The sequence below is a fragment of the Mesoplodon mirus genome (genome assembly GCF_964341445.2).
Source record: "Mesoplodon mirus genome assembly, chromosome: 19".
NCBI lineage: Eukaryota > Metazoa > Chordata > Mammalia > Artiodactyla > Ziphiidae > Mesoplodon > Mesoplodon mirus.
The window spans coordinates 61,327,294-61,399,382 of record NC_138995.1 but is presented as its reverse complement, the minus strand read 5'-3'; the positions used below and the strand labels follow the sequence as shown (position 1 = coordinate 61,399,382).

General features: G+C 43.8%; 2 protein-coding genes across 2 annotated transcripts; one reads left to right on the top strand and one right to left on the bottom strand.

Moving 5' to 3' along the window:
• Positions 1 to 28,131: 28,131 nt before the first annotated feature.
• On the top strand, positions 28,132 to 33,594 carry LOC309794999 (cationic amino acid transporter 3-like; the record flags this gene model as incomplete). Its single annotated transcript, XM_082606952.1, is given in 12 exon segments — positions 28,132 to 28,162; positions 28,165 to 28,572; positions 29,169 to 29,327; positions 30,480 to 30,657; positions 30,864 to 30,976; positions 31,436 to 31,658; positions 31,829 to 31,968; positions 32,071 to 32,173; positions 32,364 to 32,563; positions 32,763 to 32,929; positions 33,204 to 33,312; positions 33,476 to 33,594. Coding segments are annotated over 12 exon segments (1,950 nt in total).
• Positions 33,595 to 37,786: 4,192 nt separating this feature from the next.
• Positions 37,787 to 67,376, bottom strand: ZNF331 (zinc finger protein 331; the record flags this gene model as incomplete). Its single annotated transcript, XM_082606704.1, has 6 exons — positions 37,787 to 42,552; positions 45,423 to 45,549; positions 47,175 to 47,259; positions 53,985 to 54,050; positions 55,087 to 55,254; positions 67,147 to 67,376. 6 exons carry the CDS (start codon positions 67,374 to 67,376, stop codon positions 41,222 to 41,224), a joined length of 2,007 nt encoding a protein of 668 aa, XP_082462830.1. The 3' UTR covers positions 37,787 to 41,221.
• Between the last annotated feature and the right edge of the window lie 4,713 nt (positions 67,377 to 72,089).

The following is a 72,089-nucleotide window of genomic DNA, read 5'->3' as shown; positions in this document are numbered from 1 at the left end:
GGCCACGCTTGCAGTTTCCTTGGCCCTAGGCAGTGAAAGCGCAGGAGTCCTAACCACTGGAGCACCAGGGAATTCCCTCCTGAATGCTTTTCGAGGAACTCTTATGAGGCTGGAGGGTGGAATGGTGGTGCCCATGAATAAAGCTGAAGCTTCACAAATAGTAAGGAACCTGATCTCTGAAACAGAAGCTTCATGAGAGCAGAGAACAGGTCCGAATGAATCAACTGGTGTCTTTCCAGGGCAGTTGCATCTGTGCTCGATATTTGAGTCAGTTATAAATAGTCTTAAGTTTGATTTTTTTAACGTAGGCGATTGGAAGTCAATAAAATGTTTTTCTATACAGGCTGCCACTGTACCCATTTTACAGATGGGCACACTGAGACCCCGGCAGAGTGTGGTCCCAGCTGCCAACTCAGGTAACTGGACTGGAGAGCACATTTTGGGTGAACGTGGAGAAAGAAGAGGGGTTGAGTAGACGAGAAATAAACTTTGAGGAAGTGGTGTAAACCCCCAAGAAGACAAATGTCTGCAGTTACCCAGGACTTTCTTTTGGAGTGAGGACTCCTGTTTAGTGGGTGAGATCTGTGACTCCACACATGAAGTCCCTTGCTTGGGCCACCTGGGCTGTGACCACCTTCTGCATCTGAGTAGGAGCACCTCAAGGGCAAAGCGTTAGGCAGACACGTCTCTCGTATCATTCAGCTTGGGTGCTGGCCTACAGAAAGCTTGTTGAGTAGCTCAATTAATTATGGCTCCATCTAGCAAATCAGCATGCCAAGTGCTTAACAAGCATGCTTTCATTTATTTACCCCGGCCACGAGTAAGTCAATGGCTAACGCGGTTCTCACTGTGACTTGAGAACCTAGAGATGTCAAGTCACTTGCTCAAAATCACGGAGATTTGTTGGTACAAGCTAGGATTCACACTCAGGCAGTCGGAGTGAGACTCGAGATCTTATTTGTGTTCTTAGCTCCACCTACTGGAGGCTTCCGGTAATTTTATTTTATTTTTGGCCTCGGCTTGGGGATCTTAGTCCCCTGAGCAAGAATTGAACCTGTGCCTCCTGCAGTGGAAGCGTGGAGTCCTAACCACTGGACTGCCAGGGAAATCCCCTGGTAATTCTTAGTCTAATTCTTAGATACAAGGGCAGGCCTTGTATCTCGGTGTGATCAAAAAAAGTCCAGAAAAGCTCCCTTCCTGCCAAGATCAGAGCTAAGGGCCATGGAGTGTTTGGGGATTCGCCTTCAGTTAGAGAAGGCAGTCAGGGTAGAGAGTGGTTATAGCAGAGTCCTCGAAGGCCTGGAATTCAAATAATAAGAGTATTTATTATTCTAAATAATAAAAGAGCAATAGTGATAACAGTCACACTTATTATAAGAAAAATAGCAATACTTATTGTAAGTAATAAAGAGTTTTGTTTTGTTTTGTTGTTTTTTTGCGGTACGCGGGCCTCTCACTGCTGTGGCCTCTCCCGTTGCGGAGCACAGGCTCCGGACGCGCAGGCTCAGCGGCCATGGCTCACGGGCCCAGCCGCTTCGCGGCGTGTGGGATCTTCCCGGACCGGGGCACGAACCCGTGTCCCCTGCATCGGCAGGCGGACTCTCAACCACTGCGCCACCAGGGAAGCCCAATAAATAGTCATTTTAAGCAGTACTGATAGTGATAATAGTAATACCTATAATAATACTAATTACTATACTAGTCATGCTTATGACGATAAGAGCGATATTTATAAGTAACAGTGGTAATTCCTATAGGTACTAACAAAAAATAATAATAATGGTAACACATTACTATGAAAACAATAATAAACAATAGTATTACTTATCACCACAATGATATAATGGCAGTTTCCCAATTAATGAGATCTTATCACAAGTAAGACATGATGTCAGTCACTTTACATAGATGATTTCCCCCTATGCCAAACCTCATTTTGCTCATCTCTTAAATGGGGATATTAAAAATCCCAATTTTGGGGTTGGGGGAGGGATAAACGAGAAGGTTGGGATTAACATATACACACTGATATATATAAAATAATCAACAAGGACCTACTGTACAGCACAGGGAACTCTATTCAGTACTCTGCAATAACCTATATGGGAAAAGAATCTGAAAAATAAATATATGTATAACTGAATCACTTTGCTGTATACCTGAAACTAACACAATATTGTAAATTAACTATACTCCAGTATAAAATAACTTAAAAAAAAATAAATTTATTGGGCTTCCCTGGTGGCGCAGTGGTTGAGAGTCCGCCTGCCGATGCAGGGGACGCGGGTTCGTGCCCCGGTCCGGGAAGATCCCACATGCCGCAGAGCGGCTGGGCCCGTGAGCCATGGCCGCTGAGCCTGTGCGTCCGGAGCGTGTGCTCCGCAACGGAAGAGACCACAACAGTGAGAGGCCCGCGTACCGCAAAAAAAAAAAAAAAAAAGGAGAAGATGAAGACTGACATTAAAGGCATGCTGTAGCAGGACAAGTGGTGGCGCTAGGTTTTGAACCCAGGACCCTGGAACTTAAGCGGTCCCATTTGTCACGTGATACAGCCTTTAGAATTCTGGTTTCCTTTATCTTGTCCACATACCAGGCCAGAAAAGGAAATGTTTGCAGGGACGGCGTCTCAGCTGTGGCTGAAATGGCTTTGCTCGGAGCGCCCCCTGGTGGCCGGGGCGGGAAAGCGCGTCTCTATGACTGCCATTTACTGTGTTTGCGAGGTGCCCGCAGCATGTCGGAGAAAAGTCAATTTGGATTTAGGTCAAATTTGGCTTGTTGATCTGCATCCATAATCTATTGTATACACTCCCACTCCTAGTAGACCACTCCATCTCCCCTGCCACCCCAAGTCTATTTAAACTCACAGTCCTTGATTCCACCTGCTAAAACATCCACTCTGCAAACAAGTCCCTTCCCCCCACTGGCTCCCCCTGGGTGGTTACGTCTCACCCGAATGAGGAATCGGCGTCCTATGCGCTTGCCCTGCATCCACTCTGGCCTCTCTGGCATATGTTCTGAAGCTAGACCAGAATGTTCTTTTCAAAACGCAAATAATTATCCTGACATAAACCCAGGTCAAAAGAACTTGATGGACCCCAGTGCCCTTGTAAAGCCAAATTCTTACCAGCGCTTACAGGGACCTAAATAACCTTGTCTCTTTTAGCTCTGCATCGTAATTACTCTCTCTCTGCCTCATTAGATTTCAGCCACGCTGATTATCCCTTATTTCTTTTCTGACGAGGGCTGTCTGCATGATTCTCTCTGCCTGGAATGCTTTTTGCTAGCTAATCACCAGCCTGATTATCCTTTTAAACGTAAATGCCATTTCCTCAGAAAATATGTTCCTGACAAGACCAAATTTCCCTCTGTTTTTGCAAAACAGACCACATTTTTTGGAGTCATACTCAGAAGCTTCTATTATAGCTATGCTTTTTTTTTCTTTTAAAGAGAGGAAATTTTAAAAAATAGGAAATCAAATGTTACAAAATGAACAAGAAGCATACTGGGTATGCCTGTCTGAACCAGTACCTTATCCTGCTGTCAACTGGCAGGAAATAAAGACATAGGATCATTGCACCAGGAAGGTGCAACGGAAAAAATCCAGACTCTGGGACATCCTTACAGGTCAAATGGCTTAGGTTCTACAGCATAGATTATAACAAAGGGAGTATAATATTCCGGAGAAGGGTCTGGATGATTGGGAAACATCGGAAGAGAAGGGAAAATTATTTCTGTGACTTTATTATGGTGTTTCATCAGTCTCTTATTTAACGATGTATTTCTGTATCTTACTGGGAACATAAGATCCTTGAGGACAGAAGTTATTCTCGAATTCACCCATCCAAACAGCAGTACAGTGTTTGGCATGGACTAATGCCCCCCAATATTTTTCTCAATTAGTTCACTAAAAAAATGAATGATGGGACTTCCCTGGTTGCGCAGTGGTTAAGAATCTGCCTGCCAATGCAGGGGACACAGGTTCGAGCCCTGGTCCTGGAAGATTCCACATGCTGCAGAGCAACTAAGCCTGCGAGCTACAACTACTGAAGCCCTCACACCTAGAGCCCGTGCTCCGCAACAGGAGAAGCCACCGCAATGAGAAGCCCGCACACCGCAACGAAGAGTAGCCCCCGCTCGCCACAACTAGAGAAAGCCTGTGTGTGGCAACGAAGACCCAACGCAGCCAAAAATAAAAATAAAAAAATATATATAAAAAAAAGAAGTGAATGTTAGAAACGTATTTTATCTAACCCCAAATATCCAAAACATTATCACTTCAATATGCAATCAATATGAAAAATTTATTCATGAATTGATTTATATTCTTTTTTGGGGGGCGGGGGGGACTACGTCTTCAAAATCTGGTGGATGTTCCACACTCAGCACATCTCATTGCAGACCATCCACATTTCAATTGCTCAATATCCACATGTGGCTCATGGCTACCATATCAGACTGCTGTTTGGGGTGGGGTTTAGACCCCACCCTTTCTCCTTCAGTGTACAGTCTAATTCTGTTTCCTTTTAAATCAGAAAGAGCTCCCCCAACTCAATTCCTTCTTCTACATCTTCAGTATTTCCTCCTGCTCTGTCCCCAGCCTCTTAGAGGATGGTGTGAATGGCATCCAGACAACAGGTGATGACAATTTTACCTGGCATGTTTACAGTCTTCTCTATACAAAAGGGTCCAAGTTCTGACTCTGGAATTTTTTTCAGAGAGGCATATGGCATGAAACAGAGACACAGGAGAAGGTAATTAACAAAACCAACAAAAGTGACAGAGACAGGGAGAGGCCCTGGAGAGGAAAAGAGAGAAACATATTAAACGTGGACAGATACAGAAAGAAGGAGAAATGCAGGGAGAAAGAGGGTACGGATTGGGGAAGAGAGGCAGATGAAGACAGAGAAAGTAAGACAGAGTCAGTGAACTAGAGACAAAGGAAAGAAACAGGAGAAGAAAGATAGATAAAGAAAAATAAGAGAGACAAAAGAAAAAAACAAACAGTGTAAATTAGGGATCAGAGAGAAATCATGAGCAACAAGATTTTTAAAAATTAAGAGGTTCTTTGAGATTGTAAGAATGCAACTCTCCTGGTCCCCAGAGGTCACTATTATTTCAGATACTAGGTCACACCGCAAATGGAAAGGTGAGAGATCCTTTCCCCTCCTCAATTCTTCTTACGCAGGAGGTTGATGGTTCAGGCTTCAGGGACCCAGAAAACTTTGAAAACTTCTAATCATTCTTAAGGGACTGATTAACTCAATTTCTTTCAAGCTTTGCTCAAGGGAATTGTATATGGGTAAAGTTTTGGTAGAAGTTTCTTTTTCTGTTCTTGTTTACTTTTCCCCAAGAGTGGAATATGAGCAGCCTGGATTCAGTTCATCTATTCTTCCTCTTCCTTTTCAGCACAGCAGCAAGAATCACTGCCACTGGATTAATGCAGTTGATGACTTTCTTCCTTGGAATCCCCAAGATTTGCCCTGAAATAATCACCATAATCATGATCATTTACTAAATATCAGCTAGAGTGGGTATATGTAAATTTTTCTACTCACATAATCCATCTCCTTTTCCTGACAAGATCTCACCTAATCATCATTTTGGTGAATTTTTCTCTGGCCAACACGTGTGAGAGACACGATTGTCTGTACCATTCCCTTCTTTTTCCAGGACTCTCCATTTTAGCAAAGGCTGGAGGGTGGAGCAGCACCAAAGAAAGAGAAGGTGAAGGAAAAAGCAAAAGGTGCAGGGAGATCTAAATCATGGAGCAAGAATCTCACAATTTTCTTTTCAGTCCTATGAACAAGCTGGAAGAGCTGTCTACACCAAAGGATTTTAATGACAAAGGCAGCTATACTCGGAAAAGACACTTGTATGCCAATCTTCAGAGCAGCATTATTCACAGCAGCCGAAAGTGGAAGCAACCCAAAAGTGCATCAAGGGATGAACAGATAAACAGAATGTGCTGTGTAATATTGTATATATATACACCATAGAATATTATTCAGCCTTAAAAAGGAGGGAAATTCTGACACATGCTACAACCTGGATGAGCCTGGAGGACATTATGCTCAGTGAAATAAGCCAATCACAAAAGGGCAAATACTGTAGGATTCCACTTATATGAAGTCCCCGAAGTAATCAAATTCATAGAGACAGGAAGTAGATCGATGGTTGCTAAGAACAGGGGGAATGAGAGTTTGAGTTTTGCAAGATTGAAGAGTTCTAAAGTGACTTCCCTGGCGGTCCAGTGGTTAAGACTCTGCGCTTCCAATGCAGGGGACATGGGTTTGAGCCCTGGTCCAGGAGGATCCCACATGCCATGGAGCAACTAAAGCCCGTGCGCCACAACTACTGAAGCCCGCGTGCCTAGAGACCGTGCTCCACAAGAGAAGCCACTACAATGAGAAGCCCGCGCACCGCAACAAAGACCCAACGCAGCCAAAAATAAATAAATAAATTTATATTTTTTTTAAAAAGGAAGAGAATTTTAACACATGCTACAGCATGGATGAATCTTGTGGACATTCTACTAAGGGAAATGTTGCCAAAGTCTGATTTCCTGTGCACCGATGCCAAATAAAAATATGGGGACAGAATTGGAAGATAGGAAATAGAGAGGCTTTTTACTTTCTTTGCTAGGCAAAGGGAAGACACTGTAGGCTAGCGCCTCAAGAACTGTGCTCCCCGCCTGCCTGGGGAATTGCAGGGATTCTTATAGGGAAGTTCACAGTCCGAAGTGAGTGATAAGGGTCAAAATGGTGAAGGTCTTGCATTCTTCTTCTTGCATTATTTCAAAACAGTCATCGCTGGAGTCAGGCAACCCGGTAATTGGGTCCCTTAGTGTCTGGGTTATCAGTCTGCAGACCTCCTTTCTGAAATGCAAACAGCTACAAGGGGTGATTTGCTACAAGAGTTTAGTAAAGAATAAATACCAGGTGCAGGATGTTAATTACCTAAATTACACAGGATTAAAGGGGACAGGTTAGCTTTGTGAAGGAGAAATCTAACTACAGACACTACAGATTAGTAACAGTTAAAACGAAACTAGGATTGATTAACTCAGGCCAGTTTGTTTCTTCTCTAGCCTGTTCGCTGCTCCCTTTATTTTCCTGGTTCTCAGGAGAGGAAAAAAACCTCATTTCTATTTTTGTTGCAACAGAAATAAGCCTGACAGGAAAGGACAACTATTATATGATTCCACTGAAATGAAGTACCTAGAGTCGTCAGATGCATAGAGACAGAAAGTAGAATGGTGATGGCCAGAGAACTGAGGGGAGAAAGGGGGAATTGTTGAATGGCTACAGGGTTTCAGTTTTGCAAGATGAAAAAAGTTCTGGAGGGAGTTTCATTGCACAAAATGCGAATGTACTTAACGTGACTGAACTGCACACTTGAAGATGGTTAAAATGGTACATTTTATGATATGTGTACTTTACCACAGTAAAGAGCATCTCAGAACCATCCCCTGAGGGTAACCACGGAAGAGTCAAGGCCTGATAGCAACAGTGCAGGTCCTCCCTGCCCACCGGAACCTGTCCTGTTTTACCAAAAACCTGCTTTCGGTTTTAAGGTTTGTTGGATTTGCTGGCAAAATAACCACTCGTCTCACACACATAAACAGCTTTAATCAATTCTTTAATGAAAGGTGATTTCACTTAATTTTAATATACAATCATTGGAAGGAAAGGAATAAGACTATTAGAAAAAACGTAACAGGGTACACATCACCGAATTGGGCTGACACCTACTTCCAGATACAAACAGCAGCTGGGAAGTTCTGAGTAACGGCAATCTGGAGCCCCCGTTGGGAAGGGTCCCAGGTGGTGCGTCCATCCTACTGGTTAGATTTCCGATTGGCGTTCTCAGGGCTTCTGTTGTTTGTAATTCCAGGCCTCAAACTGATATTATCAGTTTGCCCGCAAAAATGCAGCTCTGGTTCAATTATAACAATGCTGCTAATTTCACCATGCAAGTCACAAGATTTTCCAGACCCCAGGGGACTGGCCAGGTCTCCAGGGCTCAAGAAATTCTAAGACCCATTCCCTTTCTTATCATCCGTGCTGCCTGACTTGTAACAGTTGTTCGGTGTGCAGGCAAGCAGGCAGTCCAGGCAGGGTCACAGGTCGGTCAGAGGCCTGCTTCTGCCTCTGAAGCCTGGACAAGACTATTTTACTAGTTTTCCCAACACATCTCCACCCCCAGCAACCCAGGGTTTAAGGGTTGTCTCTTGTGCACAGGGACTCCCTGCTTTGGTTTTTAGGGATGGATCAGCTCCAGCCCTACTCAGCTTAAACTCAACCTCACTGGCTTTGATCCGGGGTTCCAGGCCCTACTCCAACGATCCAGTAAGTCTTGGGTAACCCTCTCTTCTGTAGGAACTGGGCACTGAGTTCAGATCTTCCTAAAGAGACCTCTGCAATCCAAGTGCAGTTGGTCAGCCTGGCTCCTGACCCATTTTCTACATGAAGACAGGAGCTGGGCGCTGTGGGTGTGTGTGAAAAGAGGTGTGTGTGTGTGTGTGGAGGGGGGTGATTGGATCAGTGTCCTGACGATCTAAGACTATTTTTTGACTCGTGTCCAGCAATATTAATAATTACCCTTATACAGTGAATGTGACACGTGGACCACTGATTTCAGTCTTCTGTCTGCCCTCTGTGTCTGTGGGTTCCTCATCTGCAGACACAGGGGTGACTGTAAGGGACTTGAGCATCCGTGGAGTTTGGTATTCATGAGGGGTGACTGTACAGTGATTTATATTAAATCACTTTTGGGTTTTCTCCACCCAGCAACTCTGAGAAGCTGGCTCTATTATTTATCATTGGTAACAATTTAAAAAATGGTGGTAGGGCTTCCCTGGTGGCGCAGTGGTTGAGAGTCCGCCTGCTGATGCAGGGGACGCGGGTTCGTGTCCCGGTCCGGGAAGATCCCACATGCCGTGGAGTGGCTAGGCCTGTGAGCCATGGCCGCTGAGCCTGTGCGTCCGGAGCCTGTGCTCCGCAAGGGGAGAGGCCCGCATACCACTAAAAAGAAAAAAAAATGGTCGGAAAATACATATAACATAAAATTTACCATTTTAACCATTTTTAAGTGTACAATCCAGTAATGTTAGGTGTATCTACATAGCTGTGCAACCAATCTCCAGAGCTCTTTTCATCTTATAAAACTGAAACTGTGTCCTCACTTACCAATAACTCCCCATTTCTCCCTCACCCCCGCCCCTGGCAAGCCACCATTCTCCTTTACGTTTCTATGAATTTGACTACTCTCAGTACTTCCTAGAAGTGGAATCATAACGATATTTGTCTTTCTGTGACTGGGTTATGTCACTTAGCATATCGTCCTCAAGTTGTGTCCATGTTTATAGCATGCGTCAGAATTTCCTGTCTTTTCGTGGCTGAATAATATTCTGCTGTATGTATAGACCATGTTGTGTTTATCCATTTCTTCGTGGATGGCCATTTGGGTTGCTTTCATCTTTCAGCTATTGTGAACAATGCTGCTATGAACATGGGTGTACAAATATCTCCTTGAGACCTTATTTTCAGTTCTTTTGGATGTACACCCAGAAGTGGAATTGCTGGTGAAACTGTGCACCTCAGATTGGGACTTGAACCCGGCCAAAACCCTGACAGGGGCTTGAACACATGGTCTTTTAATTAGAATCACTGGTCTAATTAGAATCACTAATTAGAATCACTGGTCTCTGGACTCACTGAGGCTCAGATTCTTTGTGTCTCAGCGCAGAAGGGATTCAGCGAGAAGCAAAGTGACAGGCAAGAAGTAGATTTATTAATATAGGACGCTTGTGAGAGATGCAGGCAGGCAGGCAAGGAGGCTGTGCCCCGATGATTAAGTGGGCTACAATTTTATAATCAAAGGAAGGTGGGGGAGGGGAGGAGACCACCTTCTTCCAGTAGTCGCCAGGCTTACATCACCAGCTCCTTCGTTGTATTGGACAGGGGAGTGTCTGACCCTACGAGGTCTAACTAGGACTGTCATAGCACTTCTTCAAATCAGTTAGAAGGGTGGTAACATTTTTCTTCCACCTAATGACCTGGGGCATATCTTGTGCTTTTATTTATGGCTTTATAGTTAGTTAAACAAGCCTGCTTCACTCCACAGCGTTCTGATAGCTTTCTTGAGCTGATGATCTCAATTTAAAAATCAGCATTCTTATCCACTCAACTCATACCAATTAAGCAGCTACTGTGTGCCAGGCACTTTGCTGGAAGCTTTTGCTTCCGTAGGGGTGGAAAACTTGGCTTTCCATGTTCTTTGCCTGGTCTAATAATTAAATTGACATAAGGCAGATTAACAAGTTTAATTTGGTATGTATGGGAGTCCCGTATAAACTCTGAAGCTCAAAGACATTCAGGCAACTGAGGCTTAAATGCTCCCCTGACCTAAGGAGAACTGGGTAGGGATCTGGGGCTTCAAAGGGAAGGAAGACATCCCACAGGAAGATGGGAAGGGCAAAGGCTTAGTAAACAAATGTTTGCCACTCCTTGCAGGTGAGTCTTTCTTTCTTTCTTTTTTTCTTTTTCTTTTTTTTTTTTTTTTTTGCGGTACACGGGCCTCTCACTGTTGTGGCCTCTCCTGTTGCAGAGCACAGGCTCCGGACGTGCAGGCTCAGCGGCCATGGCTCATGGGCCCAGCCGCTCCGCGGCATGTGGGATCTTCCCAGACCAGGGCACGAACCCGTGTCCCCTGCATCGGCAGGCGGACTCTCAACCACTGCACCACCAGGGAAGCCCCCAGGTGAGTCTTTTTCTTTTTTTTTTTTTTTTAAACATCTTTATTGGAGTATACAGGTGAGTCTTTCTGAGATAAAAATTTATCTCTGGTAATAGGTCTCTTCCTGCCATAGGCCTCCTAATCTAAATTATTTTGAGCAATTAAGGGAGAGGCAAAGAGCTTTCCCTGAGTCTGCAGGGTCTTGATTGCTTTCAGCTCAACACAATCCACATGACAGAGTGGCACATTTGGGGGAGACAGATTCCACTCCCCCTCATTTCTCTTCAAGCAATCCTTCCAGAGACTTAGAAACATATTAAAAGTCTTGTTTATGTTTAAGAAACCAAAGCTCAGAGAGGGAGAACTTGCCCAATGTGTCCTTTTACCGACTGCTCCCCATAACTCTTTTGCTCCATGGAATTGGACTCCCAGGGCCAAGGATGGATGGACATTTAAAAAAATAATAATTAATTAATTAACTAGGCTGTGCCAGGTCTTAGTTGCGGCATGTAGGATCTTCGTTGCAGCATTATGGGGTCTAGTTCCCTGACCAGGGATCGAACACAGGCCTCCTGCACCTGCATTGGGAGCACGGAGTCTTAACCACTGGACTACCAGAGAAGTCCCCTCTCAGCAGCTCTTTTTTCTTTTTAAGAAATTTATGTATTTATTTATTTATTTTTGGTTGGGTCTTTGTTGCTGCGTGAGGGCTTTCTAGTTGTGACGAGCAGGGGCTACTCTTCGTTGCGGTGCACGGGCTTCTCATTGCGGTGGCTTCTCTTGTTGCGGAGCATGGGCTCTAGGCGCGAGGGCTTCAGCAGTTGTGGTATGTGGGCTCAGTAGTTGTGGCTCCCAGGATCTAGAGCGCAGGCTCAGTAGTTGTGGCACATGGGCTTAGTTGCTCCGTGGCATATGGGATCTTCCTGGACCAGGGCTCGAACCCGTGCCCCTTGCACTGGCAGGCGGATTCTTGACCACTGTGCCACCGGGGAAGTCCTCAGCAGCTCTTTTTAGCCTTCCCAACTGCATCTAAGATGCTGTGTCAGAACGTCTGCCAATTTGTTCCAAAGCTGCTCCGCAGATGACTGCTGGAGCACAGGGAGTGTTCTGAGAGTTCCACGGCTCCCTGTCTGAACACCCTTGACCTGGTGGCCTTGGGTGTGAGCAACACCGTGGGAGCTGGCATGCACATCATGGTTGGTGAAGTGGCCAAGTACATAGCTGGACCTGCAATGGTCATCTGCTTCTTGGTGGCCACCCTGTCTTCTGTGTCATCTGGGCTCTGCTATGCTGAGTTTTGGACCTGGGTACCAGGTCTGTGTATTGCTACAGCTATGTCACAATGGAACAACGGTATGCCTTCATCATTGGCTGTAACCTCATCCTCTCTAATGTCATTGGTGAGATGGTAGGGGTGGGAGAAACAAAGGACTTATTATGGGAAGCTAGGAGGGGGGTCTTCAGTCATTCCTGAGAATTTGTTATCCACCTTGTGTGATGTAATATGTAACAGTGGCAGGAAAACCACACAACTTCATTCTACTGAGCTCTACCCTGCTTTCCTTAAATGGTGGACCAAGAACCTAGAAGGAAAGGGAGCTGTAGGGAAGGGGTAAGAGGGAGGCATGTCCCACAGGCTCATCCCCTCACCATTTTGAAGTTTTGGCTCAGCTGTTGCCTTCTTGGAATTTTCCCTTACACCTCAGTTTAAAATTTCAACACTCGGGCTTCCCTGGTGGCGCAGTGGGTGAGAGTCCGCCTGCCGATGCTAGGGGTCATGGGTTCGTGCCCCGGTCCGGGAAGGTCCCACATGCCGTGGAGTGGCTGGGCCCGTGAGCCATGGCCGCTGAGCCTGCGCGTCCAGAGCCTGTGCTCCGCAACGGGAGAGGCCACAACAGTGAGAGGCCCGCGTACCGCAAAAAAAAAAAAAAAAATTTCAACCATCATCTCCCAGACCACCCACTCCCACTTAACCTGTTTTCTTTTCTTGAATAACATTGATCTCCTAACATATTAAATAAAAATGACCCATTTTTTTTGGACCGTCTGGGTTTACTCTCACCAGTCAGTGAAAAGGAACTCTTTGAGATTAGGTATTTTGTCTGTTTTGTTTTTTTTTTGCGGTACGCGGTACGCGGGCCTCTCACTGCTGTGACCTCTCCCGTTGTGGAGCACAGGCTCCAGACACGCAGGCTCAGCGGCCATGGCTCACCGGCCCAGCCCCTCCGCGGCATGTGGGATCTTCCCAGACCGGGGCACGAACCCGTGTCCCCTGCATCGGCAGGTGGACTCTTAACCACTGCGCCACCAGGGAAGCCCCTGTTTTTGTTTTTTTGGTTTTTGGTTTCTTTGGCCGTGCCGTGCGGCTTGGCTTGTAAGATATAGGATTTTAGTTCCTCGACCAGAGGTCAGGCCCGTGCCCCCTGCAGTGGAAGGGTGGAATCCTAACAATTGGACTGCCAGGGAAGTCCCATGCAGCGACTTACTTTTAATATTAAAATTTATTCACTCAATTAAATTCATTCTCAGCTTTGCCAGACCTGGTCATGAACAGAACTCTTTTCCCAGAGTTCCTTTTTCACAAACTTTCTATAACTTCCTTCTCTACATTCAGATTTTATCCTGTGCTTCTCCCACCCTCCTCACTTTAACCTAGTTTTGGGACAAAATTAATTTCCTTTAACAAAATGCATGTCCATTCCTTATAACTTTTTAGAAACTTCCTTGCACACAAAGTTGTTTTCCTTCTTTTTTTTTTTTTTCTGTACGCGGGCCTCTCACTGTTGTGGTCTCTCCCGTTGCGGAGCACAGGCTCCGGATGCGCAGGCTCAGTGGCCACGGCTCACGGGCCCAGCCGCTCCGCGGCATGTGGGATCCTCCCGGACCGGGGCACGAACCCATGACCCCTAGCATCGGCAGGCGGACTCTCAACCACTGCGCCACCAGGGAAGCCCTTCCTTCTTAATTACATATATTAACCAGAATCTTAACCCTTAGAAAAGTTAATTTCTAGTAGAAACTAAGAAATGAGCAATTGTGAACTATTTGTTATGCTAGCATTTTTTAAATTGAAGTATAGTTTATTTACAATATTATATCAGTTTCAGATGTACAGCCTAATGATGCAGTATTTTTACAGATTATATTCGATTAAAAGTTATTACAAGATAATGGTTATAATTCCTTGTGCTCTAAGATATCTCCTTGTTGCTTATCTATTTTATATATAGTGCTTAGTGTCTGTTAATCCCAAACCCTTAAGTTGCCCCTCTCCCTTCTCCACTGGTAACCACCTGTTTGTTTTCTGAATCTGTTTCTGTTTTGCTATATACATTCATTTGTAATTTTTTTTTTTAGATTCCACATATAAGTGATATCACATAGTATATGTAAAAATACTGAGTCACTATGCTGTACACCTGAAACTAATGTAATATTGTAAACCAACCAACTATATTTATAAATAAATAAACAAACAAACAAATCCATTCAGGAAGAAAAGCACCTTTGTGGGTGTTGTGGGATCTAGCACCATATGCCCAAAGAACCCTGGAGAAGTCCCGTCAATCTGTGGATCTGGGAAACGCCAGAAAGATGTTTATGTGGGCTACGGAAACTGCAGAGCCAGGGAACCTGCGCAGACCCCTCCTCTGGCGGTGAGAAGGTGGGGGGAACCTGGAGAGTACTGACTTGGGCAGATTCCCAAGCAGGAGAGAGAATGTGCAAAAGTCCAGTCTTCTCCAGTGGAGATTCCAACCGCCAAAAAAACCAGTCTGGTCAAAGCAAATGTGGCAGTAAGATAAACTTTCCCCTCCCCCCTCCAAGGAAACATCTCGTGGGGCTGATCTATCCAGAGGCCACCTCTCCCACCACAGAGAAGGAAAGTGGTGAGTGAGCGCTCAGCTACCCTAGTTACGCAGGACACCGCTGGAGACCCAGAGTACTGAGGCTGGACATCCCTGACAAGGGAGAAGTTGCATATTGGGAAAGAGGCAGATAAGCATTTCAAAGGGTACTAAAGCAATTGCTTTCAACAGGGGGTCCTCTTACAAGCCTCTGGGAGTACTACACCTGGGAATCTCCCTACTGGAACCACCAGCACCCTCAGAAGCCCTGATTGCTAAACCCACACCTCCCGCCACTCTTCGGGGGCTCCTTGTTGGAGCTTCCTTCTGCAGCACCAAAGGGAACTCTGGTAGACAGGGCGCATGCTCAGAAAACTGGCCACCTGCTATGGGCAAGAGCGCCCGCAAATTTGAGCTATAGCGCCACCTTCTGGAAAACCAAAAAGAGGCTTCCAGGAGGCTGTCTGCCGAGTTGTAAGACCAGAGAAGACGTAAAAGCTTAAGAATTCTCCACAAGAGGGAGCAAGAAGAATGGAACAGGTGTACTGATACAAAGAGAAAGCCGCAGATAACGAAGGACACCACCATGGAACACAATACCCCAGCTGTGAAAGCACTGATGCAAAACTCCAAGGAAAGTAGAAAATAAAAATGTCATTACAAAAATAAAATAATACTTTTCCAACAGTTGAGCTCAAAGCCATGACATTTTGTGATTTAGCAGTTAAAGAATTCAAAACTGCTGTTTTGAAGAAACTCAGTGAGCTACAAGAAAACTCAGAAAGAAAATTAAATGAAATCTAAAAAACCCCAAAAAACAAAACACACACCATCAAAGTGGGATTTTTACCTATGAGATAGAAACCATAAGAAAGAACCAAACAATTTCTGGAGGTGAAGAACTCAGTGGATGAAATGAAAAATGCAGCAGGAAACATCTGTAGGAGAGTAGAGAAAACGGAAAACAGAATAAGTGAATCAGAGGATAGGCATTTTGAATAGAGGTTAACAAAGAAGAAAGAATGAAAAAGAGCAAAGAAAGCCTGTGTGATCTATGGAGTTCCATCCAAAGTACTAATAGTAGAATAATTGGGAACCAGATGGAGAAGGGAGGGAGAAGGGAGCAAATATTTATTTAAAGAAATATTAGCTTGGTGGGATGAATTGGGAGATTGGGATTGACATATACACACTAATATGTATAAAATGGATAACTAATAAGAAGCTGCTGTATAAAAAAATAAAAAAAATAAAAAGAAATATTAGCTGAGAACTTCTCAAACCTGAAGAGAGAATTGGATGTGTAAATACATGAATCTCATAGGTCACCCTATTATCTCAATGCAAAAGACCTTCTCAGAGAAACAGTACAATGAAACTGTCAAAAATCAAGGAAAAAGAAAGAATTCTCAAGGCAGCTAGGGAAAGGAAAATTGTAACCTACAAAGGAACCCCCATTAGGGTATCAGTGGATTTCTCAGAAGAAGCCCAGGAGACGGGAATGACATATTCAAAGTGTTGAAAGGAAAAGATTCCTGGCCAAGAATATTCCATCTGGCAATGTAACCCTTCAGATATAAAGGAGAGAGGCTGGGAAATTAGGGTGTCATGAGGGGTGATGGTCATGACACTCTCACCTTGAAACACAGGGTAATGGTTGAATGAAAAAGGAAAAAAGAAAAACAATGTAAGCATATCTCTTACATTTACCAAAGTCACTGTGAGATGAACTAAATATAATGGTAAATTATATTGGACATATGAGAGGGTGAGGAGAAAGAAGCAGAGGTGGAATTGAGTTACATTCTCATGAATCATAACAGCAAGATAATGCCTGACTATTGGGGTCTTTTAAATTCTATACAATGTGATATTGGAGATAAACATCCTCAAGGCTTAAATCTCTGTCCTAATATTATTTTAAACTCTTTGCATGGTTTCTCCTATTATGTTATGGTTGTTTTGAAAAGTTAGACTCCTTTAAGTATATGAAGTTTATTTCAGTATAAGGTGTGTGGAATGGATTCCATATAAAGTGTCTCCAAATGTCCTGCTGTTGTTAAAGAGGGGAGTGCCCTTTACTTCTAAGTCCCTGATGCATATTTTAGTGCCTGGCACACAGTGGGCCCTTTGGCAGTGTTAGATGAATGAACTCTATACTCTACTTCTTTTACTTGGCCACACATTTTTTAAAAAAATTAATTTTATTTATTTATTTATTTATTTATTTACAGCTGTGTTGGGTCTTCATTGCTGCATGTGGGCTTTCTCTAGTTGTGGCGAGTGGGGGCTACTCTTTGTTGTGGAGCACAGGCTCTAGGCACGTGGGCTTCAGTAGTTGTGGCACGTGGGCTCCGTAGTTGTGGCTCACAGGCTCTAGAGCGCAGGCTCAGTAGCTGTGGCGCACGGGCTTAGTTGCTCTGCAGCAGGTGAGATATTCCCAGACCAGGGATCGAACCCATGTCCCCTGCATTGGCAGGCGGATTCTTAACCACTGTGCCACCAGGGAAGCCCTTGACCACACATCTTACTCAGTAGCAGCATCACACTGTTGAAGCATTTAAACTTTGCCGCTGTTGGAGCAGAAAAACTTTCCCCCTCTATCCTCTTAGAGTCTTTGACTGGAGCTTACAAAAAAGACAGACCAAAGGCAAATTACCAGGAGAAAGGATTATATACAGGACCTAACAAAAGTATAACTTGCTAAATGATTAAAGTCACAGGCTTATATACTCAACTTAGTAGGGGGAGGGGGTAGGGAGAAAAGGCTTCTATGGGAAGAACAAATGGGTTTCTTTGGGAAAGACAAATAAATTAAGAGAAGAAACTGGAGATGAGAAAGTTTGCAATAATGTTTGTGCAGATGTGAGTGGTCTTTCCACCTTCTTCAGGCTATAAAGCTGCGGGACAAAAAATTACAGTAATAGGTTTACTCACCTTTGCCTCTTTGGGAATAGCCTCTCCCCAAGTGGGAGTTTCTGGCAGCCTTACTTACCAGAATTTTCTGCTTTGAGTCAGACAAGGGAAGCTCTGAGAAGTCGTTCTGCATCTGTTGCATCGCAGTGTCTTCCCTTTGAAATCATCTTTCTACCAACTCTTGGGTTTTGAGCGGGTCCCCAACACAACCAACTAAAACGCTCCACAACAGCTTAAGCCAGTTCATTCCATCTTGTGTGGTTGGCCCTTCAAAAGTTAATGTAGGGCTTCCCTGGTGGCGGAGTGGTTAAGAATCCGCCTGCCAATGCAGGGGACATGGGTTCGAGCCCTGGTCCGGGAAGTTCCCACATGCCACGAAGCAATGAAGTCCGTGCACCACAACTATTGAGCCTGCGCTCTAGAGCCCGCGAGCCACAGCTACTGAGCCCACGTGCCTACAGCCCATGCTCTGCAACAAGAGAAGCCACCGCAATGAGAAGCCCGCGCACCTCAACGAAGAGTAGCCCCCGCTCGCCTCAACTAGAGAAAGCCCGCGCGGAGCAACGAAGACCCAACGCAGCCAAAAATTAAAAAAACTAAAAGTTAATGTAACAGTCAACCATGACAGTTAAATCCCAGGTTGGTGGTGTGTGCCCAGTGTTTTAGCATGTGTGTTATTTGATGCATGTTATAATCCTGTCAAGCCTCCACCAGCAGCCACCCAGCTGCAACACTCCCCTCTCGCTCCCAGGTTTTTCCTTCCTTACCTCTTACATCCTATTTCCCTTCCCTGCCTGGGTTCTCAGCTCTCCCAGCAGAAGGGGCCCTTGAAGAAGAGGACTAAGTCGCACTCCCCTTTATCTTCTTCCATCCCTTTGTGCAAGGCTGGATGCAGGCACCATGCTTATTAAATGTTTTTGTTGCTTGAGTTAACATCAGAGATTTTAAGCTCCCCTCCTCCTGGTTGGGGCCCAGGTGGGCTTGGGGGTTCCCCACATTTGAGTGTCTCAGGCCATGGGCGGACTGTGCAAAGTCGAGTAGTGCAAGAGGAATGGAGAGAGCAGGGCTGGGAGTGGGGTCCCCAGTCTTATAGCCCCTACTTCTCAGGGTCCTTAAGGATCAAATGAGTTCAAGAGTCCATGGAAGTAATCAATAAACAATCTATAATAAGAATAGAAAAGAGTTTTATTTGAGCCAAACTGGGCACTATAGCCCAGTAGGCAACCTCTTACATACGTCTGAGGAAATGCTCTGGTTTTTGTTTGTTTGTTTATTTTTGGTTTTTTGGCTGCGCTGCTCGGCATGCGGGGGTCTTAGGTCTTAGTTCCCTGATCAGGGATCCAGGTATCAAACCCATGCCCCCTGTAGTGGAAGCTCGGGGTACCTCCAGGGAATTCCTGGAACTGCTCTGTTGAAGCATGGTTTTCAGCACAGTTTTTTTTTTTTTTTTTTTTTTTTTTTTTTTTTTTTTGCGGTATGCGGGCCTCTCACTGTTGTGGCCTCTCCCCCGTTGCGGAGCACAGGCTCCGGACGCGCAGGCCCAGCGGCCATGGCTCACGGGCCCAGCCGCTCCGCGGCATATGGGATCCTCCCAGACCGGGGCACGAACCCGTATCCCCTGCATCGGCAGGCGGACTCTCAACCACTGCGCCACCAGGGAGGCCCTCAGCACAGTTTTATACCTTATCCGAACAGAGAACATACATCAAAATGACAGGGTATATTCCATCAAGGTTTCAAAAGAGACAGACTTAGTACACAGACAGTGAGACAACAAGACCGTGGAGTCTGGGAAGGGAACCTTATCTTCCAGGGAGTGTAACATGGACGCCATGAGAAGGGAGTTGTTCCTCCTTATCTTCAAAACAGACGTTCTTTGCCTCAATGGTTAAAGCAGATGTGCTGCGAGGGGTGGACAGGCTGTTTTAGTTCAGAGTTCAGGCTGAACCACGTATAAGCCAAAATGACTTCCTCCTACCTCAATATGTGATCATTTTCTCCATCACAAGCAGACAAAAATTTTAGAACCATAGGATCCAGCAATTCTACTTCTGAGGATATACCCAGAAGAATTGAAAGCACACTCTGGAAGAGATATTTATAAACTCTTATTGATAGCAGCACTATTCACAATAGCTAAAACATGAAAGCAGCCCAAGTGCCCATTGACCAAAGAGTGGATAAGCCAGATGTGGTATGTACAAATAGTAGAGTATTATACAGCATTAAAAATGAAGGGAATTCTTTTTTTATATAAACAATATTTTATTCAAATACAATTCTAAACATTTCTTTCATTTAGAATATTTACAAACAGTCTCTGAAACGCAGGACTGTGTCATCTAGATTCTAAATTAAAGATGAATGTTCATAATCAGAAAACATTTTTATGTGATCTTCAGAGTTGTATCATTCTTTGGTTTTTCGGTCTTCCCTCTTTCATGAAATAAGTGATTACTCAAATATCAGGGTTGTGTTTTAAAAGTCATTTATAACGTTGGCTTTGGTGGCCTTCGAATTTCAGTCAAGTGTGGTTTAGTTGAATGCACATCATCATACAGCATTGGTGACTATGATGATGGCATTAGTGTACAGAGCATCTGTCAAAGATTAAACAATAACAAAATTCAAGGACCTACTGTATAGCACAGGTAACTCTACTCAATACTCTGTAATGGCCTATATGGGAAAAGAATGTAAAAAAGAGTGTATATATGTATATGTATAACAGATTCACTTTGCTGTACACCTGAAACCTACACAACATTGCAAATCAACCACACCCCAATAAAATTTTTTTTAAAAAAACAGTAGAATATTTTTAATAGAGGGTTATTTGTTTCAACCCAGTACATTCTCAGTAAATGTCTAATGTGTGAGGCCACTCTTTCTTGTTTGGAATCTATTCTGTAGTAGGCTGATAATGCCACTTCATTGGTTTTCCTTTTTTCCAGTTTACTGAAGTATGATTCACAAAACTGCATATATTTAGACTGTACAAAGTGAAGATCTCTTTAAGATGTCCAAAATGATGACTTAATACACATAGACACTGTGAATGATTATCCCAATCAAGTTAATTAACTGTCACCTCCCATAGCTTCTACTTGTGTGTGTCTGTGTGTTGAGAACACAAGCAGTTGTCTCATACTAGATAGCAAAAATACAATACAGCAGTATTAACTATAGTCAACATGACATATATTAGATACCTAGAACTTTTTTGTCTTTTAACTGAAAGTTTGTACCCTTTACCGATATCTCCCCACTTTCTCCACCACCTACTCCTTACAACTACAGTTCTAATTTATGGTGTTATGAGTTTGATTTACTTAGATTCCACATATAAGTGAAATCATACATTGTTTTTCATTGTCTGATGTATTTCAATAAGCATAATGTCCTCAGGTCCATTCACGTTTTCACAAACAGCAAGGTTTCCTTCTTTTAATGGCTGACTAATATTCCATTGTCTATATATACACACTACATTTCCTTTTCCTTTTTTGTTTTTTTGATTATAATGTAAGATTTTACTTAACAGTTATTGGAAAATAGAAAATGTTATTTAAAATTCCATTCAAGGGCTTCCCTTGAATGGTTGAGAGTCCGCCTGCCGATGCAGGGGACATGGGTTCGTGCCCCGGTCCGGGAAGATCCCACATGCCGCGGAGCGGCTGGGTCCGTGAGCCATGGCCGCTGAGCCTGCGCGTCCGGAGCCTGTGCTCCGCAATGGGAGAGGCCACAACAGTGAGAGGCCCGCGTACTGCAAAAAAAAAAAAAAAAAAAAAAAAATTCCATTCACAATTACATTCAAATTTACATGGTACCCAAGGAAAAAAATTTAGAAAATAGTATTTAATACTTTTATGGAAGAAAATGATAAAATCAAACAAGATAAAAACATTTTGTTAATGCATGTACAAGCTCAATATCAAGGACATGTACTATAAATTATAACTAAAATTGACCTACAAAGTTAATATAATTCCAATAAAATCTCAATAGGTTTTTTCATGACATTTGGTGAACTTATTTTAAAATTCCTGTGTATGAGAAGATGTTCAGGAATAGGCAGGGCAGCTATGAGAAGAACTAAGAGAATTTGCTCTTCTAGATATCAAGAATTATTTTAAAGCTATAGTAATTAAAACAGTATGGAATTTTGTAGGGTTAAAAATAGATTAATTAGACAAACTCGAGAACTTAGAAATAGACTCTGGCTTATATGTATATTTGGTTTATGAGAAAAGTAGCCTCAAAAATGGAAACTTATTGGAATAATTGGCTATCTGTATGGCAAGAAAGAGAAATAGATCATTGCCTCTGTATAAAAAAAATAAATTCCAGGTAGATTAAAGGCTTAAATTTGTTAAAAAATAGTTTTAAAATACAAGAGGGGGCTTCCCGGGTGGCGCAGTGGTTGGGAGTCCGCCTGTCGATGCAGGGGACACGGGTTCGTGCCCTGGTCTGGGAAGATCCCACATGCCGCGGAGCGGCTGGACCCGTGAGCCATGGCCGCTGGGCCTGCGCGTCCGGAGCCTGTGCTCCTCAACGGGAGAGGCCACAACAGTGAGAGGCCCGCGTACCGCAAAAAAACAAAAAAAACCCAAAAAAACCCAAGAGGACAATTTTATGATCCTGTGAAGAAAAATATGTTTAGATACATGGAAAAAAAGCACAAATTGTAAAGAAAATTGATTCATTTACATTAAAATTTAAAATGCCTGCATGACAAAAGGTAACAAAGCCAAACGACAAAGATTTTTTGGAACATACATAACAGACAAAGAATCTCTCCAAAATATATAAAGAACACTTTACCACCAGTAGGATAATGAGAGTAGCTAACATTTACTAAGTAGTTACTATATGCCAGGATCTGTTCTAAGTGGTTAGTATGTATTAACTCCCTTAACCATCAGAGTAATCCTATGAGATACTATTTTTATCTTTATCTTACAGATGAAGAAACTGAGCCACAGAGAGGTAACATCCAAGTACAAACAACAGTTAATGACACATTTGGAATTGAAACTAATGCAGTTCAGCATGTCTGCTGCTAACTACTATGTAGAATTGTGCCCCTCCCCGTGCAAAAGAAAAATAATTCAGCTGACCACCAATCAAAAATGTGAACAGGTTATTCATAGAATAGTTGCTGGAATTGCCAGTAAAGATGAAAATATGCCCAACTTCATTAATCAGAGAAATGCAGTTTATTTATTTTATTCTTATAAATTTATTTCTTTATGTATTTATTTATGGCTGTGTTGGGTCTTCCTTGCTGCACGTGGGCTTTCTCTAGTTGTGGTGAGCGGGGACTACTCTTCGTTGTGGTGCGTGGGCTTCTCGTTGCAGTGGCTTCTCTTGTTGTGGAGCACGGGCTCTAGGCACACGGGCTTCAGTAGTTATGGTACATGGGCTCAGTAGTTGTGGCTTGCAGGCTCTAGAGCACAGGCTCAGTAGTTGTGGCACACAGGCTTAGTTGCTCCGCGGCATGTGGGATCTTCCTGGACCAGGGCTCAAACCCGTGTCCTCTGCATTGGCAGGCGGATTCTTAACCACTGCGCCACCAGGGAAGCCCAGAGATGCAATTTAAAATTTTAATGATGTTTCTCACCCATCAGATTGGCAAAATTTGTAAAAGTCTGAGAATACTAAATGGTGACCAGATTTGACAAGATAGGAATTCATATATCCTGCAGAATAGAGTGTAAACTGGCACACAAACGTTGGAGAGCAAGGTGGCAATATTAGTAAAACAGACCTATAGGTACCTGATGACCCAGCAATTTCACTTCCAGGTAAACGCACACATAAAGAAAAATGTGTGTTATGATGTTTAATGCGTTTTTTTAAAAACATTTTTATTGGAGTATAATTGCTTCACACTGCTGTGTTAGTTTCTGCTGTATAACAAAGTGAATCAGCTATACATATACATACATCCCCATAACCCCTCCCTCTTGCTTCTCCCTCCCACCCTCCCTATCCCAGCCCTCTAGGTGGTCACGAAGCACGGAGCTGATCTCCCTGGGCTATGTGGCTGCTTCCCACTAGCTATCTATTTTATTTTATTATTATTAATTAATTTATTTATTTTTTATTTTATAAATTTATTTATTTATTTTTGGCTGTGTTGGGTCTTCGTTTCTGTGAGAGGGCTTCCTCTAGTTGCGGCGAGCGGGGGCCACTCTTCATCGCAGTGCGCGGGCCTCTCACTGTCGTGGCCTTCTCCTGTTGTGCAGCATAGGCTCCAGACGCGCAGGCTCAGTAGCTGTGGCGCACGGGCTTAGTTGCTCTGCGACATGTGGGATCTTCCCAGACCAGGGCTCGAACCCGTTCCCCTGCATTAGCAGGCAGATTCTCAACCACTGTGCCACCAGGGAAGCCCTAGCTATCTTCAAAATGAAGGGAATTCTAACACATGCTACAACATGGATGAACCATACGGACATTCTGCTAAGGGAAATAAGCACGACAGGAAAGGACAAATATTGTTTGATTCCACTTAAATGAAGTACTAGAGTCATCACATTCATAGAGACCGAAAGTAGGATGGTGATGGCCAGGAACCGGTGGAGGAGAAAGAGGAAATTGTAGTTTAATGGGTACAGAGTTTCAGTTTTGCAAGATGAAAAACTTGTTTGGTTGCACAAAATGTGAATGTACTTAACACTACTGAACTGCACGCTTAAAAATGGTTAAAACGGTAAATTTTCTGTTGTGTGTATTTTGCCACACACAGACTCCAAATCTCAGAACGGTCCCCTGAGGATAACCACTCACGCTCAATTGGCTGCAGGCTTGCCCCGCCCATCCCCGAGCGTCCCCACCCATCCCCACCCAGGGATTGGGTTGTCTTTTATTGTGGAAGCGTTCCCAGATTTGGTTTTTAGAGATGTATCAGCTCCAGCCCTACACAGCCTAAACTCAACCTCACTGACTCTGATCCAGGGCTCCAGTTTCTGCTCCAAGAATTTGGTAAGTCTTGGGCAACCGCTCTTCTGTAGGAGGCTGGGCGCTGAGTTCACATCCTCCTAAAGAGGCCTCTGCATTCCAAGTGTGCAGCTGGGTCAGCCTGGCTCCAGCCTGAGGGTGGCAAGACCCATTTTCCAGATGAAAGCAGAAGGAGCTGGGAGCTGTGTGTGTGGTTGTGTAAGAAGAGGTGGGGTAGGGGGAGGTTGCATCAGTGTCTGGAGGCTCTAAGACTCTTTTTTTTTTTTGCGGTACGCGGGCCTCTCACCGCTGCGGAGCACAGGCTCCGGACGCGCAGGCTCGGCGGCCATGGCTCACGGGTCGAGCCGCTCCGGGGCATGCGGGATCCTCCTGGACCGGGGCACGAACCCGCGTCCCCTGCATCGGCAGGCGGAGTCTCAACCACTGCGCCACCAGGGAAGCCCCTAAGACTCATTTTTTTGATTGGTGTTCAAACAATATTAAAGCTTACCCTTATATAGGGTTTGTGACGTGTGGACCACTGATTTCAGTCTCCTGTATACTGTTGGCCCTCTGTATCTGTGGATTTCTCCTCTGGGGGTACAAGGGGAGACTGTAAGAAACTTGAGCTTTGCGGATTTTGCGCCGAGGAGGAGGACTGTATGGTGATTTACATTAAATCGCTTTTGGGTTCGTTACACCCAGCAACTCTGTGAAGCTGGCTCTACTATTTATCATTGGCTGAACTTTTTTTTTTTTTTGCGGTACTTGGGCCTCTCACTGTTGTGGCCTCTCCCGTTGCGGAGCACAGGCTCCGGACGCGCAGGCCCAGCGGCCATGGCTCACGGGCCCAGCCGCTCCGCGGCACGCGGGACCCTCCCGGACCGGGGCGCCTGCATCGGCAGGCGGACTCTCAACCACTGCGCCACCAGGGAAGCCCAGTTTCTTGGCTTTTTGAATGCTTGCTCTTAACCAAAATGCAAAACTTGGAGTATCAGGTACAGAAGCACCCTGATGATAACTTTTGTTCACTGGGTCCGCCTAGCCCTACAGCCTTGTAGAGAGGAGACATTTCATGCCCCAAAGGAGCAGGACACAGAGTTCATCATTTCTGATTCAGAATGAAGATTAGTCCTCCCTCCCTCCAGGCAGTTGGAGCCACTCTCGTTTGATGCTTTCCCTGGGCTGGGCTACAGCCTGTCCCTCCCTGCAAATTCCATGTCATTCTCCCCCAACGCAGAGTTTCAGTCCAATTTCACTCTGCAAGCAATGAAAGAGAAAGCTTCAGGTTTCAGGATCCTTGGTGTAGAAATGTGTGGAGTGTGAGCTTGTTGTGGAATCCAAGTTCATGTGCCTGGTGCACAGTGAGGCCAAACAAATTGAAACATTGGTGTTTGGAGCAGGGGAAGGTTTATCAATTGCGAGGGTGCCACCCTCTTGAGAAGTTGGGAGAAATAGGTTGATCTCAAATCCACCTTTGCTGGCTGGCCGGGTTGCAAGGTTTCTAAAGAAAAGAAGAGTAAAGGGGAGGTGATCTTTGTGATTTTAGTTTCTGGATAAGATCTCAGTTGCAGACTTCCTGACAGCATTTTTGTGACTCAGTGGGTCATTGGTGATTGTGATCGATCTACGTGTTCCTGCAAAGCAAACTAGTACGTCAAGGTCTTGTGGTTCCTTAACTTCTTTCTAGAAGAGAGCAAAAACAATGGTTGAGGCATTTTGTTATTTACTTAGAGCCTACGTGACAAGTTAAGAATTCAAGCAGGTTGGTCCCTGCTGTTTTTTCCTTTAAGGCCATTTGGTACTGCTTTTCCTTTGTTTCTGCATACCCTCACTTCCCTAACTAGTAACTGCTTGAGTCTGCTCTTTGGAACTTGGGAAGACCTAGGAGACTAAATCCTTTCTTTACAAACCAACGAGGGGGCACGGAGAAACTTTTGTACGAGGAGGGTCCTGCAGGGTCCTGCCTGAGTTCAGTTCCCCCTTTCTTTGATACCCCTCAATCCTGAGGGGAACAAGGTTGGGACAAGAAAGGGAATAAAGTTTCGGATGGAGAGGTGAATCATAAACTCAGCAGGGGAATTTGGTTTTACAGGGACTTGGTTTCATCGCTCTGATCACCGAGCCCCTTAAACTGTCGCTTCACTCACATCAAGGAAGGGAGGGAATAAAGATGATAATAATAAATTTCCCTGTTTTATAGAAGGAAGGAGGACAAAGTGATATACAGCTCATGCAAAATCAAACAAGCTACACATCACAGTGCTCGATTTGAACCAGCAGAGCTGGTTGACGTCTTTTTAAAAAAATTAATTTATTAAAAAAATTTTTTTGGCTGCGTTGGGTCTAAGTTACTGTGTGCAGCCTTTCTCTAGTTGCGGTGAGCGGGGGCTACTCTTCGTTGTGGTGCGTGGGCTTCTCATTGCGGTGGCTTCTCTTGCTGCAGAGCACAGGCTCTAGGCGCGTGGGCTTCAGTTGTTGTGGCACACGGGCTTCAGTAGCTGCAGCTCGCGGGCTCTAGAGTGCAGGCTCAGTAGTTGTGGCGCACGGACTTAGTTGCTCCGCGGCATGTGGGATCTTCCCGGACCAGGGCTCGAACCCATGTCCCCTGCATTGGCAGGTGGATTCTTAACCACTGAGCCACCAGGGAAGTCCCAAGCTGGTTGATTTCACTTTAAGGATCAACATTCTTATCCATTCACCTAATAGTATTTAAGCAGCTACTGTGTGCCAGGCACTGTGCTGGAAGCTTTTGCTTCTATAGGGGTGAAAAACTTTTCTTTCTAGGTTCTTTGCTGAGTCTAATAATTAAATTGATATACGACAGATTAAGTAATTTCCTACGTACGGGAGCCCCCAAAAAACTCTGAGGTTCAAAGACAAGCAGTTGAGGCTTATATGCTACCCTGAGCTAAGGAGAAAGGGGTATGGATCTGGGCCGTCAAGGGGAAGACAACTCACAGAAAGATGGGAAAAGCAAATGCTTGGTAAGCAAATGTTTGCCACTCCATGCAGGTTTTTCTGAGATAAAAAGTTCTCTCTGGTTAAAAAAAAAGTTATCTCTCTTCCTGGCATAAGCCTCCTAATCTAAATTATTTTGAGCAGTTAAGGGAGAGGCAAGGAGCTTTTCCTGAGTCTGCTGGGTTTTTTTTTTTTAAGTTTATTTTATTTTTGGCTGTGTTGAGTCTTCGTTGCTGCCCGCGGGCTTTCTCTAGTTGCGGTGAGTGGGGGCTGCTCTTCGCTGCGGTGTGTGGGCTTCTCACTGCGGTGGCTTGTCTTGTTGTAGAGCACGGACTCTAGGCGCGTGGGCTCAGTAGCTGTGGCACACGGGCTTCGTTGCTCTCTGGCATGTGGGATCTTCCTGGTCCAGGGATCGAACTCATGTCTCCTGCATTGGCAGGTGGATTCTTAACCACTGAGCCACCAGGGAAGTCCAGTCTGCTGGGTCTTAATTGCCTTCAACTCAAAACAGTCCACATCCCCAAATGGCACAGTTTGGGGATACATAATCTGCTCCCCCTCACTTCTCTTCAAGCAACTCTTCCAGTAACTTTGAAATACATTAAAAGTCTTCTTTATGTTTGAAGAAACCAAAGCTCAGAGACAGAGAACTTGCCCAATGTGTACTTTTACCGCCTGCTCCCCATAACTCCATTGTTCTGTGGAATTGAACTCCCAGGGCCAGGGTTGGATGGACATTCTTGATGGCTTTGTGTCTTGCTTTCTCAGCAGGTTGTAGCCTCCTCAACTATGTCTAAGATGCTGTGTCAGGATGTTTACCAATTTGGTCAGAAGCTGATCCGCAGGCGGCCTCTGGAGCCCAGGGAAGAGTCTGAGAGTCGCATGGCTCGTTGTCTGAACACCTTAGACCTGGTGGCCCTGGGCGTGGGCAGCACCTTGGGAGCTGGTGTGTACATCCTGGCTGGCGAAGTGGCCAAGGACAAAGCTGGGCCAGCGATTGTCATCTGCTTCCTGGTGGCCGCCCTGTCTTCTGTGTTGTCTGGGCTCTGCTATGCAGAGTTTGGGGCCCGGGTACCGTGCTCTGGTTCTGCGTATCTCTACAGCTATGTCACAGTGGGACAACTGTGTGCCTTCATCACTGGCTGGAACCTCATACTGTCCTATGTCATCGGTGAGATGATGGGAGTGGGAGGACGGTGTGGGGCTTAAGATCAGGAAACTAGGAGATGGGATTTAGGTCTTGACTCATTTGTGAGAAATTTGTTATCCACCTTGTGGGGTGAAGTGGATAATAGTGGCAGGAAAACCCCACAACTTCATTCTACTCTGCTGTATCCTATTTTCCTTAAATTATGGGGCCTAGAACAAAGAAGGAAAGGAAAGTGTAGGGAGTGGGTGAGAGGGAGGCATGTCCCACAGGCTCATCCCCTCACCATGTGGAAGTCTCTCCTCAGTTGTTGCCTTCATGGGATTTTCCTTTGCTACTTGATTTAAAATTTCAACCCTCATCTCCCAGACTTTTCACTCCCACTTAACCTGTTTTCTTTTTCTTTTTCTTTTTTTTTGCATAACATTGATCTCCTAACATTAAACAGTTGACCTATTTTGTGGATCATCTGGGTTTACTGTCCCCAGCCCACGAAAAGAAACTCTTAGAGATTAGGTATTCTGTATGCGTCCCCCCACCTCTCCCAAATACATCCCATGACACGTGGTAAGGGTTCAATGAATGTTTGTTAATAAATATTCCTTCTTCTGCTGCTGCAGGCACTGCCAGCGTGGCCCGGGCCTGGAGCTCCGCTTTTGACAGCCTGACTGGGAACCACATCTCTCGGGTGTTACAGGGAACTTTCTCTCTGCGTGTGCCCTACTTCCTGGCCAAGTACCCAGACTTTTTTGCGCTGGGCTTGGTACTGCTGCTCACGGGTGAGACAGGGTTCAGTGATAGGATGGGAAGAGTGGGGTGTGGAGGGAGAGCTGGGGTGGGAAAGGCTTGGGATGGAAGAATGGTGGGGGGTTACGACCGGAAAGAGGGGTCTGTGGTATGAGAGGCAGGAAGGCAGGACACAGACCACTGTTTCCCACCGTTGGCACCACTGACGGTTTGGGCTGGACCATTCTTTGGCGTGTGGGGCTGTTCTGTGCATTTGAGGTTTTTTTTCTTTGGCCGCGCTGCGTGGCATTGCGGGATCTTAGTTCCCCAACCAGGGGTCAGACTTGTGCCCCCTGCAGTGGAAGAGTAGAGTCTTTTTTTTTCTTTTTTTTTTTTTTTTCCCCGGTACGCGGGCCTCTCACTGTTGTGGCCTCTCCCGTTGCGGAGCACAGGCTCCGGACGCGCAGCCTCAGCGGCCATGGCTCACGGGCCCAGCCGCTCCGCGGCATGTGGGATCCTCCCGGACCGGGGCACGAACCCGTGTCCCCTGCATCGGCAGGCGGACTCTCAACCACTGCGCCACCAGGGAAGCCCGGTTGTTGTTGTTTTGTTTTTTACATCATTGTCAGATGTTGAGTAACATCCCTGGCCTTTATGTACTAAATACCAGGGACGCCCACCCTCCAAATTGTGTCAGTCACAGTGTCTCCAGACATTGCTAAGAGTCCCCTGGGGGGCAAAATCACCCCAGGGGAGAATCATTTACTTAGACCAGTGAGTTTCTTCCTTTGTACTGAGATCAAAGATTGTTTTTCAATTGAGAGGAAATTCGTATAGCATAAAATTAACCATTTTGTTATTTCCCCAGCTTTACTGAGATATAATTTACTGAGATATACGTTGTATAAGTTTAAGGTGTACAATGTGATGATTTGATAGACCTGTCTTCTGTGCGATGATTGTCACAATAAGAAATTAACCATCTGAAAGTGTACAATTAAGTGGCACTTAGTACATTCACCATGCTGTGTAACTGTCACCTCTCTCTAGTTCCAAAAAATTCATCACCCCAAAAGGAAATCCCATACCCGCTGAGCACTCACTGTCCAACTCCTCAATACCCCAGCCCCTGGCAACCACTAGTCTGCTTTCTGTGTCTATGGATTTGGTTATTCTGCATGTTTCATATTCCATCTTTCCCACAGGAATACTGGTTCTGGGAGCTCGTGAGTCGGCCCTGGTTAACAAAGTGTTCACAGGCTTGAACCTTTTGGTTCTCAGCTTCATGATCATCTCTGGCTTCGTCAAGGGAGATCTGCACAACTGGCAGCTCACGGAACAGGACTACAGATTGAACACATCTGGATCCAATGACACCTCTAGGTTAGGAGGGTATCCTCGACCATAGTGATGCTTGTGGGGGCACGTGTGCAGAGCTGGGAATATGGTGGGGGCTAAAGAGATCTGGGCTGATGGATCCAGGTGATGGGGTCCTGGAGCCCAGAACTTGTGGTATTAACCAAAAAGTCCAGTACAGATGGCTGAACACAGCTCACCCACATTCTTTCTTGCTCCTTCTCTCACCATAGATTGGGCCCTCTGGGTTCTGGAGGGTTTGTGCCTTTTGGCTTTGATGGGATTTTCCAAGGAGCAGCTACATGTTTCTACGCATTTGTTGGTTTTGATGCCATTGCCACTACAGGTAACATGGTCACTGGGTGTCCCATCAGGGGTTTGGGCACAGATTAGGCTGCCCTTGGGCATAGGGGTTTCTTTTGGAGGTTCAAGAGGAAAGCGGATTTTTTAAAAAAAATAAATTTATTTATTTATTTTTGGCTGCGTTGGGTCTTTGTTGCTGCGCGCAGGCTTTCTCTAGCTGTGGTGAGCGGGGGCTACTCTTCTTTGCGGTGCGCGGGTTTCTCATTGCGGTGGCTTTTCTTGTTGGGAGCACGGGCTCTAGGCATGTGGGCTCAGTAGCTGTGGCTCGCGGGCTTAGTTGCTCCGTGGCACGTGGGATCTTCCCAGACCAGGGCTTGAACCCGTGTTCCCTGCACTGGCAGGCGGATTCTTAACCACTGCGCCACCAGGGAAGTCCGGAAAGGGGATTTTGTATTTCATCACAGTGTGTTTTCCTGGCCCAATACTTCCTCCCATCCTGCAGGGGAGGAAGCCCGAAATCCTCAGCGATCCATCCCCTTGGGCATTGTGATCTCGCTCTGCATCTGCTTCTTGGCATATTCTGGTGTCTCGGCGGCACTCACCCTCATGGTGCCCTACTACCAGATTGATCCTGACAGCCCCTTACCACACGCTTTCCTCCATGTCGGCTGGGCCCCTGCCAGATATGTCGTGGCTGTTGGCACCCTCTGTGCTCTTACATCCAGGTCAGTGTCAAAGCTTTTTCCCCATCTACTGTCAGATGCTCAGGTATCCCCGTCCTTGGGATTGAGAGACAAGAGGGAAAGACAGCTTACCCCACGTAGACTAGGGAGTAGACACCCCAGTCTGTCCTGCTTATCCACGTCCTCACACATGTTCCCATTTTCTCTTCCAGTCTCCTGGGTGCCATGTTTCCTATGCCTCGTGTCATCTACTCAATGGCAGATGACGGGCTCCTTTTCCGGGGACTTGCCCGGATCCATGCCCGTACACGCACCCCCGTTATGGCCACCTTGGCTTCTGGAACTCTTGCAGGTAAATAAACAAGACCCATTCCTTCTTTGATCAATTTTCTTAACTTGGATATTTCTACTGGTTTTTCACTCCCTCTCCACCTTGTCTGTGCCCTCATTCTAGGGGTCATGGCATTACTTTTCGAGCTCAGCGATCTCGTGGACCTCATGTCAATCGGGACCCTGCTTGCTTATTCCCTGGTGTCTTTTTCTGTTCTTGTCCTCAGGTGAGACTACGTTACCCCTTGGCTGGGGGTCTTTGACTCGTGGGGATTGAAGGGGGGATAATCGTCGTTTGCCTTCATGCTGCCTTCTAAATGTCCCACTAGGCTTAAGTTGGGAAAGAGATGGATTCGACTGCTTGATGTTGGATGAGTAGGGGCTGCTGTTAATATTGACTTAATACCTCTAATTCAGGTACCAACCAGACCAGAATTTAAGCAAGACTGAGAAAACAGAGAAAGAAACTGAGATGAAGCCTGTAGCTGAAGAAAGCCCTTTGGAATCTGGACCTGAAGCAGGAACCTCAAAGATGCTAAAGAGTCTGTGTGCCCCTATCAACGCCATCCCCACTCGGAAATCTGGCCAGATCAGCTATGGATGTGCCTCACTGCTTGGTGAGCAGGGGGATTTCTCTTTGGTGGTATTCTGAAATTGACAGGATAGGACGGGAGTGTGTATTTTGGCAGTAGAGGTGTCTTGGAGATATGATGGCCCTTCGTGATGTGGGCAGTTTTGGGGAGGGGTGTGACCCAAGGTCTTGAGCTATTTGGCTTCCGGAGTGGAACCTGTTCTCCTCCACCCTGACCCTTGCAGTTCTCCTGCTGACGATCCTGAGCCTGATACTGGCCCAGTGGCCCAGCCACGTGTCCTCTGGAGACCCCGTGTATACAACCGCAGCTGTGCTGCTGCTACTGCTCATCACTGGGGTCACTGTCATCATTTGGAGGCAGCCCCAGAGCCCCACCCCTCTTCATTTCAAGGTAGGTGACTTTAGGTGCCCACCTGTCCACCTGTCCACCTGAGTGAGTGAAGTCTGCATGCTCTGAGACCTAAACATCCTTTGCTGGACCAGGGAAGAAGAGGAATTATTAAAACTAATGGACCCTTCCCTGATCCACACTCGGTGCTTTGCATGCCCCACTGCAGTAGGCACTGAACACACAGTAGGACTGAAGTCTTCTCGGCCATGTGGGGTGGAGGCCCGCCTTTCAGACGTCTGCGGTGTGTTCAGGGAATAACTGACTTTGCCCGCAGGTCCCTGCTTTGCCTGTCCTCCCACTCGTGAGCATCTTTGTGAATGTTTACCTGATGATGCAGATGACCTCTGGGACTTGGGCCCAATTTGGTGTCTGGATGGTGATTGGTAAGTGGCTTTCTGGGATTAAAAGGCCTCTTGAGTGACTGAGCCCAATCCTCTCTACTACCTCTCCCCGCAAACTGTGTCAGACACCATCATAGCAGGCCTGCTGGGCATTTGTAAGCGGGGAGAGCACCTACTTTTCCTTCTCGTCTTATTTCTCTACTAGGATTTGTCATATACTTTGGATATGGGATCCGACACAGCTTGGAGAAGAATAATCAACAGCCACCAGCCTCCAACTCCCAGACTTTTGACAAAAACATCCCTGGTGCTGAATCATCTTAACCACAGGCAATAGACGCTGTGTGGAATCCCACCGTGCACTGAAGGTATCTTCTGGTTCAAGGGGCACTTTGAGGCTCTATGGAGTGTGAAGGTGGGATGAATTTACAGCCCTATATTTAATGCCAGTGGACAAAATGACTTCTATGTTGTATAATTTTTAAGTAACCATTTTTTAAGTAACCACTCAGAAAAGTGCATGCTTCATACCTGTGCAGCAAGATGAATTTTCACAAAGAAAGTACAAGGTAACCAGAAACCAGAGAAAAAATAAAATAGTAACCTGCATGTAAGAAGTGTCTTCTTGTGCCTTTTTCCAGCAAAAACACATAGATTGCCACATGGGAAGAAAATGTAGGTAACTATATACTGTGTCAAGAGTTGCACTGTATTTATTTACTTTTTTGTGGTATGATTCTCCATTTTATTAATCTTCTTTAATGATATTCAATAACTTTGTTATTATTTCCAAAGAGCTGAGTGGAAATTATTCCTAAATATATACATATTTTTTATTCCTAAATATTTTAAAATTTTGATGCTGTTGTATTATTATTATTTTTTTGGTTGCACCACACAGCTTGCAGGATCTCAGTTCCCAGAACATGGATGGAACCCGGGTCACAGGAGTGAAAACCCGAAATCCTAACCATTAGACCACCAGGGAACTCCCAATGCTGTTATAATTTTTTCTCTTCTTTTTGTTACTGGTGAAATGAAAAACAATTTTTTGTGTTTATTTAAAATTTTCTTTAAAAAACTAAATATATACAATTTTTAATTTACAGTCATACCTCAGTAAAGCTGGAATACAAATAGGGAAATTGGATGACTTTATCACATTCATCATTCATTTTTAAGATAACATCACACAGTGATTCTTAAACTTATTGGATTTTTGATACCTCCATATTTCCACTGGGATATTTTAATACACATCTGCTGTCTTCACACATTCATTCATTTTTAAAAAAATGAGCTATAGTTGATTTACAATATCAGTTTCAGGTGTACCACACAGTGATGTAATATTTTATAGATTATATTCCATTTAAAGTAATTGTATCTAATGGCTTTATTTTCCTGTGCTGTACAACATATCCTGTAGCTTATTTTATACATAGTAGTTTGTATCTCTTAATCCCTCACCCCTATTTGCCCTAACCCTTCTTTCTCCCCACTGGTAACCACTAGTTTGTTCTCTTTATCTGTGACTCTGTTTCTCTTTTGTACACATTCATTTATTTTTTAGATTCCACACGTGATATTACACAGTATTTGTTTTTCTCTGACTTATTTCATGAAGTATAATAACCTCCAGGTCCATCCTGTTGCAAATGGAGAACTTCATTCTTTCTTTATGGCTGAGTAGTATTCTATTGTATTTATATACCACACCTTTTTTATCCATTCATCTGTTGACAGACACTTGGGTTGCTTCTGTATCTTGTCTATTGTAAATAGACATGCTGTGAACGTTAATGCTGTGAACGTTGGGGTGAATGTATCTTTTTGAGTTAGTGTTTTTTGCTTTTTTCAGATATATAACCAGGAGTGGAATTGCTGGGTCATATGGTAGTTCTCTTTTTACTTTTTGGGAAACCTTCATACTGTTTCCCATAGCGGCTGCACCAACTTCAGTAGACATTCACTTCCCATCTTCGGTGCCTCATCTCTTCTGTTTACCTGCAGGCTTGAAGCACAACTGTACACTCTTTGTCTTCCATGTCCACAAAGGCCCTGCCTGTGGGCCAGTCTGGTTAATTCCAGCTAAGACTTCTGTCAAAGTATTTAAATACTCTTAATTTTTTCCCTTATTTGAAATTTCACAGTTGGCTAGGTTACTCATTACATAATAATTAAAAAATTTTTTTTAATATTTATTTATTTGGCTGCATCGGGTTTTAGTTGTGGCACGTGGGATCTTTTGTTGCGGTGGGTGGGCTCTTTGTTGCAGTGCATGGGCTCTCTAGTTGTGATGCATGGGGTCCAGAGTGTGTGGGCTCAGTAGTTGCGGCATGCAGGCTCTCTAGTTGTGGCACAAGGGCTCTAGAGTGCACAGGCTCAGTAGTTGCAGCACGCAGGCTAAGTCGCCTTGTGGCATGTGGGATCTTAGTTCCCTGACCAGGGATCAAACCTGAGGCCCCAGATTGGAAGGTGGATTCTTAACCACTGGACCACCAGGGAATTCCCTACATAATAATTTAAAGAATATGAATTCTGTCTAGCAAAAGACGGGCTGTTCCTCCAGGATAACCACGTATAACCTAGATGTGGAAGTTTTCTATGGATTTGTGCATGAGTTTTGCTTCATATGAATACTGGAATAATCCCCACACCCTGCCAAAAGAAAAACGAAAAACAAAACAACTCCACAGCAAGTCAACAATGTAATTTTCACTAAAGAGCTCCTGAGAATAAGAGGAGGTTCTTTGGGAAAGGTGATATGTGTCTATGGAAAATTTTCTTTTAAGTGATTAAAAAAAAATTTTTTTTGGGGGGGCCATGCTGCAGGGCTTGTGGGATCATAAATTCCTGACTAGGGATTGAACCTGGGCCCTTGGCAGTGAAAGTGCAGAGTCCTAACTACTGGACTGCCAGGGAATTCCAAATTTTTTTTTTTTTTTTTTTAGGTAAGAAGTGGATTTATTTAGAGAGAAACACACTTCCCAGACAGACTATGGGTCATCTTGGAAGGTGAGAGAGGCGTCAGGGGTACGGGGTTGTCGGTTTTTATAGGGGTGGATAATTTCATAGGCTGAGTGGGAGGAGTATTCCAGCTATTTTGGGGAAGGGGTGGGGATTTCCAGGAATTGGGCCATGCCCACTTTTTGATCCTTATCAGCGTTGCAGGGGTCACGGTGCCTGTGGGTACGTCATTTAGCTTGCTGATGTGTTACAGTGAGGGTATACTGTATACTGAGGCTCAAGGTCTAGTGGAAGTTGACTTGTCCACTATCTTGGAGCGATTTGGTTCCAGTCAGTTTATGTCATGGCCTCGGGCTGTGTCATTCTTTCAAAGGTTATGCCCTGCCCCCTTCCCCTCCTATTTCATTCCCCTCTTAGAGATTTTACTCCTGTATTCTTATGGGAAGCAGAGGGGTGATAGTCATCTGTAACTGCTTCAAGGCTGAGTAGGGACATTGACTCTTCCTGTCAGGGAGTAAAAATCTCTGGATGCCTGATCTAGGGGCCCAGGGGCAGGACAGCTCCTTGTTTTAAGTCAGTATGGGCTGGAATCCTCACATAGCCATACATCTTTTTTTTTTTTTTTTCCAATACGCGGGCTTCTCACTGTTGTGGCCTCTCCTGTTGCGGCGCACAGGCTCCAGATGCGCAGGCTCAGCGGCCATGGCTCACGGGCCCAGCCGCTCCGCAGCATGTGGGATCTTCCCGGACTGGGGCACGAACCTGTGTCCCCTGCATCGGCAGGCGGACTCTCAACCACTGCGCCACCAGGGAAGCCCAGCCATACATCTTGATGTGGAACTGCTGTAACTGCTTCCATAGCCTTTCTATGATCTCCTTGATGAAGCACTTTTTCTAACAGCATCAGAGTACAAAAATATCTATCTATAAATGACAAGAGATTTTAGATGCTATCCCTTCCAAGGCAGTCTCCCAACCAGGTGTTAGAGTGCCCAAAAAGTTGTCTCAAAGAAACGGCACAGAATGTGTCCCCAGTGGTGTTGACGTTGAGAGGGTGTTGGTCTAGCTTATCACTGTCCCTTCGTGGCTTGCCAGCTGAAACCGTGGAACTCAGATTTGGGACTTGAACCCACGCACCAGGAATTGAGCCCAGCCAAAACCCAGACTGGGACTTGAACCCAAGGTCTTTAAATTGAGATCACACACCTGGTCTCAGGACTCAATGAAGTTCAGGTTCTTGATGTCTCATCACAGAAAGAATTCAGTGAGAGACAAAGTGATAGGTAAGAAGTACATTTATTTAGAGAGAAACGCACTCCACAGACAGAGTGTGGGCCATCTCAGAAGGTGAGAGAGGCCCTGAAAAATTTTAATTAATGCTATAAAATAGTATATTCTTTTAAGTAGGAATGTTGAGTCAAAGACATGCACATTTAAAATTTTTGACAAATGTTGCCAAATTTCAGAAGAAACAAATATGACATCCACACATATAATTAAAATTTTCCTAGTATCACATTAAAAAAGGAAAAAGAAACAGATACAGTTAATTTTAATAATATACTTTATTCAGTTCAAAATATCCAAAATATTATCATTTAAACACATAATGTAAAACTCACTAATGAGATATTTTACCTTTTTTACTTCTGAACAGTCATCAAATCTCAGTGTGTATTTTACACTTACTTTACCACCTGGCCACACTTCAAGTGCTCAAGATTGTATGTGGCTGTTTGTTACCAAACTGGATAATGGTGACCTAGAATCTTTTCCCATGCTTACCTATTGATTTAGTGCAGCAGTCAGGTAAACTCTGGTCCATAGCTCAAATCTTGACTGTGGCCGATTCTTGTTTGGTTTAGAGGCTGAGTGGTTTTTATTCTTAAAAGGTTGTAAAAAATAATAATAATAAAAATAAAGAGGAACATGTGGTCCAGAGCATATGTGGCCTGCAAAACCTAAAATATTATTTGGCCCTCAACAGAAAAACTCTGGTGAACCCTGGTCTGGTGTAACTGAATGCACTCAGGTTTATTCTGTTTATTTGCAATGTCAATGAGTTCAAGTTTCTTTGCTTTTGTGATGTTTCACTTTAGCCACACATACCTAGAAGAGACTGGAAGCATCTCTAGTTATCTTTGACTTCTCTTTGCATAATTGCTTTTTTCCCCCTTGGTCAGTCTAGCTAAAGGTTTGCTCATTTTGTTCATCTTCTCAAAGAACCAACTTCTGGTTCTGTTGATTCTTTGTATCATTAAAAAAATTCTCTATTTCATTTTTCTCTACTCTAATCCCTATTATTTTCTGCCTTCTGTTGCTTTTGGTTTTGTTTGTTCTTTTTTTTAGCTTCTTACCATGTAGAGTTAGTTTATTGATTTGAGATCTTTCTTCTTTTTCAGTGTAGGCATTTCCTACCATAAACTGTCTTCTGAGCGTGCCTTTCACTGCATCCTGTAAGTTGTGATTTTCACTCCTATGTATCTTCTAATTTCCCTTATGATTTCTTCTTTCACCTATCTGTTGCTTAAGAGTGTGTGGTTTAATTCTCATATAGTATTCTTGTTTTCCTTCTGTTGATTTCTAGTTTCATTACATTGTGGTCAGGTTTCAATCTGTGCTTTTAATCTTTTCAATTTGTTGAGATTATTTTGTGGCCTAACATAGGGTCTATCCTGGAGAATGTTCTATATATGTTCTGTTGTTGGTGGAATGGTCTGTATATGTCTGGCATCCCTCCCCCCAAATATGTTCCATGTTCCCTCATTCCCTCCCTGCCGAGGATCCAAATCCTTAACCTAACCCTAACACTAAGGTATACGTAACCCAAGGACAAAGTAACTTGAGGTGAAATGTAACCCCAACCCTGAGATAAACCAAACATAAGGCCTACGTCAACCTGATTCTGAACCCTCTGTCAGCCTTCATAAGGCACTCCTGGGCTCTAACCACACTGGCATCCCCTGTGCCACAGTTCTCCCACTGGCTGTAGCACCCACCCTAGATCTCCCAGGCCACATTCATGGATAGCATTCAAGTTCTCCAGCTCTCAGAGGCTCCCCTCCTGGACTCTCTCCTTTTCTCCAGTCTCCTAGGACCTGTCTGAGCTCAAGCCTCTCCCTCCTAATGCACCAGGCCCTCCCATGGCCATTAGCCCCGCCCCTAGCTTTTCAAACTCACTCCCATGGACTCTAGTCCTCTCCCACCCATACACGCTAAGATTCCCCACCATGGGCTCAAGTCCTTTCTCCAAGACAACCCACTTTCTTCACTCTAGGACTGACCCTCTTAAGACAGCTCAGGTCCCTCCAGAGTCTAACTGCTCCTTGAGCTTTCTCAAGGACTTGATCCTAGGCCCTGGCCCCTTCCCCAGGGCAAATCCACTTGCCTCCCTTGAGTATCACCTTCCCATCCCTGTTGAGGGACCTCCAGGATTTGGAGAGGTCCAGTGTGCTGGTTCTGTTCCTTCTTTTTTTTAATATAAATTTATTTATTATTTATTTATTTTTGGCTGCATTGGGTCTTCCTTGCTGCACACAGGCTTTCTCTAGTTGCGATGAGCGGAGGCTACTCTTCTTTGTGATGCGTGGGCTTCTCATTGCGGTGGCTTCTCTTGTTGCGGAACATGGGCTCTAGGCACATGGGCTTCAGTAGTTGTGGCACGCGGGCTTCAGTAGTTGTCGCTCACAGGCTTAGTTGCTCCACGGCATGTGGGATCTTCCCAGACCAGGGCTTGAACCCATGTCCCCTGCATTGGCAGGAGGATTCTTAACCACTGTGCCACCAGGGAAGCCGCTGTTCCTTCTTGAACAGGCCATGTTTGAACATCCAACAAAGACACTGGCTTATAAGCAATTGTAATGTCAGCCATTCTGGTGCGTGTCTAGTGACATCACATGATGATTTTACTTTGCATATCCTTGAGGAGTGATGACATTTAACACATCTGCTCTTACTTATTTGCCATTTGGTGTTCTTAAGTGCTTATGCAAGTCTCCCTCCACCTTTTAATTGATTTGTTGTTTTATTATTGACTTGAAGGATTCTTTTTATCCTTTCTTTGTGAATCCTTTGTCAGGTTTATGTAAATATCTTCTCCTGGTCTTCTTGCTTTTTCACCACCTTCATGGTGTCATTTGATGATCAGAACTTTGTACTTTTGATGAAGTCCAACTTAATAACTTTTTATTTTCTGTTTAATGTCTTCTGTATACTAAGAAATGCTGCCTACCCCAATGCTTTGACAATAATCTCCTAAATTTTCTATTTTTTTTTTTTTTGGCCGTGCTGCACGGCTTGTGGGATCTCAGTTCCCCAACCAGCGATCGAACCTGTGCCCTCCTGCAGTGGAAGTATGGAGTCTTAACCACTGGACCACCAGGGAATTCCCCGTATTTTCTTCTAGAAGTTTGATAGTCTTTTCTCAGCTCACTGCACCCGCAGGGGGTCTTCTTGTAAAAATTCCCTAATAGCAACGTTAATGGTGATGAGAACAACAACAACAGCTAATATTTATTGAGCTTACACAACATTTCAGATACACGTTCAAGGAGCTTACATGGACCAAACTCATTTAATCACCACAACAGCAGTATTAGGTAGGTGTGATTATCCCCATTTCACAGATAATGCACAGGGAGTAATAGCTAATTTTCTCAGTGCCTCACAGGGAGTAAAGAGGTGGGACAGTGATGGAAACAGGTAGGGGTATGTACCACGAGAAAAGCTCTCCCACATATGCTCCATTAGCAGAGTTTTACCTTAGAACAAATCTGAAATACGACAGAGACGAAATGGTATTGGAAGGTTTCTACGCATTCAGGAAACTGATCTATCCAGTAGAAAATAGTCTACCGCTGAGTCTGTTGTGATCAATAAGAAAAAGTGATTTCTCCAATTCTCCCAATTCACCTCTCATATGACTTCTGATATTCCATAAGCAGAAGAGGGACCAGTGAGGGCTTTCTTGCGTTAAGTCTTATCACGGATTTTCCTCTTGTCGTGGAAGAAATGAATGTTGAATAGAGGCCTCTGTACGCTCTTTGTACCCAAAAGGTTTCTCAGCAGCATGAATTCTCTGATGTCCTGGAGGATGGCTTACACGTTTACATGCCTTTCCACATTCCTTACACTCAGAGGGCTTCTCACCAGTATGAATTTTCTGATGCTGTGTAAGTTGATGGCCGTGACTGAAGGCCTTCCCACATTCCTTACACTCATAGGGTTTCTCCCCTGTATGAATTCGCTCATGTTTGACAAGGCTTGACCCATAAATAAAGGCCTTTCCACATTCCTTACATTTGTAAGGCGTTTCACCAGTGTGGATTCTCTCATGCTGAGTAAGGTGATAGCCACAGTTAAAGGCCTTCCCACATTCTGTACATTTATATGGCTTCTCACCCGTATGAATTCTCTCGTGTTTCACGAGACTCGAACCCCAACGGAAGGCCTTCCCGCATTCCTTACACTCGTGAGGTTTCTCACCAGTGTGAATTTTCTGATGCTGAGTGAGATAATTGACGCGAGTAAAGGCCTTCCCACATTCTTGGCACTCGTAGGGCTTCTCGCCGGTGTGAATTCTCTTATGCTGAACGAGGCTGGAACCACAAATAAAGGCCTTCCCACAGTCTTTACATTCGTAGGGTTTTTCACCACTGTGGATTCTCTTATGCTGAATTAGTTTATACACTCGGCTAAAGGTCTTCCCACAGTCTTTGCATTCATAGTCTTTCTCACCAGTGTGAAATCTCTGATGCTGAGTGAGCTCATCACCGCGTCTGAAGGCCTTCCCACAGTCTTTACATTCATAGGGCTTCTCACCCGTATGAATTCTCTTATGAATAACGAGGCTTGAACCCCACCGAAACGCTTTCCCGCAGTCCTTACATTCATAAGGTTTCTCACCGGTGTGAATTTTTTGATGTTGAGTAAGCTGATTACCCCACCGGAAGGCCTTTTTACATTCTTTACATTCATAGGGTTTCTCACCAGTGTGAATTTTCTGATGTTGAGTAAGTTGATAGCCTCGGCTAAAGGCCTTCCCACATTCCTTACATTCATAGGAATTTTCCCTGTTATGAAGTCTCTGATGTGGTCGGACAGAGGTATTTTCTCTGCAAGTGGGCGTTTTCCCACAGTTGATTTGATTGATATATCCCTCTTGTGGGGCCTGTGGTCCTTCAAACTCACCTTCACACATCCAGTCAAGGCCAAGGGATTTACTTTTTCTATTTGAGTTCTGTTTGGAAAAATTTATCTCATAAGTGCCCTTCTGTGTAGGTACACTCTTGGTCTCATACGGTGATTCCAAATCTGAAAAAAACAAAACAAACAAAAAAACCCCCAAACCCCAACATATTTTGTTTCTTTTTAGGAAAACAAAAACAAACCTTATCACAAACTAAAACCTTCTCTAACAGAAATAAAACTTATCCAGTGGGAAAAATATGAATCACCTAGGGCTCTTATTAAAATCTAGATTCCACGTCTAGCATCACAATACTTAATGAGGAAACACTGGAGACATCCCTGCTAAAATCAAACAAAAAAGGCACTTACTATTAGCTCTACTATTTCCTACCAGCTGAAACAATTAAGCAAAAAAAAAAAAAAAAAATTAGAGGGACAAATCTCAAAAATGAAGATGAAAAAGAGTACAATTTATAGATGTGATAACAAACCTGGAAAACCAAGAAAATCAAATATAGAACTACTGTAGGAAAATAAAAAGATACAGTTGGATAGTTGTGTGTACACACAAAAACACAAGTAATATCATTAAAAGTAATTCTGGATAAAAAGATCCAACATTCAAAAGATGTGTGTAGAATTAAATTTAATAACAAAAATTGTGAAACACTTAGGAGGAAATGTTTAGAAAAATCTGAGCATCAATAAGGATGCTAGGGGTTTCCCTGGTGGCACAGTGGTTGAGAGTCTGCCTGCCGATGCAGGGGACACGGGTTCGTGCCCTGCTCTGGCAAGATCCCACATGCCGCGGAGCAGCTGGGCCCATGAGCCATGGCAGCTGAGCCTGCGCGTCCGGAGCCTGTGCTCTGCAACGGGAGAGGCCGCAGCTGTGAGAGGCCTGCGTACCGCAACAACAACAACAAAAAAATAAGGATGCTAACGCTAGGGACTGTAAAACATCAAACATGTTGAAATTTATGAGTTCATTCAGATACTAAAAAATGTTAAATGGCCAACTTTGGAGCATGCTAGGAAACCAGCCCTTTGTTATTAAAAACTGATAGTTTTTTTTCCTTTAAAGAACAAAGTTTTCATCTTTCTTATCCAATATGAGCAGTTCCACTACACAACCAATTAGCAGGTGGATCAGTTTCTCTTTAAAGAATTATTTATAGTGAATAAATGATAGAATACCACCATTTTGAACCCCCAATGAAATACTGAATCTAGGTACTGAGTGTCAGTGACTGCTAACACAGCTTCAAAAGAGACATAAGCAGATATTGCTTCGTGATGGAAGAAGAGAGAACCCAGGAAGCAGTATCACCAAAAAATAGATAAAAAGGAAAAAAGCACATGAAGCTAGGATAACAACCAACTTTCAGAAACTACGAATGGCACAGGGTCCTGTTTTCTATGCCCTTGCTACTCAGTAGGGGTGAAACATGAGAAGGGAAACAAATTGAGAAGGGAATGGGGTGAAGATAAAGTTCAAGGTGGTGACTTCCTCCTCAGAGGCCTTGGGCCTGAGACCTTTGTAGGGAGCTCTGCAAACACCTCAGGGGTGCAGCTGCCCCCTGCCCAGCTGGGCTGCCTGTGGTAATGGTGGCCTTGCCCGAGCCGGGCTGGCTGGCGCTCTCCTCTGTACCACTTTAGTGTCTTTTCTCCTCAACTCTCGAAGCTCTCTCCCTTGCTTCCATAAGACAACTGTGTCTGGCTTAGAAATGAGATGCCTTGCTTTCAAAAAAAGAAATGCCACATGATGTAGAACTTAGGAGAAAACTGTGGGCTCAAGATTTTTTGATTGAGCTTTAGTCAGATGTGTAACAACCTAAAACTGACCTCAGGAAAAGAGAAAGGCCTGAAGGACAAACAGGAAACCAGATGGGTAGGGAAAAGGACTATTCTATTCTATTCTATTTTACATTTACTTTATTTTTTTTAAAAATGAAAAACTTTTATTTATTTTTATTTTTATTTATTTTTTGGTCTTGTGTCGAGGCTTGCGGGATCTTAGGTCCCCGACCAGGGATTGAACCCGGGCCCACAGCAGTGAAAGCGCCGAGTCCTAACCACTGGACCGCCAGGGAGCTCCTGAAAAGGTCTTTATTTAAACTTCTGGAGGCAAGCAGAACCTGGCAGTTGAGAGTACGGATTCTGGGGCCAGAATTCTTAGGTTCCAGGTTTGCTTCTGCTTCCTTGATTAAGTCACTTTGTGCCCCAGTATACTCATCTACAAATTAGACGTAATAATTTCCTAGCTCATAAACTTGTGAGAATGGAACGAAACGTATTTGTACATATACACACACACCAGGCTCAGAATGTTTTCTGGTGCAGAGCAAGCACAGTATTTATTAGCCATTAATATTATGGCTGTTGTTTTGCTAATAGAAAAACAAGAAATTTCCTTACATATTTACAAGATATTATCATCCAATATTTAACTCAGAATTCATAGATTATAACTTTCAACCTCACTTCAGGTACAATGTGTAGGGAATGCAATATGCTCAGTGTGGTTTTACACAGATTCTGTTCATTCATCCTACCTCTACATCAAACATAGAGTCTGGTTTGCTAGAGAAAATCAAGTCACTGTGTAGAGCCATTTCCCCTAAAGGTGGGTCCTCAAAGTACCACAGACAGCAATTTGGGTGTAAACATAGGCTCACAGCATGAAGCTTGGTTTCTTTGAAGATGGTCATGAAATAAAATACATACATTTATTCTAATAAATAACTCTAATCAGTCCTTTGGCCAGTAAGGAAGAGAGGTGATTACAGGAGGGGCCAGACAGAGGTGGGAAGATCACTGCTGGATGAGGAGGTGAAGGGGCATACATAACGCCCATTTCCAACTGGACAAAGCTCAAAACATCCCTTGGGTGCAGGAAGAAAGAAATTCAACTAGTATCTTGAAAGGTGGTCCTGAAAGGAGAGGGCTGACTGTGCAGAGAGCAGAGTCCAGATTATCTGAGGCAGGCAACTTACCCAGCGAGACCAAGTTACTGTAGTTCTCCAACATCACGTCCCAGTACAGGTCTCTCTGCGTAGAGTCCAGACATGCCCACTCCTCCTGAGAGAAGTCTATGGCTACATCGGAGAATGTCACCAAACCCTGGAAACGCAAACCCACACGTCCCTGATGAAATGAAAGCACAGTTTCCAGATGGAGGAGGGGGGAGGAAGGGCTACGCTCCGTGCAGGGGTGGATACAGCGAGTAGATTAAAAGCCTGTGACATGGGGAGGGGCCGGTGAGGACAAGACTGTGGCTGAAGCCCCTCCTGCTGCAGGGGAAACCACCTACACCCTGGGGAAGTCTTTTTTTTTTAAATTTATTTATTTATTTTATTTTTGGCTGTGTTGGGTCTTTGTTGCTGCGTGCAGGCTTTCCTCTGGTTGCGGCAAGCGGGGGCTACTCTTCGTTGCGGTGCACAGGCTTCTTATTGCAGTGGCTTCTCTTGCTGCAGAGCACGGGCTCTAGGCGCACGGGCTCAGTACTTGTGGCGCACGGGTTCAGTAGTTGTGGTGCACGGGTTCAGTAGTTGTGGTGCACGGGCTTCGTTGCTCCGGAGCATGTGGGATCTTCCCAGACCAGGGCTTGAACCCGTGTCTCCTGCCTTGGCAGGCGGATTCTTAACCACTGCACCACCAGGGAAGCCCCTGGGGAATTCTTAATCATGCCAACCTGTCAGGAAATGGATAAACCAATCCCAGTTTTCCTCCGCTGCACAAGCACAGAGCCTGCTAACGGGCCTGTCTCATGAATTCTCAGCAAGCATGGATTCCTACAGCATCCTTTTCTCTTTAAGGAGAAAGAAAAAAAATGCCTGGGGTTTACTTCCCAAATGTAATATAAGATCTTTTATCTTAGAAAATTGGGTTTGCATGTTTGAATGTTTTCAAGTCTCGGGTTCGTCATTTTGCCAGGTTATCTTTTAAGCAGTCCACCTTTGTAATGACAAAAGCATTTTTTTATTCCATCGTAGGGAAGGATTAGATTTAATTATGACAGTTACACATTTAGGTTGAGCAAAATGTCTAAAGTTTCCCCAATTCCAAGAGTATGTGATCATTTATTACTCTTGTATGAAATGACCTTCTTACCTGTCACCATCTGCTAGCCTTGCCTTTTCTTTGTTCCTGATTTAGAGGAAACTGGTATCAAATGATTCAGGAGCATACAGACAGGTCTGTGCAAAACAAAATTTACCTCCCGGGTCCCCTGGTAGGAACATGATCTCTGAGTCCACAGGCCCTAATCACAGCTCTACGCAATTCTAAAAGCTTCGTAAAGTGTGAGCTTTCACTACACACTAAGACTGAGACCAAAGAATATGAACGTTCCCTCTTCTCTGCCTGGCAAAAAGATCAGTGGAGATGAGTGAGGAATTCTAGTTTTCTCGTGTGGTCAAATGGGACCAACGTCTCCAACTCATCAAATCGTAGACTTGACTCAAATATTTCTCCCAAGGTAATTTCTGCTTCCATTGTTCCAATTACTCTTGACAAAAAAGTGAGTACATAAGAGATACTGAGTGACTAGCTCAAGGGTTAAGTGAACATTAGTCACAGAGGTGGGCAACAGGCTATATGGCATTATTATTCACCGGAACAGGAAGAGCTGGGAAGTAGGTACTTGGATGGGACTCCCTTGGGCAGGAGGCTTCATGATATTTCAAAGAAGTCTCCACAGGAGCTAAATATCACAATTCAAGAAGGAAAGAGAAAAACATACTTACGTGGGCCATGGTTTTAGAATTCAAGAACTGATCGGTCCTCTTGGGGTCTCCTTTACTGAAGACACAAAATCCAGAGAAGCCAGATCTAGACAAGGAAAAAGAGGCATTAAAATAAGTGCACCTTGGTCCCCAAATGACTTAATACAACCTTTTCACTCCTCCTTCTTTTCTTCCAAAGAACGCTCATCTTCTTCCCCCACAAGGCCCCCCACATAAACACAACACGTCTGGAGAAGATTAAAAGGATTCTGGAAAAAAACAAAACAAGTTTTCCCTGAAACCCCAGGAAACCCAGCTGTACAGACAGGACAGAGGAACTTTTATTTTTTGTCTTGAAGTCAGATCCAGACATTTCAGTGGGAGGATTCCTGGCCAGCTCCCTGTTGGGGGAATATGGATTAAGAATTTGGCCTTGGGGCTTCCCTGGTGGCGCAGTGGTTGAGAGTCCGCCTGCCGATGCAGGGGACGCAGGTTTGTGCCCTGGTCCGGGAGGATCCCACATGCCGTGGAGCGGCTGGGCCCGTGAGCCGTGGCCGCTGAGCCTGCGCGTCCGGAGCCTGTGCTCCTCAACGGGAGAGGCCACAACAGTGAGAGGCCCGCGTACCGCAAAAAAAAAAAAAAAAAAAAAAGAATTTGGCCTTGACCAAAGAGAGGTGTGGCCTTTGCCCTCAGCTTCTGAGAGGTAACCTACGTCATACCTGACAGGAATGTCTTTGTTTTGGGTAGGGGCAGGCTGCACTGCATCTCATGGTGGAAGCCGGCCACACCAGAAAGACCAACCAGGTGATGGGTGGGGTTGGGGGAACTCTGGGTCATGGGCTGTCAGTTGACTTGGAGACTGAGATTAACATCGGGACAACAAATCAATCAATCATCATGCCTACATGATCAATCAATCTTGCCCACATGTTGAAGCCCCAGATGAAAACTCTGGACACTGAAGCTCAGGTATGCTTCCCTGGTTGGTAATACCCTGAGCATACTGTCACACATTGATGTCGGCAGAATAACAGGTTCTGACTTCACAGGCAGAAGACACTGGAAGACCCAGGACGGGAACCCTCCTGGACCTCACCTTGTGCACCTGTTTCCTTGTCTGATGTTAACCTTTATCCTTTCCCTGTCATTAACTGTATCTGGGAGTACAACAGCTCTCAGTGAGTTCTTCCTTCTAGTCCTGAATTATGAAACCTGAGGGTGGTTTTGGGAAACTCCTGAACTTGCAGTTGGTGTGAGAACTGAGGGGGGTCTGGTGTGGAGACTGCACCCTCAAACCTCACTGTCTGAAGTTGGCTAACTCTGGACAGAGGGACGGTGACCTGGACTGAGACTGGGTGTGTTTAGGGAGCTCAGTCTCACTCTGGGCACATCCTGCTCTCTTTGGGCACACCATCCAGGGTGGGGAGAGGCTGCATCGTGCACACTCGAACTCTTCTGGCCTCTAGACAGTGTGATGTCAGTCAAGACTTGGCAGGTGGACAGTGTGAAGGGACTGCCCAGGTAGCGTCTGGCATTCTGAATCCAGGAAAGCTGGCTGCATAAGTACATGCAGAATATCAGTGTAAAAATGTATTAGGGGACTTCCCTGGTGGCCCAGTGGTTGGGACTCCACACTTCCAATGCAGGGGGTGCAGATTTGATCCCTGGTCGGGGAACTAGGATCCCACATGCCGCACAGTGTGGCCAAAAAATTTTTTAAAAAAGTATTAGTGGGCTATTAAATGCTAAGTTGGAAGAAATACTTAAAGACATGAAAGATGTTTTAGGTATATTGTCAGTAGGAAAGATGTTACAAGAATACATTTGTAAAATTCTAAATATAGATATAGATACATACTCATATGTATAACATGATAAAGATATCTATATCTATATAGATATATACACACATACAAGATATATGAATACACATAGAGACACACACATACACAAAAACCCATGAGACAGCAATAGAAAGAGAGATGTAAAAACAGAAATAGAGAAATAGAAAAAGCCTAGAAAGATATATCCCATGTGCAGAAAAGAGCCACAGAGTGGCTCTGAAACCGCTAATCTTAGGCCTGCTTGCAAGACTGGGCCCTTGGCTGGCTTTCCAGTGTGTTCCAACCATTCCCTGACTGGTAAGTGGCTCACTGTTCTTAAATTGCTTTTGTACAAGCCATGTGGTTTACAGTGAACACGAACCTTCCTCCGAGAGCCTGGAATCTGGGTGTGTGCTGGGCAGAGGGTGCCTATGTGACAGACTCCCCCATAAAAACCCTGGACTCCTGGGCTCAGGCGAGCTGCTCTGGTAGACAACACTGCATATGTGTAGCTATAACTCGTTGCTAGAGGAATTAAGCATGTCCTGTGTGACCGCACCGGGAGAGGACTCTCGGAAGCTTGGGTCTGCTTTCCTCCGATGTTGCCTAGGTGTCTTTCCCTTTGCTGATTTTGCTGTATATCCTTTCACTAACAAATCTTAGCCATGAGGAGAACGATATATTGAATCATTATCTAGAGAATCACTGAGCCTGGTGGTGGTCTTGGCGACCCTGACACACCCTTTGACCTTGATTTTCTTCTTTTTAAGTATACCTTGTTAAGTGTTTTAACAACAGTCATGCATTGGCTTAACGTATATAAATGTGTGTGCATTTATTTATTTTAAAGTTATTAAGAGACAGTTAGATTCTCAAGGGATAAAGTTTCACTCTCTTTTTTAAACAGACTCCTCTGGAACTTGCAGAAAAGGCTCAGAATATATTATCTTTGGATTATTTTACTGAATAACTTCTCTTAGTTTCCTTTCACTACCTAATACCTAAACCAACTCTTTGATGTCTAAATATGCCCACATGTGCTGGAGTACTGACGGGAAAAAAATGACTACAATGCCAAGTGATGGCCTGTAGATACTGACAGTTATCTTGACACTGCTTAGTTTTATGTCTTGATGCCAGGGTGAATTTTGCTTTTGAACTTGTCCTTTCAGCCAGTGTCCTGTAGATAACTGCTAAATCACCTGACCCCGCTAGTCTTCACTTTGCATCCAACACTATTAGAAAAAAGTATGTAAGGCATAAAACTTAGAAAATACATTTCATTTATCTCTACGTAGATATCTCTACTGTGCTTTCAGAATTACTTGGTCGTGACCTGACATCAGCAGCTATAGTGAGAATGATACCCCCTTCCCGGCACTTCTCAGGCCACATCACCTGGAATTCTCCACAGGCCTTGGCCACAGGCCGTCTTGTACTTCTCTATTCAGTTTCCCTTCCTTGCTGGACTACAAGTAATGTCCAGGTAACAATGCCTTTTAGTCACCTGTCATTCTAAGTACTATTGTAGGCGCTTAACAGAAGTATGACTTTGACTCAAAATTCCACTTTTTGGAATTTATCCCAAGGAAATAGCTATACTAGTACACAAATATATGCACAAGAATGTTCAGAGAATTTTGTTTTTTTTTTTGGCCGCACGGTGCAGCATGTGGGAACTTAGTTCCCCGACCAGGGATCGAACCTGAGCCCCCTGCAGTAGAAGCACGGAGTCTTAATCACTGGACCACCAGGGAAGACCCCAGAGAATTTTTTTTATTGGATAGTTTTTTTTTTAATTGAGATAACTGTACATTCAACATGCAGATGTAAGCAATTACACAGAGGGATCCTGTGTTCCTTTATCCAGTTTACCCCAACGGCAATACACTGCAAACCTATAGTACAATATCACAGCCGGGACCTTGACATCGATACAATCCATCAGTTTTATTCAGATTTTCCAGAGGATCATTTTAACAAATGAAAAAAGTAGAAATATAAATATCTCCCAGTAGAGGATAGATTAAATCGATTGCAGTCTGTTACGATGGCATACTATACATTTACCAATAATGATATTGACTTGCATTAACTGAGAAAAAAATTTAAGATGAATTACCCAGTGGAGAAGGTATGTTTAAAAAGGTACTGGTGATTTGGGACAAGAGGTCTTCATGAATTTAAGAACAAGGCTCTGTGGTCTGACTTTTAGGATATGGATCTTTGCTCTGACAGTTACTAACTTTACAGTATCTATTTCCTGACAGGTAAGACTGGGATAAAAATCGTACCTACCAGGTATGACTTTCTCAACTACTAAGAAGATAATCTACATAAAACACCAAAACATGTAACAATTATTTAATACAAGTTAGCTGTTATGGTTTAAGATCAATAACATAACACATCCCTTAATTCGTTTTTATAAAACAAACTCAAGCCTGCTGTTTCCCGTTTTTCTTATGCTAAAGTATGTATTTCTCAAAACTGCTGTTTATATAATCAATGCTAACTAAAAACTTTCAAGATCCTCTTAAAAATGAAAGTCTTTCCAATTAACAACATAAGCAAAAAAAGATTCTAAGACAGATAACGAGGAAATGTTCCCTTGCTACCAGCAAAGAGAGGGACAGACATGATTTCTGTACCCAGTTCCAGCTCAAAGAATCTAAACTGAGAAGATGCCAAACTGAGAACATTAGTAAGTGGTTGAATCTTGTCTTCTATGTGACATGGGAGATTCAGGTGAACATTTTAAACCTGTCATCTCTTTTTCACATATCTGCCCATGGAAATGTTACTTGTGCAGGCCATATTTATTATGTATCAGTGATCACTGTCATGTTCTGTGAAAGCAATACTCAACTCCTAGAAAATCTAATTTTGAAAGTCTGTCTTTCTTGATAATTTGTTGCCATGGGATTAGTTTCAAATGGTGCCTCTCTAATCCTTTAAGGTGTAAATATGTGAGAGATTCTTTTCAAAGCAAGAACGGGATCACTGGGCACACCTCTCCCCTCTCCTCATGCACAAAGGTAGAATGTGACCCTTAGCTGAGGTGGATTCCTTTTACAAACTACGATTTGGAAAGTCTTGGGCTCACTTACAGACCAATTAGCAGGATTCAGTGTTCCAGAAAGAAAACACACACATATGCTTAGAGGGGGAGGGGAGGACTGGAAACATACCTACCAAAATATCAACAGTAATTATCTCTGGAAGGTACAGTAATGGGTAGTTTTCTGTTTCTTCTTTATAAGTGCTTTAGAGGATTGACATTTTTTTCAGCAGGCCTGCATTAATCCCATTATAAGAAATATACCTTAAGATAGTCCCAAATTAAAAACAAATTAACAAAGAAAAGGACTACAGTTATGAGGGGGCAGGTATGTTGCAGCCATTAAGTGAACTTTGAATAGATAGGTCTGTGGTAGGCAAAAGAACAGTCTCCCAAAGATGTCCATGTCCTAATCCTGGAACCTGTGAATATGTTACATTACACAGCAAAAGGGAGTTAGATTGCAGAGGGACTTAAAGTCCCGAATCATCTGACCTTAAAATAGGGAGACTATCCTGAATTATGCCAGGTGGGCCCAGTGAATCACGAGGGTCCTCAAAAGTAAGTAAGGGGGATGAAAGAGGAGAGAGAGAAGTGAGGACAGAAACAGAGGCGGAGTGACTAGGCTCTAGTACTTGGGGTTTTGAAATATGCAGCCGTCACTCAGGGTGACACAGTCTTTGAAAAAAAGGAATAACTTTACAGTGGAGGAAACTGACAAACACTGCCTAAGCCAGATGATCAATTTCAACCTCACCAATCATAAATCTTGTTGATAGTATGTCTTCTTGCTACGATGTGATGAAAGTGGTAATTTACTGCTGTGATCTTCCACCCCAAACCCCATAAACCGAGTCTAATCATGAGGAAAACATCACATTCCAACAGAGAGGCATCCTACAAAATACCTGACCAGTACCACTTAAAAATGTCACAGTCATCAGAAACAATGGAAGTCAGAAATGGGCACAGCCAAGAGGACCTTAAGGAAACATGACAACGAAATGTAATGTGGTGTCCTGGATGGGATCCTGGAACAGATGAAAACCATTATGTAAAAAGTAAGGAAATCTGAATAAAGCAAAGACATCAGTTAATGATAACGGTTCAGAATTGAGTTGTTAATAATAGAAGAAACTGGGTGCAGGGTACCTGGGAATTCTCTGTATTATCTTTGCAATTTTTCTTTAAGACCATTCTAAAAAATAAAATCTATTAAAGAAGAACAATATGCAACCATATGTAGCCCACAAAGCATGAAATATTTAATATGTGACCCTTTAGAGAAAAAGTTTGCCAAACCCTGCTCTGGATCCAAAACTCGTAATCAGCATCAAACCATACTGCTTCTCACAGTTCATACAAAGATATAACCGAAACACACTGAAACTGTCAGACCTCAAATAAGACCTGGCTAATACAACAAATTTCTATTTATTGATTACTGAAAAAAAACTATCCTTGCCTTTGATGACAAAGACCTTGGCTCAAACCCCACTCTTAAAAGCCTCACAAAGCTGATAACTTAGTCATTAACTGACTAAAACAATCAAACCTTCTCCTTTCTTGCTGTGCTCTGAAAGTCAGCCCTGTGGAAAAGACCAAAGATAGCTAGCCTTTGATTCCACCTAAAAATTTAATATCCCCCTTACCAAATCACACACTAAAAGTGCTAACATTAACCCCCAGTAGTATTCTTCGATCCTAGCGGAGTCTTAGAAGACGACACAGGAGGATGTGAACAATTTGCTTATTGAATATGTGAGTACTCATTGGAGAGGGTTGGTCAATGGGGAATACACATTCACGACTCTTGTCACACCTCTTGGGAAGAAATTACTGGGTCAAGTCACTATTAAAGAGGACATTTCGGGGCAAGGAAAGCAAATATTCTTAAGTGCTATAAACACAAATCATTTACTGAACAAGAAGGTAACTCATCTGAACCTTGATATCAAGATGTGTGATGATGATTCTTTCTCCTTGGGATGCTTTTTCTGGGGGACAGCTGGCCTGGAGGAAAGAGAGGTCAGAGTGAGACATTAGGACTTTTCTGGAGCACAGACTACATCCGAAGATGCCCTCCGAGGCCACACCTGTTCCCATGTCTTATCTAAAACCAATCAGAAATAAGAGGGCACCCACATCTGAGTATTTCAGAGATTCTTGGAACTAGACTCTAGTAATTGGGGTACCCCCACCTCCTAGGTCAGGGACCTCTCCTTTCCAAAAAAGAATCTTATTCCGGAGGCCCTTCCATTCTGTCATTCAGGTAGCCTGAATTTTAGATGGAGAGCACCTCTAGCTCTAAATCTGCCACCTCATGACCATGCCTGTGCCATTCTTGTCATTTTCACTACAGCATTCAGGCTCTGACTTTCCTTTGGGGCCACTGTGCCCAAACAAGTACCCGCATGGTTGGAACGTGAAGGGAGAGGAAGCAGCAGAGACATCAGAGCTACACACTCAACCCGGGGCCACACACCCAAGCACAGTCCTGCACCTGTCACAGCTGAACAATCGCATACAGCTCGGCTCTGTCACACCGGCTGACGCCCACGCCAGAGACATGGTACACGGCTGCGCCAACCCCACAGAAATGCAACGGCACATCTCATAGCCTCGGGGACACATCTGGGCCCCGCCACCCCCGCACAGCCCACACGCATGTAACTCACACAGAGCACAGTGGAGGAGGCACAGCCCGGCCGCGTCACCGCTACAGATGCTCACACGTACGGGACGCACACAAACCGGGAGGGGGCCGCGTCTCGTCTCCCCCTACACACACTCACGCGCAAGTGCGTCACAACCACAGCGACCGGGCCTGTCTCCCTCACCGACGCCCACGCGCACATCTCAGTCTGTAGACATGGCCGAGCCCCTGATCACACACACAGGGACACACACACACACACGATCGCACTTCCTCCGCAGCGCTCCCGAAGCCAGAGGCCAAGGCTCCGTTTCGGGCCTCTTCTCCTTCTCCCTCATCGCCATCGCTCGCCGTATTCCGCTCTGTTTTCCTCCTGGGATGCTAATTACTCACCGCTTGGGGCCCAACAACCGACGGCGTCGGGAGGGAGCGCCGGCGTTGAGGTTAACCCCAGACAGGGTCACCGGGAAACTAGAGCTTGAATAAAAATCCTTCTCGCAGAAAGCACATCTCCCAGATGCAACTCCCCGAGCTGCTAATAGGGCCGTGCCCCAGAGCCCTCTGGGAAGCGTAGTCCAGAAACCCGGGAATCCGCGGAGATGAAAACGCACGGCCTCTCTTTCCCAGCATGCAACTCCACAACGGCACTAATAGAGCTGTGCCTCAGAGACTTCTGGGAAATGTAGTTCGCATCTCAGGTAATACACAGACCTTCGGAAGGCTTCTCTCCCTGCCTCTAGAGGAGCTGTGACGTGGGAGGGAGCGTATTTCAGAGTTGCAGAATTTGTAAATGCTGGGAGACCTACCAGCCGTTCAGATTTCTTTTCTTTTTAAAATTATTATTATTATTATTATTTTAACGGGAGAAAAGCATACAAATTTTATTAAATTTTTACATGTACGTGAGAGCTTTCAGAAGAGAATGAAGCCCTGAAGAATAAACCAGAGCAGGAAGCTTTTATACCTTTTAGACAAAGGATAAATTTGTGAAGTACTGACAGTGCAATGGGCTAGTGATAGTCCAATTAGGGCCTGGTAATCCTTATCTACATTTAATGAGGTTTGTTTGCAGATTCCTCTGGCGCCATCTGTGGACTGGTAAGAGCCTATCTCCATTAAAAGAAGAATTTATTTCCTGCCTTTGGACAGAGAAGGGGGATCTTTCTGTATGTTTACCGCTTCTTCTTCTTCTTTTTTTTTTTTTTTGCGGTACGCGGGCCTCTCAATGTTGCGGCCTCTCTCGTTGCGGAGTCCAGGCTCCGGACGCGCAGGCTCAGCGGCCATGGCTCACGGGCCCAGCCGCTCCGCGGCATGTGGGATCTTCCCGGACCGGGGCACGAACCCGCGTCCCCTGCATCGGCAGGCGGACTCTCAACCACTGCGCCACCAGGGAAGCCCTGTTTACCGCTTCTTAATTGCCTTCAGCTCAAAATAATTTTTATGTCAAAGAGGCATATTTTAGGCTGATATACCTGGTTTCCATCAATTATGATACAGGCATTGCTTGCAATAAGGAAGGCCATGAAATCTTTCAGTAAGTGTTCTCTTCTTGTATATCATGCTGTTTTATACTGTTTATGTATTAGTTTAATTTAGGTCTATTTGCTGTGAGTCAGTAATACTCATATTTACTTTCTAAGGTGCCTACGAATTTTGTGCTAAGATCTCATCCCATGTTACTCACACCTCTACTATGAAAGAGCTCAGTTTCTGTGCTGGGGGTTTACCTGCCTCCCATAGGTTGTTTTTGTTGTTTTTGTTTTTCAAACAGGTTTTATTGGTCTTCTAATGGGACCAAGTGAAACACAGAGACATTTAACATAAACCAATACTCTCAATTGTTTATGCATTTTTGTGTAGGGATAACATTTCCCTAGATTATTCTAATCTTTTCTCTATTTTTTATTCTAGTTGATTTACATATTATATTAATATATATAATATATAATATATATTAATTTCAGATGTACAACATAGTGATATATAATTTTTATAGATTATACTCCATTTAAAGTTATTAAAATATTGGCTATATTCCCTGTGCTGTACAATATATCTTTGTATCTTATATGTTTTAAACATGGCAGTTTGTACCTCTTAATCCACAACCCTTATCTTGCCCCTGCCCCAGTACTCCTCCCACTGATAACCGCTAGTTTGTTCTTTCTATGTGTGTCTGTTTCCATTTTGTTATATTTATTCATTTGTTTTCTTATTTAGATTCCACATGTAAGTGATAGCATACAGTGTTTGTCTTTCTCTGTTTGACTTATTTCACTAAGCATAATACCATCCAGGTCTATCCATGTTGTTGCAAAAAGCTAAAATTTCATCTTTTTTTATGGCTGAGTAATATTCCATTGAATATATAAACCACATCTTGTTTATCCATTTATCCGTGGATAGACACATAGAGTTGCTTCCATATCTTGGCTGTTGTAAATCATGCTGCTATGAATATTGGGGTGCGTGTATCTTTTTGAATTAGTGTTTTTATTTTCTTTAGATATATACCCAGGAGTGGAATTGCTGGATCATAGGGTAGTTCTATTTTTAGTTTTCTGGGGAACCTCCATACTGTTTTCCATAATGGCTACATACATCAGTTTACATTCACATCAGCTGTGTACTAGAGTTCCCTGTTCCCCATACCTTGGCAACATTTGCTGTTTGTGGTCTTTTTGACCATAGTCATTCTGACAGGTGTAAGGTGATATCTCACTGTAGTTTTGATTTGCATTTCCCTGATGATTGGCAATGTTGAGCATCTTTTCATGTGCCTTTTGGCCATCTGTAGGTCTTCTTTGGAAAAATGTCTATTCAGGTCTTCTGCCCATTTTTTAATTGAGTTCTTGTTTTTGATATTGAGTTGTATGAGCTGTTAATATATTTTGGATATTAACCCCTTTTCAGACATATCATTTGCAAATATTTTGTCCCATTCAGTAGGTTGTCTTTTCATTCTGTTGATGTTTTCCTTTGCTGTGCAAAGCTTTTAAGTTTAATTAGGTCTCATTTCTTTATTTTTGTTTTTCTTTCCTTTGCTGGAAGAGACAGACCCCCCAAAAATATTGCTACAACTTATGTCAAAGAGTGTTCTATGTTTTATTCCAGGAGTTTTATGGTTTCTGGTCTTACATTTAGGTCTTTAATCCATTTTGAGTTTATTTTTGTATATGGTGTGATCAAATGTTCTAATTTCATTCTTTTACATATATAGATGTCCAGTTTTCCTAATACCACTTATTGAAGAGACTGTCTTTTCCCTATTGTATATTGTTGCCTCCTGTGTCATAGGTTAATTGACAATATATGCATGGGATTGTTTCTGGGCTGTCTATTCTATTCCATTTATCTATGTGTCTGTTTTTGTGCCAGTATCATACTGTTTTTTTTTTTTTTGGCTGCATTGGGTCTTCGTTGCCATGCGCGGGCTTTCTCTAGTTGTGGTGAGCAGAGGCTACTTTTCATTGCAGTGTGTGTGCTCATTGTGGTGGCTTCTCTTGTTGCAGAGCACGGGCTCTAGGCTCATGGGCTTCAGTAGTTGTGGCACGTGAGCTCAGTAGTTGTGGCTTGTGGGCTCTAGAGTGCAGGCTCAGTAGTTTTGTAGATTGTAAATTTGTAGATTGCTTTAGGTTGTATGGCTATTTTAACAATATTCTTCCAATCCATGAATACTGGATATCTTTCCATTTCTTTGTATCATTTTCAATTTCCTTCACTAGTGTTTTATAGTTTTTAGAATGTAGGTCTTTCACTTCCTTGGTTAAGTTTATTCCTAGATATTTTATTCTTTTTGTTGTGATTTTAAACGGGATTTTTTTTTTACTTTAGCTTTCTGATAGTTCATTATTAGTGTATAGAAAAGCAATAGATTTCTGTATATTAATCTTGTATCCTGCAACTTGCTGAATTCATTTATTAGTTCTAAGTGTGGGTAGAGACTTTAGGGTTTTCTATATAAAGTATCATGTCATCTGCAAATAGTGACAGTTGAACCATCCTCGTGACCCTGGAAGAAATTCAACTGGGTTTTGGTGTATGATCCTTTCAATATATTGTTGGATTCGAGTTTGCTAATATTTTGTTGAGGATTTTTGCATCTATATTCATTATAGATATTGACCTATATTTTCTGTGGCTTAGCATGTGATCTGTTCTGGAGAATGTTTCATATATACTTGAAAATAATGTATATTCTGCTGTTTTTGGATGTAATGTCCTGTAATATATCTACTAAGTCCAACTGGTGTATTTTGTCATTTAAGGCCATTGTTGCCTTATTGATTTTCTTTTCTTTTCTTTTTTTCTAAATTTAAATGATACATTTATTGAGCTGTGCCTTTCCTACCACACTGGATTAAATAAACTTGTCAAGAAGTATGGTTTTTGTCACCTTCTGGGACATTTAGTAATTTGCTGTTCTTTCTTCTATGTACCTCTGTTAGTACGTATGGCCAACTGGACACCTGTAACAGGTAGGTCTCATGTTATTAGATACACAGGTAAGGAAAGTTATATTCATTATGTCCTTGGTTCAAAGCAACAGGCGCTCCCTAGCATGTAAATCTTTGCAGAATCAAGTGTCTAATATTTTATATATACATATTAAAAAAGAAGCAAAGGCACTAGACTACTTGGATTAAACATTCTGTCCAAAGGGATAATACCAGGCTTTGCTTTTCCTCATCTGTAGTAAGTTTCAGGTCCTTGACAGAAACAATGTCTGCTTACATCCTCTGTTCAAGAATTTTTTACCACACTGAATTGAAAGATATAAGTAGTGTCTCTCACTGGGGCACAGGGCAGAATAATTGCCTAACTAATATAATAAAGATAATGACTCCCTCTGATCAAATATTGGGCAGGATTGCTTGCAACTCATTTTAAGAGATTGGGGTATCTTGAACTAAGGAATCCTCAGCTGTGATCCAAACCTCTCCCATGCGCAGCATCCACCTGGATCTCTTTGCGTCACCCTGTGGAATTCAGGGTGAACAAGGTGAACATAGATAATCATGAAACTCTAGCTGCCTGTTATGTCATGAAAGATAAAGTATTTTGTCTTATATTAAGGCATTTAAATTTTATTTATTTTTGCCCAAACCCATGAAATTATCAGGCTAACATGTTGTCTTTGCAAATATGGTAAAATCAAAGACACCTCAAATTTCTTTCCAGATTCTCCAAATTTCTTTTCTTTGGTGATAATGGGATACCCAAAGAGACATGACTTTCTTTTTTCTTTTTATCCATTTTCTCCAAGATTTACAAAAAATGCAAATTAGAGGGGGTAATGTTTCTTCTCTTTTCTCTCTCTCTTCACTCTAATAAACCCTAATTATCACCTGCAGCAATAGGTAATGTTTCCCCTTTAAATGAACCAGTGGAAGACTCCCCTTCCAATAGCCACCAGGGCACTTCCTGTTTGCTCACACCTTGTTCAGTTCAACGTGAAGAATATTTATGGAGCTCCTTGTTATGAGGCACTGACACACAGACTGTGGGGGATAGAAGACACGATTATGCCCTCTGGGGGTTTATGGTGGAGGTGGGGAGCTAGAGACGTGACTTCCTTAAACAGAGTAAATAAGGCCTCTTCACAGAGCTGGTTGAGGACTAGGAGAATAGTCCCAGTGAAAAGTAGCAAATTCTCTAGTCCAAATAGTGTGTGAGGCGGGAATATGTGCCTTCTATTGTTCTATATATTAATACAGCTGATTATAAAAGGTAAGGATGAAACAAGCAGCCTAAATGTCCTTAATTATTGTTTGTTTTCTTACTGGTGGAAGGAGTAAAGATCAATGAGTTACCAACATTGATGTAGAGTTTTGGGTGATTCAAAAATATTGCAAGTTTATTGGCTGAGCTGCAATTAGCCAGTAGAGTGCTTGAAACTAAACAGAAATGCATCTTGCTGGTATTTGTGTGTAGTTACTGTCTTCTTGGTGTACTCTGATACCTCACTATACTTATATACCGACTTCAGATGTATTCATCAAAAAGCTACATCTACACAGGGAGATCAGCTCGGTGCTTTGTGACCACCTAGAGGGGTGGGATGGGGAGGGTGGGAGGGAGGGAGACGCAAGAGGGAAGAGATATGGAAACGTGTATATGTGTAACTGATTCACTTTGTTATAAAGCAGAAACTAACACACCATTGTAAAGCGATTATACTCCAATAAAGATGTAAAAAAAAGCTACATCTATTCATTGGAATTGTGAGGTAGGGAAAAACTGAAATATTTTAGCTTGTTTTATACAGTTATACATGTCACCATCCTAGTTTATGCTATGTCATGAATGGAGGGGATACGAGGAACAGGGGAGCCTGGAAGCACCAAGGACTGTGGGGTTAAGCATGGCTGCACTCATCAGCAGATAGAGTGAAGCCCCTTATCCTGGTCACTCTCTAGATGGTGGTAGAATAGGCAACAGAGATCTCAGGGTGAAGAGCCCAAGGAAAATGAAATCTGCCTGTTCCCTTAGGCAGCCCTTCATGGTAGCCTCCCATAACTAGCCCTTTGAATCCTTTTACACACTTGGTGATTGTAATATTGCTAGAGCATCGGACATTATCAGATGTTAAAATCCCTGGTGACCACTTAGAAAAAAAAAAAGAAAACCCAAAATATATTCAACGTATTGTTTTCGGAAAGGGCTCACACCAGGGGAGGAAGCTACCATAACAAAGCAGACAGAACTTTTTAGATGAATTCAACATCCTGTTATTTTTTGCTGCTTCAGAATTTATAGCAGGCATTGATGTGTTCCATGATGTATTTCCCTGATTTATGAGTTTTAGAGGGAGTATCCTCATTACGGACTAGTGCAGGTAGAGGAGTGTTAGTAAGACCAACCCCCTCACTGTCTGCCAGCAGTGGGCGTGGTAGCATAGGATGCAGCCTGAGTACCTCCGTCCTTTCACATCCCACGTTTTCACCATATACGTGATCTGTTTGTCGGCAATTCAGATGGCTTGATCTCAACATCTCTGTCAAAAAGTGTTATCATATGTCTGCCAGTAAGAGTAGCTCATGAAACTTAATGAAATTGGGAGTCCTGCTTACCAATCAAGGTTTATTGGGACTATTTAAGCAAACTTACAATGTTCAAACCTTCTCAGAGAATCAGGCTGACCTTGTGCTTCTAGAAGTTCCCGCCCCAAATCCTCACACTACTCAGAGGTCTCAGGTGTGTTGTGTGATATCTCTAGGTCAGCGCTACTGAAAATGGGTCTTGGGGGAGCAACCTCAGCACCAACAGGAAAGTTGTTAAAGATGTCATTTCATGGGCACCACCTCAAACTTGCAGGTTCACAACTTCTTAGAATGGGGTCCTGATCCCAAAGAGATTTGTATTCATTTTCAAGGTTCAGAAAAAAATGTTTAGCTAAGTGGTTCCCATCTGGTTTCCCTTTAGGATTAGTTGACCAGTAGTAAGAAATCACATCACCTGTGCCCTCCCCACAGCGTCCATGTATAAGTCCTGTGGGATCATCAGTGCTAGTTTAATTAAGTGCTCCAGGTGATTCTAAGGTGAGGTCAGGATTAAGTACGTGGGCTTCTGGGTATATTTGTGAGAGTTCTGAGCCAAGGAGAGGCAGTAAGTTTTGCTCTGCGTCAGCTTTCAAGGGGCTAGTCGGTGAAGCCCACATACCGCATGTTAGCAGAATTTTGGGACATTTATATGAAGAGAGAAGAAGTGTAGACAACAAAGAAAAACTCATAGATTGGTCTCCATGTAGGAGCTGATTGTTCCTGAATCTCTCCTGAGACAAAGGACAGGAGAGACTGACCTTTTTAGCATTTCAAGGTCCTTCTGCCTGTGGCTGTGCTGGGAGCAGGTGAAGGAGCTGTGCTGACACCGTTGAAGGCATATTCTCAAGATGCTGGTGTGATTCCTCAACATAATCTTGATGAGAAAAGGACCCAGTGCAGGAGGAAGAAGAGGAGGACTGGCAGCTTCTGAGGTAAGTGTCCTGTCCTGGGTCAGAGGCTGGGTTTGCTTTTCCTCCTGAAATGTCATGGATCAAGAACCTGCAAACCTTTAATTATTTACTTTTGGTGTTCTCGCCTAGTGAGGTTGTTTTCAACTACTTTTTTTTTTTTTTTTTTTTTTTTTTTTGCGTTACACGGGCCTCTCACTGTTGTGGCCTCTCCCGTTGCGGAGCACAGGCTCCGGACGCGCAGGCTTAGCGGCCATGGCTCACGGGCCCAGCCGCTCCGCGGCGTGTGGGATCTTCCCGGACTGGGGTATGAACCCATGTCCCCTGCATCGGCAGGCGGACTCTCAACCACTGTGCCACCAGGGAAGCCCCAAATTTCTTTTCTTTGGTGATAATGGGATACCCAAAGAGACATGACTTTTTTCTTTTTTTCCATTTTCTCCAAGATTTAAAAAAAATGCAAATTAGAGGGGATAATGTTTCTTCTCTTTTCTCTCTCTCTTCACTCTAATAAACCCTAATTATCACCTGCAGCAATAGGTAATATTTCCCCTTTAAATGAACCAGTGGAAGACTCCCCTTCCAATAGCCACCAGGGCACTTCCTGTTTGCTCACACCTTGTTCAGTTCAACGTGAAGAATATTTATGAAGCTCCTTGTCATGAGGCAGTGACACACAGACTGTGGGGGATAGAAGACACGATTATGCCTTCTGGGGGTTTATGGTGGAGGTGGGGAGCTAAAGACGTGACTTCCTTAAACAGAGTAAATAAGGCCTCTTCATAGAGCTGGTTGAGGACTAGGAGAATAGTCCCAGTGAAAAGTAGCAAATTCTCTAGTCCAAATAGTGTGTGAGGTGGGAATATGTGCCTTCTATTGTTCTATATATTAATACAGCTGATTATAAAAGGTAAGGATGAAACAAGCAGTCTAAATGTCCTTAATTATTGTTTGTTTTCTTACTGGTGGAAGGAGTAAAGATCAATGAGTTACCAACATTGATGTAGAGTTTTGGGTGATTCAAAAATATTGCAAGTTTATTGGCTGAGCTGCAATTAGCCAGTAGAGTGCTTGAAACTAAACAGAAATGCATCTTGCTGGTATTTGTGTGTAGTTACTGTCTTCTTGGTGTACTCTGATACCTCACTATACTTATATACTGACTTCAGATGTATTCATCAAAAAGCTACATCTACACAGGGAGATGAGCTCAGTGCTTTGTGACCACCTAGAGGGGTAGGATGGGGAGTGTGGGAGGGAGGGAGACGCAAGAGGGAAGAGATATGGGAACATGTGTATATGTGTAACTGGTTCACTTTGTTATAAAGCAGAAACTAACCCACCATTGTAAAGCAATTATACTGCAGTAAAGTTGTAAAAAACAAAAAGTGTTATCATATGTCTGCCAGTAAGAGTAGCTCATGAAACTTAACGAAATTGGGAGTCCTGCTTACCAATCAAGGTTTATTGGGACTATTTAAGCAAACTTACAATGTTCAAACCTTCTCAGAGAATCAGGCTGACCTTGTGCTTCTAGAAGTTCCCGCCCCAAATCCTCACACTACTCAGAGGTCTCAGGTGTGTTGTGTGATATCTCTAGGTCAGCGCTACTGAAAATGGGTCTTGGGGGAGCAACCTCAGCACCAACAGGAAAGTTGTTAAAGATGTCATTTCATGGGCACCACCTCAAACTTGCAGATTCTCAACTTCTTAGAATGGGGTCCTGATCCCAACGAGATTTGTATTCATTTTCAAGGTTCAGAAAAAATGTTTAGCTAAGTGGTTCCCATCTGGTTTCCCATTAGGATTAGTTGACCAGTAGTAAGAAATCACATCACCTGTGCCCTCCCCACAGCGGCCATGTATAAGTCCTGTGGGATCATCAGTGCTAGTTAAGTGCTCCAGGTGATTCTAAGGTGAGGTCAGGATTAAGTACGTGGGCTTCTGGGTATATTTGTGAGAGTTCTGAGCCAAGGAGAGGCAGTAAGTTTTGCTCTGCGTCGGCTTTCAAGGGTCTAGTCGGTGAAGCCCACATACCGCATGTTAGCAGAATTTTGGGACATTTATATGAAGAGAGAAGAAGTGTAGACAACAAAGAAAAACTCATAGATTGGTCTCCATGTAGGAGCTGATTGTTCCTGAATCTCTCCTGAGACAAAGGACAGGAGAGACTGACCTTTTTAGCATTTCAAGGTCCTTCTGCCTGTGGCTGTGCTGGGAGCAGGTGAAGGAGCTGTGCTGACACCATTGAAGGCATATTCTCAAGATGCTGGTGTGATTCCTCAACATAATCTTGATGAGAAAAGGACCCAGTGCAGGAGGAAGAAGAGGAGGCTTGGCAGCTTCTGAGGTAAGTGTCCTGTCCTGGGTCAGAGGCTGGGTTTGCTTTTCCTCCTGAAATGTCATGGATCAAGAACTTGCAAACCTTTAATTATCTACTTTTGGTGTTCTCGCCTAGTGAGGTTGTTTTCAACTACTTTTTTTTTTTTTTTTTTTTTTTTTTGCGTTACGCGGGCCTCTCACTGTTGTGGCCTCTCCCGTTGCGGAGCACAGGCTCCGGATGCGCAGGCTCAGCGGCCATGGCTCACGGGCCCAGCCGCTCCGCGGCATGTGGGATCTTCCCGGACTGGGGTATGAACCCGTGTCCCCTGCATCAGCAGGTGGACTCTTAACCACTGTGCCACCAGGGAAGCTCCAAATTTCTTTTCTTTGGTGATAATGGGATACCCAAAGAGACATGGCTTTTTTCTTTTTTTCCATTTTCTTCAAGATTAAAAAAATGCAAATTAGAGGGGATAATGTTTCTTCTCTTTTCTCTCTCTCTTCACTCTAATAAACCCTAATTATCACCTGCAGCAATAGGTAATATTTCCCCTTTAAATGAACCAGTGGAAGACTCCCCTTCCAATAGCCACCAGGGCACTTCCTGTTTGCTCACACCTTGTTCAGTTCAACGTGAAGAATATTTATGAAGCTCCTTGTCATGAGGCAGTGACACACAGACTGTGGGGGATAGAAGACACGATTATGCCTTCTGGGGGTTTATGGTGGAGGTGGGGAGCTAGACACGTGACTTCCTTAAACAGTAAATAAGGCCTCTTCATAGAGCTGGTTGAGGACTAGGAGAATAGTCCCAGTGAAAAGTAGCAAATTCTCTAGTCCAAATAGTGTGTGAGGTGGGAATATGTGCCTTCTATTGTTCTATATGTTAATACAGCTGATTATAAAAGGTAAGGATGAAACAAGCAGTCTAAATGTCCTTAATTATTGTTTGTTTTCTTACTGGTGGAAGGAGTAAAGATCAGTGAGTTACCAACATTGATTTAGAGTTTTGGGTGATTCAAAAATATTGCAAGTTTATTGGCTGAGCTGCAATTAGCCAGTAGAGTGCTTGAAACTAAACAGAAATGCATCTTGCTGGTATTTGTGTGTAGTTACTGTCTTCTTGGTGTACTCTGATACCTCACTATACTTATATACTGACTTCAGATGTATTCATCAAAAAGCTACATCTACACAGGGAGATGAGCTCAGTGCTTTGTGACCACCTAGAGGGGTAGGATGGGGAGTGTGGGAGGGAGGGAGACGCAAGAGGGAAGAGATATGGGAACATGTGTATATGTGTAACTGGTTCACTTTGTTATAAAGCAGAAACTAACCCACCATTGTAAAGCAATTATACTGCAGTAAAGTTGTAAAAAACAAAAAGTGTTATCATATGTCTGCCAGTAAGAGTAGCTCATGAAACTTAACGAAATTGGGAGTCCTGCTTACCAATCAAGGTTTATTGGGACTATTTAAGCAAACTTAAAATGTTCAAACCTTCTCAGAGAATCAGGCTGACCTTGTGCTTCTAGAAGTTCCCGCCCCAAATCCTCACACTACTCAGAGGTCTCAGGTGTGTTGTGTGATATCTCTAGGTCAGCGCTACTGAAAATGGGTCTTGGGGGAGCAACCTCAGCACCAACAGGAAAGTTGTTAAAGATGTCATTTCATGGGCACCACCTCAAACTTGCAGGTTCACAACTTCTTAGAATGGGGTCCTGATCCCAAAGAGATTTGTATTCATTTTCAAGGTTCAGAAAAAAATGTTTAGCTAAGTGGTTCCCATCTGGTTTCCCTTTAGGATTAGTTGACCAGTAGTAAGAAATCACATCACCTGTGCCCTCCCCACAGCGTCCATGTATAAGTCCTGTGGGATCATCAGTGCTAGTTTAATTAAGTGCTCCAGGTGATTCTAAGGTGAGGTCAGGATTAAGTACGTGGGCTTCTGGGTATATTTGTGAGAGTTCTGAGCCAAGGAGAGGCAGTAAGTTTTGCTCTGCGTCGGCTTTCAAGGGTCTAGTCGGTGAAGCCCACATACCGCATGTTAGCAGAATTTTGGGACATTTATATGAAGAGAGAAGAAGTGTAGACAACAAAGAAAAACTCATAGATTGGTCTCCATGTAGGAGCTGATTGTTCCTGAATCTCTCCTGAGACAAAGGACAGGAGAGACTGACCTTTTTAGCATTTCAAGGTCCTTCTGCCTGTGGCTGTGCTGGGAGCAGGTGAAGGAGCTGTGCTGACACCGTTGAAGGCATATTCTCAAGATGCTGGTGTGATTCCTCAACATAATCTTGATGAGAAAAGGACCCAGTGCAGGAGGAAGAAGAGGAGGCTTGGCAGCTTCTGAGGTAAGTGTCCTGTCCTGGGTCAGAGGCTGGGTTTGCTTTTCCTCCTGAAATGTCATGGATCAAGAACTTGCAAACCTTTAATTATCTACTTTTGGTGTTCTCGCCTAGTGAGGTTGTTTTCAACTACTTTTTTTTTTTTTTTTTTTTTTTTTTGCGTTACGCGGGCCTCTCACTGTTGTGGCCTCTCCCGTTGCGGAGCACAGGCTCCGGATGCGCAGGCTCAGCGGCCATGGCTCACGGGCCCAGCCGCTCCGCGGCATGTGGGATCTTCCCGGACTGGGGTATGAACCCGTGTCCCCTGCATCAGCAGGTGGACTCTTAACCACTGTGCCACCAGGGAAGCTCCAAATTTCTTTTCTTTGGTGATAATGGGATACCCAAAGAGACATGGCTTTTTTCTTTTTTTCCATTTTCTTCAAGATTAAAAAAATGCAAATTAGAGGGGATAATGTTTCTTCTCTTTTCTCTCTCTCTTCACTCTAATAAACCCTAATTATCACCTGCAGCAATAGGTAATATTTCCCCTTTAAATGAACCAGTGGAAGACTCCCCTTCCAATAGCCACCAGGGCACTTCCTGTTTGCTCACACCTTGTTCAGTTCAACGTGAAGAATATTTATGAAGCTCCTTGTCATGAGGCAGTGACACACAGACTGTGGGGGATAGAAGACACGATTATGCCTTCTGGGGGTTTATGGTGGAGGTGGGGAGCTAGACACGTGACTTCCTTAAACAGTAAATAAGGCCTCTTCATAGAGCTGGTTGAGGACTAGGAGAATAGTCCCAGTGAAAAGTAGCAAATTCTCTAGTCCAAATAGTGTGTGAGGTGGGAATATGTGCCTTCTATTGTTCTATATGTTAATACAGCTGATTATAAAAGGTAAGGATGAAACAAGCAGTCTAAATGTCCTTAATTATTGTTTGTTTTCTTACTGGTGGAAGGAGTAAAGATCAGTGAGTTACCAACATTGATTTAGAGTTTTGGGTGATTCAAAAATATTGCAAGTTTATTGGCTGAGCTGCAATTAGCCAGTAGAGTGCTTGAAACTAAACAGAAATGCATCTTGCTGGTATTTGTGTGTAGTTACTGTCTTCTTGGTGTACTCTGATACCTCACTATACTTATATACTGACTTCAGATGTATTCATCAAAAAGCTACATCTACACAGGGAGATGAGCTCAGTGCTTTGTGACCACCTAGAGGGGTAGGATGGGGAGTGTGGGAGGGAGGGAGACGCAAGAGGGAAGAGATATGGGAACATGTGTATATGTGTAACTGGTTCACTTTGTTATAAAGCAGAAACTAACCCACCATTGTAAAGCAATTATACTGCAGTAAAGTTGTAAAAAACAAAAAGTGTTATCATATGTCTGCCAGTAAGAGTAGCTCATGAAACTTAACGAAATTGGGAGTCCTGCTTACCAATCAAGGTTTATTGGGACTATTTAAGCAAACTTAAAATGTTCAAACCTTCTCAGAGAATCAGGCTGACCTTGTGCTTCTAGAAGTTCCCGCCCCAAATCCTCACACTACTCAGAGGTCTCAGGTGTGTTGTGTGATATCTCTAGGTCAGCGCTACTGAAAATGGGTCTTGGGGGAGCAACCTCAGCACCAACAGGAAAGTTGTTAAAGATGTCATTTCATGGGCACCACCTCAAACTTGCAGGTTCACAACTTCTTAGAATGGGGTCCTGATCCCAAAGAGATTTGTATTCATTTTCAAGGTTCAGAAAAAAATGTTTAGCTAAGTGGTTCCCATCTGGTTTCCCTTTAGGATTAGTTGACCAGTAGTAAGAAATCACATCACCTGTGCCCTCCCCACAGCGTCCATGTATAAGTCCTGTGGGATCATCAGTGCTAGTTTAATTAAGTGCTCCAGGTGATTCTAAGGTGAGGTCAGGATTAAGTACGTGGGCTTCTGGGTATATTTGTGAGAGTTCTGAGCCAAGGAGAGGCAGTAAGTTTTGCTCTGCGTCGGCTTTCAAGGGTCTAGTCGGTGAAGCCCACATACCGCATGTTAGCAGAATTTTGGGACATTTATATGAAGAGAGAAGAAGTGTAGACAACAAAGAAAAACTCATAGATTGGTCTCCATGTAGGAGCTGATTGTTCCTGAATCTCTCCTGAGACAAAGGACAGGAGAGACTGACCTTTTTAGCATTTCAAGGTCCTTCTGCCTGTGGCTGTGCTGGGAGCAGGTGAAGGAGCTGTGCTGACACCATTGAAGGCATATTCTCAAGATGCTGGTGTGATTCCTCAACATAATCTTGATGAGAAAAGGACCCAGTGCAGGAGGAAGAAGAGGAGGCTTGGCAGCTTCTGAGGTAAGTGTCCTGTCCTGGGTCAGAGGCTGGGTTTGCTTTTCCTCCTGAAATGTCATGGATCAAGAACTTGCAAACCTTTAATTATCTACTTTTGGTGTTCTCGCCTAGTGAGGTTGTTTTCAACTACTTTTTTTTTTTTTTTTTTTTTTTTTTTGCGTTACGCGGGCCTCTCACTGTTGTGGCCTCTCCCGTTGCGGAGCACAGGCTCCGGATGCGCAGGCTCAGCGGCCATGGCTCACGGGCCCAGCCGCTCCGCGGCATGTGGGATCTTCCCGGACTGGGGTATGAACCCGTGTCCCCTGCATCAGCAGGTGGACTCTTAACCACTGTGCCACCAGGGAAGCTCCAAATTTCTTTTCTTTGGTGATAATGGGATACCCAAAGAGACATGGCTTTTTTCTTTTTTTCCATTTTCTTCAAGATTAAAAAAATGCAAATTAGAGGGGATAATGTTTCTTCTCTTTTCTCTCTCTCTTCACTCTAATAAACCCTAATTATCACCTGCAGCAATAGGTAATATTTCCCCTTTAAATGAACCAGTGGAAGACTCCCCTTCCAATAGCCACCAGGGCACTTCCTGTTTGCTCACACCTTGTTCAGTTCAACGTGAAGAATATTTATGAAGCTCCTTGTCATGAGGCAGTGACACACAGACTGTGGGGGATAGAAGACACGATTATGCCTTCTGGGGGTTTATGGTGGAGGTGGGGAGCTAGACACGTGACTTCCTTAAACAGTAAATAAGGCCTCTTCATAGAGCTGGTTGAGGACTAGGAGAATAGTCCCAGTGAAAAGTAGCAAATTCTCTAGTCCAAATAGTGTGTGAGGTGGGAATATGTGCCTTCTATTGTTCTATATGTTAATACAGCTGATTATAAAAGGTAAGGATGAAACAAGCAGTCTAAATGTCCTTAATTATTGTTTGTTTTCTTACTGGTGGAAGGAGTAAAGATCAGTGAGTTACCAACATTGATTTAGAGTTTTGGGTGATTCAAAAATATTGCAAGTTTATTGGCTGAGCTGCAATTAGCCAGTAGAGTGCTTGAAACTAAACAGAAATGCATCTTGCTGGTATTTGTGTGTAGTTACTGTCTTCTTGGTGTACTCTGATACCTCACTATACTTATATACTGACTTCAGATGTATTCATCAAAAAGCTACATCTACACAGGGAGATGAGCTCAGTGCTTTGTGACCACCTAGAGGGGTAGGATGGGGAGTGTGGGAGGGAGGGAGACGCAAGAGGGAAGAGATATGGGAACATGTGTATATGTGTAACTGGTTCACTTTGTTATAAAGCAGAAACTAACCCACCATTGTAAAGCAATTATACTGCAGTAAAGTTGTAAAAAACAAAAAGTGTTATCATATGTCTGCCAGTAAGAGTAGCTCATGAAACTTAACGAAATTGGGAGTCCTGCTTACCAATCAAGGTTTATTGGGACTATTTAAGCAAACTTAAAATGTTCAAACCTTCTCAGAGAATCAGGCTGACCTTGTGCTTCTAGAAGTTCCCGCCCCAAATCCTCACACTACTCAGAGGTCTCAGGTGTGTTGTGTGATATCTCTAGGTCAGCGCTACTGAAAATGGGTCTTGGGGGAGCAACCTCAGCACCAACAGGAAAGTTGTTAAAGATGTCATTTCATGGGCACCACCTCAAACTTGCAGGTTCACAACTTCTTAGAATGGGGTCCTGATCCCAAAGAGATTTGTATTCATTTTCAAGGTTCAGAAAAAAATGTTTAGCTAAGTGGTTCCCATCTGGTTTCCCTTTAGGATTAGTTGACCAGTAGTAAGAAATCACATCACCTGTGCCCTCCCCACAGCGTCCATGTATAAGTCCTGTGGGATCATCAGTGCTAGTTTAATTAAGTGCTCCAGGTGATTCTAAGGTGAGGTCAGGATTAAGTACGTGGGCTTCTGGGTATATTTGTGAGAGTTCTGAGCCAAGGAGAGGCAGTAAGTTTTGCTCTGCGTCGGCTTTCAAGGGTCTAGTCGGTGAAGCCCACATACCGCATGTTAGCAGAATTTTGGGACATTTATATGAAGAGAGAAGAAGTGTAGACAACAAAGAAAAACTCATAGATTGGTCTCCATGTAGGAGCTGATTGTTCCTGAATCTCTCCTGAGACAAAGGACAGGAGAGACTGACCTTTTTAGCATTTCAAGGTCCTTCTGCCTGTGGCTGTGCTGGGAGCAGGTGAAGGAGCTGTGCTGACACCGTTGAAGGCATATTCTCAAGATGCTGGTGTGATTCCTCAACATAATCTTGATGAGAAAAGGACCCAGTGCAGGAGGAAGAAGAGGAGGCTTGGCAGCTTCTGAGGTAAGTGTCCTGTCCTGGGTCAGAGGCTGGGTTTGCTTTTCCTCCTGAAATGTCATGGATCAAGAACTTGCAAACCTTTAATTATCTACTTTTGGTGTTCTCGCCTAGTGAGGTTG